Source organism: Trachemys scripta, chromosome 9, assembly GCF_013100865.1.
Source record: "Trachemys scripta elegans isolate TJP31775 chromosome 9, CAS_Tse_1.0, whole genome shotgun sequence".
NCBI lineage: Eukaryota > Metazoa > Chordata > Testudines > Emydidae > Trachemys > Trachemys scripta.
In genome coordinates this window covers 75,150,343-75,222,431 of record NC_048306.1, presented here as the reverse complement: position 1 = coordinate 75,222,431, position 72,089 = coordinate 75,150,343, and the positions used below count along the sequence as shown (strand labels likewise).

The 72,089-nt window shown below is 38.4% G+C and overlaps 2 protein-coding genes and 1 non-coding gene across 10 annotated transcripts; 1 reads left to right on the top strand and 2 right to left on the bottom strand.

Moving 5' to 3' along the window:
• Window positions 1-1,105: 1,105 nt before the first annotated feature.
• LOC117883454 lies at window positions 1,106-1,207 on the bottom strand. Its single transcript, XR_004647272.1, has one exon. It is a non-coding gene; the product is annotated as a U6 spliceosomal RNA (small nuclear RNA).
• A 36,909-nt stretch (window positions 1,208-38,116) lies between these two features.
• Window positions 38,117-42,471, bottom strand: ZIC1 (Zic family member 1). The gene is made up of 3 exons (XM_034781777.1): window positions 40,832-42,471; window positions 39,541-39,704; window positions 38,117-38,734 (listed from the first exon to the last, which is right to left on the bottom strand). Exons 1-3 carry the CDS (start codon window positions 41,805-41,807, stop codon window positions 38,537-38,539), a joined length of 1,338 nt encoding a protein of 445 aa, XP_034637668.1. The 5' UTR covers window positions 41,808-42,471; the 3' UTR covers window positions 38,117-38,536.
• Window positions 42,472-42,774: 303 nt separating this feature from the next.
• On the top strand, window positions 42,775-65,680 carry ZIC4 (Zic family member 4). 8 transcript variants are annotated; one of them, XM_034781773.1, is made up of 6 exons: window positions 42,775-43,113; window positions 44,911-44,964; window positions 48,852-48,936; window positions 55,924-56,535; window positions 60,790-61,114; window positions 63,160-65,680. In XM_034781773.1, coding segments are annotated over exons 2-6 (1,059 nt in total). In that variant the 5' UTR covers window positions 42,775-43,113; window positions 44,911-44,928; the 3' UTR covers window positions 63,161-65,680. The 8 variants fall into 8 exon arrangements, with proteins under 8 accessions (XP_034637664.1, XP_034637663.1, XP_034637665.1 ...); XM_034781772.1 differs by lacking the exon at window positions 42,775-43,113 and having other exon boundaries at window positions 44,328-44,964; XM_034781774.1 differs by lacking the exons at window positions 42,775-43,113; window positions 44,911-44,964 and adding an exon at window positions 44,981-45,063.
• The last annotated feature ends 6,409 nt before the right edge of the window (window positions 65,681-72,089 follow it).

Here is a 72,089-nt window from a genome sequence, read left to right as displayed (position 1 = left end):
TTCTTCCAGTGCAGTGATGTAAAGGATGAATTAATCCTGTTACCATGATTTTTATAAATAATGGAGACACAATCAATGAGAAATAAATAGGGCCCAGTACTTAGAAGCCAAAACAAGACAAAAACTGCTTCCCATATAGACTCCTTTAAATCTGTTAACAAAAAATGTCAAGGATCAGGAAAATGAAGACAGCTCTGAACTGCAATATTTCATGCTCTTTCAGTGAAAGAAGGAACTATAATATACTGAAGGACAAGAAATTGATCAAGCATCAATATGTTCATTCTTCTGACATATAAACAGTGTAACATAACCCCTTTGTTCCACATTTGTTCCATGCAGTTATCTACTAGAATTTACTCAAGCTTCAAGTGTCATTGTGTGGACTTATTCATCGAGTAGGAACAGAGTGATGACACACAAGACAACTGTCATATTTTTCTTTCTCTCTCCCACATACACACATAACCAGGGTACCTCCAGTTACTGTACTCCATCTTATCTTTTTAATTTGTAAAATGGGAAGAATGGTAAAGATCAATTTTAAGAGAATTAAAGTAGGAGCAAAGACTCATAGGGTGAAGATTAGTGAATTTTAAATGCTCTTAAGCATTGCAGGTTTGAAATGCCCCCTAAAGAATCAAAGCACTTGAGGATTACAGTGCAGTTATCATTATGTCTCAAATTTTAGATAGCATTTGAATGACAGTTCAGTCCAATCAAATTGTAATGAATAGGCTTGGCTCTTCTCTGAATGTTGATGATATCTCCTTATCTAACCATGGAATCTTCTGTCTTTCTATTTTCCTTCTAGCTGATCTCCTTGCTGGTTTAGGTAACATCAGGGTCTGTACTTCCTAAGATCCTCAGGCAAAAGGCCATTGGACTTGTTTCATCCCATCTGGTGTATGTGGGGTGTAAATTGCATTGCTACCCTCCTAATCATAAATGGTCCACTGAGATCTGCTGAACCTGAGTTGGGGAAGTCACCCCTATGGGAGAGCTTGCAGTGTTTGCATTGCTGCCTTCCTCTGGGTGTTCCACCAGGGGAGGGCAACTTTAAATTGTAGATGGAGTTCCACAGGAGTCTTATTAGTTTTTTTTTTTTTTTAAAGAATGCTTCACGAATTTGCGTGTCATCCTTGCACAGGGGCCATGCTAATCTTCTCTGTATCGTTACTCTGCATGGGAGATGTGAGAAATCATCTCCCGTCTGTCCTATCCATAATCTTCCCTGACCAGCTTCATTTACTTTTTGGGTCAGTAGAGGTCTAGCTGTGACCTCCTCCAACAGAGTAAGGGTTGCATGTCCTTGCTTCACTACACCCCTTTGCAGGAGGATTTACTTCCTTTTGGAACCTGCAGTCTAGGTTAAGATCAGAAAGCTGGCTAGATCTGGCTCAATGTCTTTAGCACTCCTTTTTCCTGGTTTGAATTTTACCTCTCTATCTGCTCCTCTTTTCATTTCAGGGAAGTTTTCCTATCTTCCCCAGTCACTACCATTATGTAATGTCCCTACGTTTACTTAGTTCCTTCTCTATCAATCCATCTGATATGGCCCCTATTAACGTAGTATCTGACCACCTCACACTCTATAAGGTGTTTATCCTCACAATATTCCTAAGAGTTAGGGAAGTATTATTATCTCCATTTTACAGATGGGAAACTAAGGCCCAAAAAGGTTAAGTGACTTACCCAAGGTCACATAGGCAGTCTGTGATGGAGGAGGGAATTGAACCTAAGTTTCCCAAGTCCCAAGTTTGTGCCCTAATCAAGGGACCATTTTTCTTTCATGATTTCTATAGTTCATAGTTACTCTTTCTTTGTTCTACCCTATAGGAATTCTCTGCTTCCGTCTGAACCACTTCCTTTCTTCAAATCTCAGCTTAAAACCTCTCTATTCCCTTTCCATTTTCTCATTGTTATATGACTCATCTCCTTTCCATTCTTCCCCTTCATCCCCCAACCCCAGCCCCACAGACATGAACGAGGTTTCAGGAATAATTGTATCTGTGCTTCTTGTATATTTCTGATTTCTTTAGTTTTATGCTGCTCCATCTTCATAGATGGTTTTCCCTTTTTGCTTCTTTGAGAGTCACTGTGGCAATGTGTGTAAAACATCCTCTCTTTTCTTTATCTCTCTCTGAAAAGCATTTTGTGCTACTTTTATGGAGGATGCTTTATACAAATAAATTAGATTCTATATTGTAAGGAGAATGAAGTGGCTATAGCAGGGAGCTTTGGTGACATTGGAGGCATTATAAATAACAAAAGTCACTGTTTAACTACTTTTTTTTTAGAACTGGGCAGACTAAACCCTCTGTTTTATTTAATATATAGGATATAATTTATGGCTCCTCTTAACACTTAAAGTTGATTTGATTTGTTACCCATGTAGTAAAATTTGGGCTATCTTTGGGCTACCACTCAAAATAACTATTTACATAAAGGAAATTAGAGAGAGAGATTGCCTTAACCGTTCACTATGGTACCAATCCATCTGTACTTTCTAGAAAGCTCAGCACTTTTCCTTATGTTCTTCTGCTCATCTCACCTTAATATCCACATTATGCCTCCTCACATCCTCTCTTTAATATATGACCTCTTACATGTAGGTGCTCAGTTTCTTCAATGTCACTAACAGGAAAGGAAAATAATACTTAAATCTGTACCAGATGTATAGATTCCCCTTAGACTGAATGCACTGTAGATGTGCAAGCCTTCACTATAACATATTTTCATCTGCTTATGTGATGTACACATGTGGCAAGATAGTAAAATGTTTGCTTGCAATGCAGTGCTTCAAGCTAGCCATATATCTTTTTTTCCCATGTGGTGGTGTCTCATATCTTAAGCATATCAGTATAAGCTTTAATACCTATTTCACCCTTTTTGAGATGCTCCTAATATAAATCTAAATGAATGTTTATACCTACAGGAAAAGATGTTCCTCAGTGTTATGCATCAGAAAATTAGACTGGAGAACACGTTATGAAATTCCAGCACTCTTAAAGTTGCACTGCACCTATTTTGTTTTTGAGGGAAGATGGGATTTTGGCTCCCTATACTAGAATTTGGCTTTAACAACTGGTATTCTAATAATGACCCAGTCTTCCAGACTCCTACTCATGCAAATAATTATACTGAACAACCCTAGATCATGCAGCTTGCACATACCCCTACACTGCATTCAACATGGAACGCTAGCAGTGAACAGAGAGTACTAGGATGTGTTCTGTTGTTAAGGAGCTACAATGCCTCTCGAGCTCCTAGGTGCACAAAAGAGGCAAGTTTGCTAGTGTATTCCTTTGTGGTGTGCACCTTATTTTCCCTCATGCAGCCAGCCAACTGTGTTGGCCAGTACGTTGTAGCAGTTAGAGCCATGGCTCTGCCTACTTTATACCTCCCCAATCCATTATAACAGTTTTCAAGTACATAAAAGGTTGTTACAAGGAGGAGGGAGAAAAATTGTTCTTCGTAACCTCTGAGGATAGGACAAGAAGCAGTGGGCTTAAATTGCAGCAAGGGTGGTTTAGTTGGAAATTAGGAAAAACTTCCTAACTGTCAGAGTGGTTAAGCACTGGGATAAATTGCCTAGGGAGGTTGTGGAATCTCCATCCTTGGGGATTTTTAAGAGCAGGTTGGACAGGGATGGTCTCGATAATACTTAGTCCTGCCTTGAGTGCAGGGGACTGGACTAGATCAGTGGTTCTCAAAGCTGGTCCGGTGCTTGTTCAGGGAAAGCCCCTGCTGGGCTGGGCCGGGCCGGGCTGGTTTGTTTACCTGCCGCGTCCACAGGTTCGGTCGATCGCGGCTCCCACTGTCAGTGGTTCATCGCTCCAGGCCAATGGGGGCTGTGGGAAGGGTGGCCAGCACGTCCCTCGGCCCGCGCCGCTTCCCGCAGCCCCCATTGGCCTGGAGCGGTGAACCGCGGCCAGTGGGAGCCACTATCAGCTGAACCTGCGGACACGGCAAGTAAACAAACCGGCCCGGCCCGCCAGGGGCTTTCCCTGAACAAGCAGCAGACCGACTTTGAGAACCACTGGACTAGATGACCTCTCGAGGTGCCTTTCAGTTCTATGATTCTATGATTATGCACCTGCTTAAGGACAATTAATATTAATATTAATGTCCATGGTGATAGACAGCACAAGCACCTGCTTAATATTATGGGAGTAACTCATACTTGCCTACTTGCCCTTTGATGTTACATGATGCTGCTAAAATGTGGCACCATCTAAATACAGATCTGTGTTAACTAGCATCTTCCACATACAGGCATAAAATCCTCAAACACCGTAATGGTGCTCTGAAAGCTCTGTGTTCAGAGAGTGATCCTGGGATTTTCACTCCTCAGACTGGCAGGCAGGTCTTTGCAATATTGCAGATATTCGGGACTGGCAATGTGATTGCTTCAGCCTGTGCTATTACATTGCCTCCATTAGTGGATTCTTATAGCTGATTCTCTTCTCAGTCACTGCAGCAACTCCCAGTTTCTGCTCTTATTTGCACCACAATAAATCTGGACTAACTCCCATGAAGTTAGGATAATTACTTTGTATTCAAACATATGTGACAGAATACAATGTGCCCCACCTGGGCCCAGTACTGTGTTCCTTACTCAGGCCAAACGCCCACAGAAATTGATACGTAAAAGATGAATAAGGACCCCAAGGTTTGGTCACAGTTTTATACTTCCATGCTGTGCCACCCTCTATAAGCATTTTCATGGTATCTCTTACTTATTTACAGCAGTTCTGGTGTCTACGTATCCCAGGCTAGAATTAATTGTCATTTTGACATCCACACTGATGTTTCTGCCAACAACAGGAGCCATAATTATGTGTGGTTTCTATAGCACTAATACCAATAGTTCTCCCTCCTTTCCTTGCACTCGTCTTGTGCCACAGGGGGATGTTTTTCATTTGTTCTGATAAGGAAAAGGGAAATAAAGAGGATCCAGTGGGCTTTGATTTTCTTGTTTGAGAGGCAGAGACAGAGACATTCTCCAAGTGATAATGATGATATTATTATTATTATAGCACCCTAAGGTGCAATTAGGATCACAGCACCATTGTGCTAGGTGCTGTATGCACACAGAAGAGGCAGTTCTTGCCCGAACAAGATTGTGGGTATAAAATAAAAAAAAATGGATGTCATATGGGGGAATAAGATACAACATACATGCAGGGAAGTTAAGGTGATGATAGGCACACACCTCTGCCAAGAGACTGCAAATTGATAGCTGCACCCAGGTTGACTTCAGTGTGGCTTTGCACAAACACCAGGGGTCTACCTTGATGGCCTTGTTGCAGGATCAGGGCATGATGATTCCATTTTTTAGGTGTTTTATTTATTTATTTTTATTTAATTCTTGCTTACTTTTTACTACTTTCACTTTGTTCCTTTATATACCTTTATATTAACCTAGCCATTTTCTATTTTTGTTTATAACTTCACACTACCTATTTTTATTTAACCTTTGCCTTTTTATTTTTAAAAAAACATTTAACTCTAACCATTTTCACTTTTTAATTATTTTACAACTTTTCCCTTGTTTTTTGTGTTAAACCCTTTTAAATTATATAGTCTAGACCTTTTTTAAAAAAATTAACCCTTGTCTTTTACTTCTTTTAAACTCCAGTCTTTTTCTCAATGTTAGAATAATTTTTAATGATGAACTCTTGTTTCCTCTCCCCCTACTAAATTCTCACGGTTACAGAATGAAGTTTCTTCTTCAAAGGTCAGTACAATGTCTTGATTACCATAATGTTGGCTAACTTGATCTTAAACTGACCCATTTAGCACTAAGAATTCCCATAAAAGGCAGTGCTGGAAAAGTGGTGTGAAAACCAACCATGTAATAATGATTAGATCTGCTACTGGCTGCCATACTTCAAGTGAAATGACGGAATCACATGTTCAAAGCTTGACAACTCAAGTGTGGCTACCGCACTTACTGTTTCAGTTTCTTATGTGATAGTATTTTTAAATATAGAAAATAACCTTTTCATGGCAACTTCAAAAACCATCAGTTGAAGAAATTAAATGCGTTATAGCCGCGTATTTGAAAAGGTGACATTAATTAGTAGAGGATGACCAAAGATTCATAGATTCATAGATTCTAGGACTGGAAGGGACCTCAAAAGGTCATCAAGTCCAGTCCCCTGCCCGCATGGCAGGACTAAATACTGTCTAGACCATCCCTGATAGACATCTATCTAACCTACTCTTAAATATCTCCAGAGATGGAGATTCCACAACCACCCTAGGCAATTTATTCCAGTGTTTAACCACCCTGACAGTTAGGAACTTTTTCCTAACGTACAACCTAGACCTCCCTTGCTGCAGTTTAAGCTCATTACTTCTTGTACTATCCTTAGAGGCTAAGGTGAACAAGTTTTCTCCCTCCTCCTTATGACACCCTTTTAGATACCTGAAAACTGCTATCATGTCCCCTCTCAATCTTCTCTTTTCCAAACTAAACAAACCCAGTTCTTTCAGCCTTCCTTCATAGGTCATGTTCTCAAGACCTTTAATCATTCTTGTTGCTCTTCTCTGGACCCTCTCCAATTTCTCCACATCTTTCTTGAAATGCAGTGCCCAGAACTGGACACAACACTCCAGCTGAGGCCTAACCAGCGCAGAGTAGAGCGGAAGAATGACTTCTCGTGTCTTGCTCACAACACACCTGTTAATACATCCCAGAATCACGTCTGCTTTTTTTGCAACAGCATCACACTGTTGACTCATATTTAGCTTGTGGTCCACTATAACCCCTAGATCCTTTCTGCCGTACTCCTTCCTAGACAGTCTCTTCCCATTCTATATGTGTGAAACTGATTTTTCCTTCCTAAGTGGAGCACTTTGAATTTGTCTTTGTTAAACTTCATCCTGTTTACCTCAGACCATTTCTCCAATTTGTCCAAATCATTTTGAATTATGACCCTGTCCTCCAAAGCAGTTGCAATCCCTCCCAGTTTGGTATCATCTGCAAACTTAATAAGAGTACTTTCTCTGCCAATATCTAAGTCGTTAATGAAGATATTGAACAGAGCCGGTCCCAAAACAGACCACTGCGGAACCCCACTTGTTATGCCTTTCCATCAGGATTGGGAACCATTAATAACAACTCTCTGAGTACGGTTATCCAGCCAGTTATGCACCCACCTTATAGTAGCCTCATCTAAATTGTATTTGCCTAGTTTATCTATAAGAATATCATGCGAGACCGTGTCAAATGCCTTACTAAAGTCTAGGTATACCACATCCACAGCTTCTCCTTTATCCACAAGACTCGTTATCCTATCAAAAAAAAGCTATCAGATTGGTTTGACATGATTTGTTCTTTACAAATCCATGCTGGCTATTCCCTATCACCTTACCACCTTCCAAGTGTTTGCAGATGATTTCCTTAATTACTTGCTCCATTATCTTCCCTGGCACAGAAGTTAAACTAACTGGTCTGTAGTTTCCTGGGTTGTTTTTATTTCCCTTTTTATAGATGGGAAATAAATGATTGGAAAAATTCATCTACTTCTGAACACATAGAGACAGGGTTTTTCTGAGGGCTAGTCTATACTTGGATATTTATCAAAATAGCTGTTCCAGAATCATTTTTGGTATTGTTCCAGAATGTTTATACTGGAATAACTATTCTAGAATAATTCTCCTATGGATAATCTTATTCTATCATCCAATCAAATAGCAGAAACAATATCATGTGACTTATGTGAACATTAGGCTGAAGTTGTTTGCCTAAACTCTGATTTAGAGAACAGTAGTATCTACAATATGGTAGGCACTGTCCACATATGTAAAACACAGTCCCTGCCCCAAACAGCATATATTCTAAAACCCTACAGATCGTTGCATGGAGGGAGCTGCTACACCCACACAGAGTCCCGTTGCAATAAGTGAAACTCCATGTGGGCTCAGCAGTCTGCTCGTGTGCAAGGAATTGCAGGATTGGTGCTTAAGATATCTCAGGAAATCTGCATTTATGTAAATGCATTTTCAAGGTTGTGCAAGATATTTCAGTGTCGTACTATTTCTAAAGAATATTTACTTATAAATACTCCAGTCAAAATAGAAAGATATGGAAAAGGGGATGTAAAACATAGACGATATACTCAGCTTTAAGTATTATTAGAACTTAGCAGGATTTTATTTCATGGTGTCAATTTAATTAAACATTCTTGCTCTTTTAGCTAAAGCTATGCCTAGTACTACCTTAATGTCTCAGGCATCCAATATCAGGGAAGTAGAAAGGCCCACAATGATGTAGTAGACCTTTTCCACCTCTACCACGATGCTATGAACTAAATGTTGTTTTAGTAGTGATCATTCTTATTGGTTTCACTCAAAAATCTCAGAGTAGTGCAGGATTCAGCCATGCAGCTCTCATTAAAACCAAGAGCAGCTGTGAGGCTAAATCCTGTGTGACTCTGAAAATATATTGGATTTCCATTACTTGCATCTGAAGAAGTGAGGTTCTGACCCACGAAAGCTTATGCTCCCAATACTTCTGTTAGTCTCAAAGGTGCCACAGGACCCTCTGTTGCTTTCTGAAAATATAGAGATAGATGTTGACCAGTTGCATGTCCTCGCAGTCTTTGTTACTAGCTGGTCTAATGTATGATAGTCTGATACAGATAACCAGGATGTATGAGGTGTTTTATTTTGTTGTGGTGTTTTAAGCCATAAACCTATGCTCACTTTGTTCAAAAAGAGCACTATAATATCGGCCCAGATTATTGCCTAAGAATCCAGACACAGAAGGGATCCTCTGCAGACACACCTCACCCAGCCCATGTGGAGAGGGATGTCAGCCACTGCCTCAGCGCAATATCTGTCTTCAGATCTTGTAGATAGTCCTCAACAAGGCTGAGGAGCTCCACACGCAGAGACAGTGAGCAACTGGAGATGGGATGGGTCATGTGAAAAGTCTGAGGCTATGGCAATTTTGAAACCAGTGCTTTCTATACCCCAAGCCCACTTAAGGAACATCCTCGATGGGGTAGAACTCCCTGCTTTCACTTAGTGCGCTATTTTAGCACATTGTCCTATTATCACTAAAGGTTAAAATCCTTGGCTTAGTTAATAAGTGAAAATAATCATGAGACCAAGTGGACAACTATGGAAAGAGATCCAGGACTAGAAGAGAAGGATGTTACAGGTGATAATTGTTGGCAATGACTATTTCGACCAAGATCCTGCACACACTTATACACATGCTTAACCGTTATATACACTGTTAATGTGAGTAGTCACATTAACTTCAATAACATTGGCTAAGAGTGCTGGTGTAAGGCAATATTATTAGTCCCTCAGTACTAAGCACTCACTTCTAAAGAAGCAACAAAAGAATATTGGACAAATCAGCCCCTTGATGTGTATGCATAGCTCTCCATTTAAGTCATACATGTGCATCCAAAAATTTGGGATACAGCTATATTTGGAATTACATTTTTTAAATGTTGTGACTATGGCATCAAACAGTGTACTTCATATATTTTGGATGCATTTTGTTCAGGTTATTTTGTTATTTGTATTTTAGTTGAATATAGACATTTCACAGTCTGTAATCCACATCATTTTCTATGCCCTTTATTGGCCATTTTTCCCCAGTATGTGAGTCTGTAAATTGAGAGGTTATAAAACAGTTAATTCAATTTAGTTTTAAACCACCATCAAGAAGGATAAACTTTCTTCCTATGTTTTATCATTATCTCATAATGGATGCATGAGCTATGCATGATTCAGTAGTTTCAGATAACCTGTGACATTTTCCAAATGTCCAGGAAAACATATTGATTGACTAATCAATGGTATATAGTCTGCATATTGCTTATGTTTATTTGTGTAAATCCAATGGAATTATATCCTGGCTAATTTGATTAAATTATTTCAAATATTTTACATAGGAAGACCTCAGCAGCAGATAAAGGGAATCATATTTTATTTCCACATAACATAATTCAATAATCAGTTTGTATCCATGCAGACTGTTTGCCTCAGTGATTAATATTTAAATATAATTTTCCATTCGTAGTTTCCAGTTTAATATTGTCATGTCTATCACATCTTCACTCTTCAGTATTGTGATTGTTTCAAGTAATGACAAGCTCTTTAGTAACGTAAATTTGTACATGTGAGACTCAACTTTATATTTTATTATCATGCTAAAATCTATATATCAAATCTTTGCATATTAGATTTATTAGCAACCCAGTCTCTTCAACCAGGTGCGTTCAACATTGCCCAATGTCCTATTTGATTGCCCAAGAGTTCTTCCTGGACTATCATCCAGTTTTACTGAGTAAAAGCCTGAGCAAGACCCATGTTGTGGGAATAAAAGGGATTATGTTGCTGAATTTAATAGGAGAATTTGACCTGCCTCCAATGTCTGAAAAAATTTGAAGACCCCCTTCCCTATGACAAATGTATGCAACTTCCCTTCTAGAGTTGAGAAAAGAGGCATAATAGAACTCCACTACTTGACATGCTGATTTGCTCACAGGTGGCACAGAACCGCTCATGAGGTACCAAACATCCTCACTGGGATGAGGTGTTTGTGTCCTCCATTACTAATTATTGATTAGTTTTACTAGTACTTTCTATCAGTCTGACAAATATTGAACCAGATCCTCAGCTGGTGTAAACCAGCATAACTCCAACAACCTCACTGAAGATATGCCAATTTACCATCCGAGGATCTAGCCAATTAACTTTGTTACTTCATAATACACTACCAGTGAAACCTTAGGTACCGTACAGAAAGTTGAGAGAAACGAGCTAGTGATAATAGCCATAAATTTGATTTAGAACTGTGTGTTCCACTGTTCATTTGACATTGACTTCATTGGGCCAGGGTTTGACCTGTGATGTCCTAAAAACTTTCAGAAAATTCAGAGTAACTATGCTTTAGAATATTTTATTTTCCACCCATGAGTAGTACTTGATATCCCAAAATAATTCCTCAGTGAATATGAAAATATGGGAAATCAATATATTAGCTATTTTTGAATGCATTTTTTCTATTTTTCTTATCTTTTTTATAACTAAAAAGAGACAATAGTAGTGCATGCACTGTTAATATTAGCATGTCGTATGTATCCCTTCTATTCCTTTCATCAACAAAAAATAGCATTTCAAATGTACTAACTTAGGTCTCAGTTCTGTGAATACTTATGCATGTGCTTAACATTAAGCATGAGTCATGCTGCATGACTGGTCCCTTGAGAGTTTGTGGACTGGGGCATTATTCAGTACAGAAATGAAATATATTTAAGGGACATCAGTGCTGTACAAAAATGATTTTATAGCTGTTTTTCTAGTATACATTTAATTCTTTTAATGCTACAATGAACTGCTTTATATCATCTGCAATATACCTGGGAAAGCCTGTAGCTACACCATAGGTTTTCTTTGGATCTGGTGAAAATTTTCTGTGTTTTTGTGAATTTCCTGGAATACCTCAATGATTTAAATGAGACTCTTTTTCTTCTAACATAACTAACTAGAACCATGCCACTTTAAATGCAGTAAAAATAGATCAGCCTGGTTTACAATTAAAATAATTTATATTTAATATTAGTATTTCTATAGTAGGTTGCTGGAGGAATAATAAAATGGTAGATTGTTGTTACTGCTTTAAAAAGGGGGATTTTTATTTAAGCAAATCATGTCAGTGTCTGAAGCCTACTGGATTATCTTCTAACATATGGTAAGTGTTGGTTATGTGGTGTGCTGGCTTGCATTTCATTGTTGGAAAAGCATAGAAAACTGATTTTAGTATGCCTTTGCTCTTAGCAGCAGGGTATAATCATTTTTAAAAGAAATTATGGAATCAAACATTAGCATACTGTGTAAATTTAGGATTTATGGAAGGATGTTATATATCACACACATATATTGCTTTTGGATGCATTAGGAAATCTTCACTAACACATGTCACTGTTTTGTAGTAGTGCAAAATGGTAACTATGCAAAAAAAATGGAAATACTAGAATTGTTTTCTAGATTTTTACACTGTTAAATATTTAGTAAATATATTGAAATTTTAAATTATCTATTTGGTAACCGTTGAACATTTAAGAATTCTCTTCTTCTAAAACACCAATTATTATTATCCCTGATAATATTAGTTAATCCCCAGGTATTTAACACCTTAACACTTGCCATTTTTCTAGGGTTTCAGTCACGTGACTGGAGGGCAGGAAGTGCTGTGCAAGGGATAATGGAGGGTTTCTGACAGAGAGGGGAGAAGCAGATTGGGACTCTTGGGAAGAACTAGTCCTGAACTGATCCCTTTTCTTTCAGTCCCCCATCTTTCCTGACTTACCTTCCTAATGGCCTCCTTCCCATGCTTCCAGTTCCTGACAAACCCAGGCATGCTGAGAATGTGCAGAGGTGACATGAATCAGGTGCCTTCTCTTCCCCCTGAGATTTTGCATTGGCTTCTGGTCTCCTTCAACACCTCTTACAAAACACTGACATGTTGGATCTCTTAAACCTTAAACTACTAACTACTCCTGGAAGTAACAGCCATGGCCATAGAGGCAGTTTCAATTATTTGAAATTATAATGTGCCATGTCAGAATCAGCAGTCACATGAACAACTAGCTCGAGTAGTTTGAAATGGCAAAGGTAAACATTTAAAAATAAAACCGTTTCTGGTGACTCTCATCCTGTATGGCTCTAGCACACCACATTTACACTGATTGTAACTCCAATCTATAGACATCCTCTCAGCTGTGAGTGGAAGCGTTACACATAAAAACTATTGGAATCTGGGCATTCAAAACCCTTGGACATTATCTTGCTTCTTGAAATGAAGGGCACTTTTTATTTTCTGCATATGCTTTTGAAGACAATAGATAGAAGAAAAACAAAAACAAAAACAATGTATGAAAGAGATGTTTGCAATATCTGTTCTCTTGATACCCATACAGTATTTCTTCTGTTGCTTCACAGGCAGCTATTTATATCTTTTTAGTAGATACTTTATAGAAGCAAATGTCTAGGAACTTGGATCAGTTCACAGATAAGTCATCAGTTGACAAATTTAACAGCAAGAAATACAACAAAAGGCAATGCTGAGGAAATTTCCCACTGTGCTAGAGGGGGCAGAATGTTACATGTCTCCCCTTGGCCTTTACCCCAGCCTCACTTCTCTTCACCCTTTATTGACCCCTTCCTTGCCTCTGTCCATGCCAGTATCATGTAACACAGACAGCCCTCCACTGGGGAATCAGGAGACAAAAATTAGTCCTCGTACTACCAAATTTGAATAGTAGTTTCCAACAATTAATCAGTGGATAGATGAAAATCCAGGTTAATAGGTGCTAACCCTAAGGATCATTGCTTAATGGGCAATTTTGTAACATATACCCGCTATTAGCCCCAGATACAAATGTAGACATTTATTCTAATGATTAACAGGAGTACTTGTGGCACCTTAGAGACTAACAAATTTATTAGAGCATAAGCTTTCGTGGACTACAGCCCACTTCTTCGGATCAGAATACCCCAGTGAGTTACATCTTTTAGAACAGTGTTTTTTAACTGGTGTCTTCAGGACAATGGTCCTGTGGAGGGACTTCTATCACAGGTGTTTGATCAAGCCTGGAACTTCTTGTTGGTAATTTCCCAGGACTCATCTAATGTTTCTAGAGGCTTTTTGACCAACTACATTCAATTATCTCTACCTCTCTACAGCTTAGGTCATTGCTCCATGTCTTTCTTTGTCCAGTGTTTTGTGGGTGTAAATTCATCTGTTCTCAATTCTATGGACATCACCAACATTGGAGAAACAGTTAACTCATGGAAGGAAGAATCAAACTGCAAACTGACCCAGAGGGATCAGAGAAGTGGGAGATACTGTCAACAGGAAAAGAAACAATACTAATAAATGTTGAGTTCTACAAACAAAGAGAGCAAATACCCAGGACAACAGAGACATAAAGTGGGGGTACACAACCAACATAGTCATACTCTTTACAGAAAAGTGAGTTTGTTTTCATTTTGTCTCTTTAATATGCTCCTTGTATTACTTTTTCACATAACCAAGCACTATAGCTGTCGTGGGAGAAGTGTGGAATCTTGATTGGTAGGTCAGGAGGGGAAATGGCCCATGCAAGAACTTTGATCTTATGTTACCATAACATAAAAAAGCTAGAGAACCATTGTTTTAACATGAAGTGTCAGGACCCTGGAGTTTTGACTGAATACAGAATATTCTTTAGATCTGACATGGTTTGCTGTTAGGGGAAAACATCCTTTGTATTCCTGTGGCTGCCTCCTGCCTGAGGTCATAAGGGTGTGGTGTTCATAAGAAGGATCTTTCTTTCTCCCCATTTCCCCATTTTTCTGGCTCCTCACTCACACTTTGCATGGTCAGTTCTGCACAACCAGGAATGGATTGACACATCTGCCACTTTTCTGATCTATTAAATTGTTCCAAAAGTGCATTTGTATCTAATTAGTGTTTATTTTTGGCTGTCTTCCATGCATGCATTGGTTTATTTCCATATAGTGAGATTTCAGGGTTGTTTATTACTGCTTATATCTAATGTCCTGACTAGACAGCCACATTATGTTCCTCAAGTATCCCTGTTAATAACTGTGGTTTGACCCAGGAACTTAATTTGCTGACAAATTTATCTTGGGATAGAGGATAGCCCTTCCCAGTGAATGGGATATACCACTAAAAATGGAGTGTAGAATAATTGTTTCCCAGCTGCTCAAGAGGTAAGATACTTATTTACAAAAAGCGTAAACTTAATCGTGAACCGAGGTTGGCCTGATTTCATGTAAAACAGACCTCTTAATTTTAGAGAGGGCACAGGATTGGTCCTGCTTTCAGCAGGGGGTTGGACTAGATGACCTCCTGAGGTCCCTTCCAACCCTGATATTCTATGATTCTATGAAAAGCCATGCCCCTTGGTTGGGTTTGTATTTCCAGTGTCAACTAGGTGCTTCATCAAAGATTATTCATCAAGGGGGACATTTGAGCATCTGTGCAGGGACCATCTAGTTTATAGATGGGCCGGATCCAAAGAGTTTGAATACAGTTCTACACTTCCACAAAGTTTGAGGGTATTCTGATCTGGGGTTTTGATTTAAGTCCATTTCTAATTTAGTTTAGTTTATGGAGCAAGAACTATCTTCCTGTACTAGTTAACTGTCTCTTTATTATTCCAGCATTTCTTTTACTATTAGTCATATCTCAGCCTCTCATTCTCCAGGTGACAATGTCAATTCAGGCATATGCAGAAACCTTGAAACTGAAAATCATCTGGTTTCGTAATATTAAACAATGTTAAGAAACAAATGGAAATCAAATAGGGTAACATGATAGTCACATATATATTGTCCAATAATTTATATTGCAATTTAAATCCTTCTGTTAAATTATTTAAATCATTAAATATATTATATCCATTTGGACAACATAGTTGCTTTGGAAATTACTAGTACCACTTGCATGAAACATTCCTTTGTATAATTAGAGTTTTTAATATGATTTCTGGTATGCTGTATAAAGGAATACTACCTTATCAGCTATGGCAAATTGTCATTTTAACTCAGGATTATGAAAGCATGTAAAATTATGCATATTCAACAATGAAAGTTCCAGGAATAGGCATTACATTTACAACTCATTAAGAGTTAATGACTGTTACGTCCTGAGATTTTATGGAAAACTGGGATATTATGTTCCCAAGCTTTCTTTGAAAGATCATAAATGATTTTATTTTAGAATTAACTGAATAAAATAGCTTTTGACTTTATGAAGCTACAAGCATTGTTGGCATTCTAATGTTATGAGTCCTACAGCTGGATTAGATCAATTAGCCCACAAACAGAACATTAAACAAGCTTTTGCTAATATTAGTTCACACAGTCGAATTCTGTTACAAAAGAAATATTTGCAGGGCAAACAGCAACACATTTTCAATTTGCTTGTAGATATTGAGTCTGAAGATGGAATTTGAAGTGTAAAACATTTAATGGTGTAACCAGTTCATCCTGCTCATTTTCTTCAAGCTCTATTAGCAGTTTATTTTTCCTTTCTCATATCCTTTCCTAGTTATGATTTGTTTAACTGTAGTTATATTATATACAACCAACACTTCAAAGAGCTTTGGTGGAATGGGGCAGGATGACAGATATTTTTAACATTAAAATAATTGTACTTTTATTAAAATTATGACAAGTAGCTTATGTATTAGAAATTTTTAAAATTTTGCAATTCAAATTATATTAAACATGATAATGCTGCAAACCCATATTTGCATCCCGAGTTATTATTGTCTTGGTTTACAGACAAGCACATGGAGCAAGTGAACTGATGGTTGCACAAGGGAGTGAGAGAGAGCATGGATCCTCTACCCCTTGCTTGTTCACCCAGTACCAGGCCCAAGCACAATGGATCAGATCTAGCTTCTTTTAAAATACATGAGAAAATTACCACTAACTTAAGAGGGAGCAAAACTGAGCCCAGTGGGAGCCACTAAGCTGAAGTCCGACAACTCTTTAGGGCTAAATCTACAGACAGCATGAGGAGAGATGAGGAGAATGCATGGCCACAATTTGTCCCATACTCTCCTAAGACCTTCATATTCATCCTCTGCCCAAATCATCTGACACCGATTGTTTGAATGGGGACTGCATGATTGAGGCCTTTAATATTACCTCTTACTTTACAACAGAAAACTGGAGCAATACAGAGTTTTTCAGGATGCCCTTTTTCCCCTTCAATATTAATGTCCTGGCTTACATTTCAGTGACTTTTAATCAAACTTACTACGGTTGAGATGCAAAATGTTGTCTTTGTCCTTAAGACCATGACAGAGAATATTATCTGCATTCAGATGCCTACTGGTTTGTGGTATTTCAATAATAAAACAGCAGGATTGAAGGCTCATGATGAGAAATCTGACTAATTACCTGTTAGATGATAGATGGTTGTAACTCGGCAGTGCCAGTCACTGAAAACAAAACACTTCTAGATATCAATCAGCTTCCTGACAAATTCAATTTCCATCACATTCAGTGGACAATAAATGTGAATTTTACCTCTGCAGCTACATAGCTTTTGACTTTTAACTTTCAAATATGCATAATGATATTTTAATAAAGTAGAGATTTTTTAAAGTAAATTACTATTTAAATACCTGACATATTCATATTTCAAGCTTAAAGCTGGTGGAAATAATTAACATTGCAAATCTGTCTTGTGTTCTACTGCAGAGGGCAAGGTATACTTAATAGCAGTTTTTCTGTTTTCTCAGTATATTTTCATTTAAGGCAAATTATTCACAACAACTTTAATGGGTATATTCATTCTCTTTCTCCAATTTCTTTTTTATTTTGTTGTAAATGAATTGGGTTCACATTCTGTATCTGATTCAAAAAGCAAAATGTCCAATTAACACCATCGCATACCAGCATGTGGGCAGAGTTAAAACAAAGAGGGATTGAAGCATGGAAATAGGATATGGGCTTGAAGAAACACCTCTCCTCTTTTTTTTCTTTTTCTTTTTTGTTTTTCTTTTTTTAAAGACTGATTGCTTTGTCAAGCTTGTCCAGCTAAAAACAAAATGCCTGATTCTGATCCCATTTCTACTGGTGTGAATCAGAAGTCAATGAAATCAAATCAGTGTGAAACTTAGGTAAGTGAGATCAGAATCAGGCCCTACAGGTGACCATTTTGTTGCAATAGAGACAGGAAAATGAAAGTTATGGTAGGAAAATAAACTTTGTTTAATATCCATCCAAACTTTTTTTATAATTATTTGTATTATAGTAGCACCTCGTGACTCCAGTCATGGCCCCATTGTACTTGACCCTGTACACGCACATAAAAATCAAAACAGTCTCTGCCCCAAAGAGCTTACACTCTTAGCATGTGGTGAGAAACAACAGGTAGACAAAGCAGACAAATGGGTGGACAAGGTACAAATGAAATAATTATGTTTGGTGTAATGACTACCAGTGTCAAAACATTGACAGTGAAGTGCAAGCAAAGCTTGGTCTCAATCTATGGTTGCAGCATAGTATATCTGTTATTCTCTTTTATGATGTGCTACATATATATTCCATGCATATAAATGTCACGTATACGTCTTTTAAAAAAATCTAGACTGTGGCCCTTATGTGGCAGATATTCCTAGCTGATCAAGTGTGATCCGAAGGGGAGCTGTATTAGAGGATCAACCCATTCAGCTGTGTATGAGCTGTGGGAAGCTTTGTCCTTTGCAAATAAGATAATTCTCAAGTGAGTAGCCTCAGGGACCTGCTTGTTTCTAAGCATATTGAGGGGAAAGATAGAAGCAGTGGTGTGAGAGTTTGGGGAGGGTTCCCAGCAGCAGGGGGACACACTGGGCATTTATTTATTTCCAAAGCAAGTCTTACCCTGTTTATTTCTCCACTGTTGGAAATCAGCCTCATACCTCACCCTGAACTCCCCACATGACTTTCATCTCCGCTTCTGGTTCTCCAGCCGACTCTTAGGCTATGAATGAGCAAGGAAGCAACCACCTGGACCATCTGACTGCAGAGTCAGAGTGGGCAGTAGTATGAAATCAGGCCACTGGCAGTTGGCAGACAAGTAGGAAATGGGAAGGAATCAACCCATTGGCAGAAGTCAGGTTTGGATTCAGGAAGATGAGCCCCAGAAGTTGTGGGAAGAGAATTATTTGGTGCATTAAGAGTTAAAATAAGTAACATACACTTAGTACGGCCTAGCCATTTTACCTGAGGATGTAGGGTCATACGTGTGTCAGGGTCCAAATTAGTTTGTTGAACCATAATCAGAGCACGATTAGCCAGATTTAAGAGCGGGTCACCAGCAACAATCAGCCCTAAATTTTGCCATTGTATTCAGTGGCAAAATTTCCATAGATGTCAGTGATGCAGGAGCAGAGGCCCTAATGCATAACACACCCAACAGACTAGGGCCCATGGAACTCAACTAAACACAACTTGCTGACTTCCCATAATGTTGCATGCTACCAACACATATGGATTGCTTTTGGCTGCCTGATGTTAAGTTTGGTTACAATTTGCCCTTCAAATCACATCTTTGTCTGTATCTGCAGCCTGACATTTTGCAAGTAGCTGTTCTTTTCCAATTTACAATAGTATGTGCTGTCTTTTCTAAATTTTCAAGGACCATTTCTACTTTCCTTTGAGAAAGATCCATTATTAGAACTACAAGAGCTTGTCTCCTTTGCGTATACTTTCTTGCTACTACACTAGTAGGCATCAATCTATGCAGGAAATTAGAGATTTAGTATATCAAAGAAAAGGGATATCCCCAAGTAAAGATTATTAAAGACTAGGTCACTACATACTACAGATATCCCTTAGAAAACAACAGTGGTTCCATTAACTAAATATTTCCTTTCTACTATCATTACTAAACTTTATTAGATGCTTATTTCTAGTTTTCATTCTTCTTGTTAGGCCTTTTTTATTAAAAACATTCTTGACTGAACTGTGCCATTAAAAATGCTGCATGCAAAAGGTCAGTACTTCTAGGCTTTTTTTAAGGGAGCATAACATTAAAGGATTAAAAAGAAAGTCTGTCCCTTTAAAAGGCCAAAAGTTCATTTATCATTTTAAATGGAGTGACAACACACTAAGGATATATTCTTCCATTGCTTTGTAGATTGAATTTCCATTGATTTCAGTAAGAGGCCTACGTGTGAAACAGCTGTAGAATCATGAATCAGGCCCTACATGGCAAGCAGAGACATTCTATTTTTACAGAATGTGACATATCAATGCAGCTGTTATTTAATTACAGATTTACAAGAACAGTAAATAAAAAGTCAAATGCCCTTTATTTTCAATAAATGAAACACACTTAAGACTTTAATTGAATAAAATGTCATTTCCAATTTATTTTCACTTGATACGGTTGCAAATGTCCAATTTTTAGCCTCAGTGCGCAAAAAACGATAAGGTCAGAACCTGAAACATGGTGAAGTTATTAGCCCTGTTGTATTCTACTTTGTAAAAACATCTTCCATTTGATATATGCTCTATCATGCAAGAAGAATTGGCTACCAAATGATGTAAATTACTAAAAACATATGTGGAAATGATTAAATGGTGGCAGCTTTAATGATAGCCATTGGTTTCTTTGGCCATTGATTGTGCCATCACTGTGCACTCAAAGCTCCCATTGACTTCATGAGGAGAAGACTTGAGTCCTTAAATTGTGACCATATCAGATTTTCATGTTAAAAGAGACCATATATTCCAACTTTAGTTGGAGAATCACAGTTTTTTATGTGATGTCTCGGTGTCCCAAGAATTTCTTCTGGGACTCTGGACATCTCCTGCTTTTTCATTTAATCAGTCCAAACATTGGGCTTTTTATAATATGGGATGGTAGACAAATTTGCTTTGTGTTTACCAAGAACAAATAGCACAGTGGAACATTGTTTGGTCTCATCAAAAGTGTTGCAAGTAAAGAGAAAAAAAGATCACTAAACATAGGCACTATAAATATTGTTCTTTTGCTCAAAATGAATGTTAATGACAATTGTTCAGTGTTTCATGATATACTAATTCAGAGCATTAAGTTTCTGGAGAAAAATCTTCCACTTTGAGAAATATTCATGTGTCGCCGTAGAGCTGGAAGCAGAAGGTAGCAGCTCTAGCACACATTGCAAATAACTATTCAAATATTTTATGACCCTGAAAGTTGTTGCACATAAGTCTTTTCTTAATTTGAAAATATGGTCAACTTGTTCCATGTACTCATGGCCTGGAAAAATTTATTACCAATAGTTAGGTACAAAAAGGTGTAATTAATTCCTCCTCACAGGCCCAGCACAAGGCCTATGTAATGCCTAAGCCCCTCATTAGAGCTCAAGGTAGGACTTATCATGTAATGGCCAAATTGCATTGGAACCATACAGTTAACCTCGATCAGCTCATCCAACTTGTCCCTGCCTATGCTGCAGCAAAGCTGTGTTTAACACCATGTTTAAAGAAATCTCTGTAACTGTTTATTGCAATGCTTGATAGCAACAACTACCACTTTAAATATTGCTGTTTCTCTCCCCCAATTACTTTTTCCTTTTCTCTTTTTTACATTCTACCAGGACCAGTAGGCTGCTTCCCTTTAAACAAGAACCAAGTCAATAAACTAGGAGAGGTTGAGTTACCCCTCACTTCTCCCTCAAAGGTTAGCAGAGACTTATTAGTTCTATGATAACTTTAATCTACACCAACCTGAGAATCAAAACTTCAAAGTCCATTTCTAAACCTCATTTTCCTGTCTACTCTAAATTGTGGCCACTATGTCATTAAGAAATCTATAATTACCTTAATTATAACCATTATCTCAAGTTGCCAGTACATATCAGATTATCAGGATCGGTCCAATAAAAAGGAAAATCTCTGGTTTACTGCATATTTTAAAGGACACAACTTTGAAAAAGAATTATGCACGGTGGCCTTACATTGTTAATTAAGGTAGGAGAACATTATAAAGGTAGTCTGTTCATTTTATATTAAATACTATTAGAATACTTTGCATTGATGAACAAAGGATTTCAATGTGCTTTCCACACATTAGTTTGTCCTCATAATAAGAAAAATTAGGGACCCAATTCTGTCTGAGTTTGAGCACCCTCAATTGACAGTTGACGATGCTCACAACATCTCAGAAGGTGCTCAGCATCTAGCAGAGTGAGGCCAAATTGCCTTGCTCAAGCTCAGATAGAAAGTAGAACAGAGAGTAGAATTTAGATCTTCTGACTCCTGCTCCTGATAGGATAATTCAACCCTTCCATTATCTATAATAATAATTAGCTCAGTGAATGTCCTCCAAAGCCACATATACATTTTTTCCAGAAAGTCCTTTGGAGTATCCTTCTTTATTTATAGGTGTAATAAATCCTGATCAGTTTTACTGAAAGTTTTCCAGGACTGATATAAACATGGTAAACTCTAAGATCCTACTGCACCATAGAAAATATTGATAAGTGCTGCATGTGTATCATGCATTTCATAAGCTCTAGAATAGCTAAATGACACATGTTTATTGTTGTTGAGTAATTTTTTTATAAGATGTAAAGTTTACAAGCCATCAGCCTATGTAGTAATAAGTGGGGGAAGAGGGACATAAAGGTGAGCATTGTACACTGGTTATATATATTTTCAGTGAACTTTTAACTAAATCCCTGGGGAGTAGTGGGCAGGGGTGAGTAAGCAGAGGACTGTTTTCCTGTATATCATAAGATCAAATCTAGGTTAGAGATGACAAAAAGTTATCTGATGGCTCTTTGGTGGCCTGTTTGAAATGCATTGTGGCTCCTGTCCTTGTGGACAAGAAGACATCACCAACCCCATCAAAACAGCGAGCACTAGTTGGTAGCTTGGTTGGAAGCTTTAACAGAGAAACCAGTGACGTGAGCATGTGGATTGAACTACCATCCCTAAAAGAGGACTTCCAGTTCAGGGCTAAGACTAGCAGAGTGGAGAAGCTCTCACTGTCTGAGCTGTTATGTATATAAGGCCAGATACAAAGTCAATCAGAAGACCTAGTGTCCTCAATGGGCTTTGAATAAGACACTTACAAAGTGCACAAGAAACCTGATAAGTGTCACTGTATTCATCCACAAACTCAATAACTTTCCCCCAAAAAACAAACAAAACCTGCAGTCTCTCCCTCTTCTCACAAAGGATTTAATATCAGAGTATTACAATGAAGGTTTCATGTTACTAAAATGTAATTACTTTAAAAAAATATTCCACAGTATATTTGCTAGCACGCTATGAATTATTTACACAAATAATTAAAACTAACATATGGTTGTAAAAATAAATTAAAGTACATTTTGTTATGCAGATTTTTATGGTGTGCGTTTGATTACTCACTAATTTGCAAAATGTAGTAATCTGTAATAGGCATCCCAGTCATTAGTGAAATCATACTATACTGTAGTCTCCAGTGCTGACAAACTCAAGTGTTCCACCAGCAATAAGTATCCCTTTAAAAAAAATCAGAAGAAATAAATAAAGGTCCTGATTCTCATTTGCACCAAGACCCATTTACACCATCTTGCAGTTGAAAGAGGCTCAAAGTTGGTGTAAAACAGCCTTTACACTGCTGAGATCCCATAAACAGGCCTTAATATAAATGAGAAACAGGCCCAGTTCACTGAAGGATTTTTAGCAGCTATTTTATATTTTAGTATCTTGCATTAAAGTCAGTGGGAGATTTTGAGTGCTCAGTATTTTAAAAAATCAAGCTATTTATTTAGGTACCTAGGTGAGGATCTAAGAGCCTAAACTTTGGCTCCCATTTTTGAAAATCTTGACTACTGTGTATATGCAATCATAATAATCCAGAATGGATGTAAGGGTTATCAGTGATACAGCAATAAATAGTTGTCACATCCTCTTGAGTCAAAATAAGGAGCTCGCTAATGATTCACTTACATGAAAGATAAAGAACACTGCTAAACAAAATATTAAGTCTAAAAAATACGCATTTTAGTCATATAATAAATGTTTACATTTTTTAAAATCCTAAAATATTTATGATAGACTATAATGGCTGCCAAGTCCAAAGTTTCTGTCAACAACTCTGCGAATTTTCTGACCCTTGAAATAGAGTTTTGTTTTATACATCTTATCTTTTTAATTAATATGATACAAGCAAATACTTACAAATAACAGCTTAGAACCACACTGAGTATTGATCTCTACCCAACAAAGAATTAAAAGTTCACCTTTAAGTAGGGTGACCAGATGTCCCGATTTTATAGGTACAGTCCCGATATTTGGGGCTTTTTCCTATATAGACTCCTATTACCCCCTACTCCCTGTCCTGATTTTTCACACTTGCTATCTGGTCACTATACCTTTAAGTCACCTGTTGAGCTAAGGTACCAAAGAGGAATCACTTCTTTTTCATCTACTCTAGAATACTGTGTGTGCGCTCGCAGGCTTGATCCAACCCCCATTAAAGTCAGTGGAAAGGCGTTATAGTCCCCATGTAAACTGCAATGCCCAGGCACAGTAGAGTGTGTTATATGCAATGTATCACCATTCCCCTTAATTTTGAGGATTTTCATCAGAATCATGACATAAATGGGCCTATCCTGCATTCCTTACTCAGGCAAAACTCCCCTTGAAGACAAAGGGAGTTTTTCCAGTGTAAAGGAAGCAGCATCTGGCCTTTTATGTACTCATTTATGTGTGCAAATTTATTTTGGGGTGAAAAAATAATACATGTATTATGGGACATTCAAACAGTTGCTGAGTAAAATTATTGATTGTCAATGCAGTGCTGAGACGCTAATTTATAGAATTAGCTAATAAGATGGCATCATGTGTAATTGCATTCATTTGGTCATTGCCTTTCGTAAATCTCTACAAATTTACATCGCCATGTGTTGGAGCAAAACTAGCTAATATTTATAATGTTTTGTTATTTTGTTCTACTTGGAATAAAATCTATAGATTTATATAAAATCCAGCACGATATGTCAGGAATACAGCAGAGTCCACTTGCGGGATTTATAGTAGGACACAAAACACAAGCAGGCACAATACCACAGTAATTGCAAGCTACCAAACAGCTGCATGGCATTTACTCAAAATACTTTTACATTTAGCACACTTATCGTGTGGAACTTGGAACTAGCTAGCTGTTTGGGGATGGCAGAGATGAAATTATGTTTCTTTACTAGAACGGCAGGAATGTATACAGGATTGAATTATTAAATCCTAGTTCTGCCCATACACAGGTAAAAATATTATTGAAATCAATGAGAAAATTGGCTGAGGAAGGACTTCGGAAGTTTGTCTATAGATAATATATCTAAAAGTTATATTTAGAAGACAGTGAAGCAGTCAAATTGTCACTGAATAGCTTTCATACCAGAAGTGAGTTGTTTACAACCTTTTAGTACAGTTGTGTTTGCCTCTCAATATTTTGCAGTGCACTATCAGGAACACAAAGAGCATGTATACTTATGACTATTGTTGTAAGTTAAAATCCAAATACTGGCTAACAGTGAAACACTTTCCTTATAATTGGTGTGACTTTTTTTTTAATATGTGTCCAAGCTTTCTAAAGAGTCAGTGGGAGTTTTGCCAGAGTTTGGAATGAGGGATGTGGCCCTCACCATGTGACTATTAAAAACACTGTACAATATTGTGTTGTTATGATTTTAAAATTCAATGTTCTACTGGATTTCTTAAATATATAGTGGAACCTAATTGTACTGAATTCCTAAATAATGAATCTCCATTTATACAGGAGTAGGTTAAAAGTCCTAAATACTTTCAATATACACTGCATGTGAAAATTAAAATTCCAGTTATAGTGAACTTCTACGTATAGTGAAGTTCTTGTGTTAAAACAAAAAAGAATCAAAGTGGGCACTAATGTACTGCAGATAATAAATATCATCAGTATGAGAACTATCATGTTAAAACAGAGTCTGATCCTGCTCTCACTGAAATCTTCCAATGACTCCAGTGGGAACAGAATCCGCCCCATACACAGCACACCCCAATAGAAATATTCAAATTACTATAAAAGTGTTTATTTTTTGTGACATCTCATAATACAAAGCCCCAATTGCACAAACCATTCCCAATATTAACAGGGAGTTATTTAGTTCTATTTGGAAAAGACATATATAAGAATGTTTTTCTCACATGTGCTAATCCTTGGCAAATATGAAAGAGGTGTGGAAATCTGGTCAATTTTCAATTTGTAGTCATATGGCTGACCAGGGCATCATACTAGAAACACCTTGAGCAACTCTGTTAGTTAGCTGCCACTTTGTAGTTAGTATATATTCAAAGACATCTTTTGTGAGCCAAAGATAAATATATTTTTCAAGATGAATCAATAAACTTAAAACCATTACAAGAAATTAACCTATTTAAGTAGCATGTAAATAATGTTCTATAAGTAAAAAAGCAAAAAAAAAAAAAAGACAAAAATTCTGTATCTGTGCAGTTAATTATCCTGGGTCTGTAATTTGCTATTCATTTAGAGCTTGATCCAACTCCCACTGAAGTCAACAGAAGTCTCCCCATTGATTTCAATGGGAGTTGGATCAAGCTCTTATTTCAGAGTTCATGCATTTTACCAGCTTAATACAGTTACATGCTTTGCAAACCTTTTTTCCATTGCTGCTCATGGAGGCATTCAACAATTTGCTATCTGAGAAGAATAATTATGTGAGAAAGCACAGACCACATTACATAAACATTAAATATACCCTTGTGACTACCACAAATATTTGAAAAAAATATAGTCCAACTCTGGAAAGACAGATTTCTTTTCCTTTCAAAATGTAAACTAAGCATTACAAGTGAATTAACTGGATAGGTTCTGAATTATAATACCAGTGATATTCAGCATACTAAAAGTTTTACAAGCAAACTGTTGTGAATAAAAATAAATAACCAAGTCCATACTGATTTTATAATGACTGCCAGTAAAAGCATTGTAAGTATATAACAATACTTTACTCACCCAAAAGCTGATCCCTTTTGTTTAAATTGAGACACTAGAATGATATATGTAATCGTTTGTATGGTAACTCTCTGTGCTAAACCCAAAATGCCAGTCTAAAACCTTCAGTCTTTTGAATACTTTAGTTTTCCACAAACTGTAAATTCAAGACAAGGATACACAGTTTAGCATAATTAATTAAATAAATATTATATAGATACAAATAAGCATCTTAAAATATATCCTGTACATAATATAGAGTGTTTATAAATTACTGGTATAACATTTTGTATGTGGTAAAGTAGAGTTGGTGGAAACATATTTATACGCAATCCTTATATCATGTAGGATATGATTGATTTTAGCATATTTATTACATGATAATTCTTTTAAATAATAAATAGAACTACACCTGCTCTGTTAAGACTGTTCCAAAATGTACAATATTTTTTCATCTAAAAGTTCACCCTTCCTTATGCAGCTTAGTGCCTGACATTTGTACTTAGGCCATTCAAATGTCAAACAAAAATGGTATTTTAAAGCAGAATACTTTTTGTTATGCAGAAACGACACCTATGTCCACACACATGTTCTACTTCCCTGTTTTGGAAATATTAATTATGAATCAAGTGTATTTCTAGTATGTGACCAGTTTGAGATTACCACTGGACAACAATCTCTGAGGGTGTTCAGTCACCAGGTTCATTCCATTCGCTGCTGTGAACAGTAAATGTTCACAAAATCTACTCAAAATAAGATGAAGGAGGAGATATACCGAAATGTTTGTGTGTGTTTTTTTCAAATTGGAAGTGAACATCCATATGCTTCTGCTGTTGTTGGAAATCTGGGCCTTACACCATCATAGTTTAAATTTTCTGACCAGATGTTAAACCTCTGAAATGTCAGTCATTTGCTCTAGAAAGTGCAGATTTGAATACCTGTTGACTTCTACACAAACCTTAAGAACTTTATGAATAAAATGAACTATTCCCACAGTTTCTGCACCCTTGTCTTGCATTTAGGAAGACTTTTGAAGGCAGAGCTCAATACTGAACTGATGAGGAAAAAAAGCTGACAGCATGGCATGGTTTTGCATTTCTGTCAGTTTTATTTGGAATGATATCGAGCTTGGGAAAAGCAGCCAACTACCTTGCAAATTAATGGTCATATGATTTAGATTTATTAAATGAATAGCAGGAATCCTGTTTGTGAAATACATGGAAATAAGGAAAGGGGTGTCTTGGTGTGTCTATATTTTGTTAATGTGCACATTTTTCATAGTTAATATTATTCATTCAGGACCAATATTTTACTGACAAAGTTATGATCCTAAAGCAAATTTGGCTACAACTCCAAACGGAATAACTATATTTAAATAAGAGGTCAAATTCTGTTCCCATTTAACTCAGTGGCAAAACTCTCATTGGCTTCAGCAGAGACAGAATCTAGCCTATAAATTATTGACAGAGGTGACTGATTAGAAATGTGGAAACTGTTACAGTCTTTGGACCCAATCCTGGGTTTAATAGAAGTTTTACCACAGTGACGAGTGCAGAATTGGGCCCATTTCTCAACCTGCTCTGCACACCTTTCCTCCATATTGCAAAGAGGGGTTTTTTTTGCTTATATTTATTTAGTCAGTGTACTACAGGACTGCGCACTTTAAAAAATGCCCCGCTCTCTATGAGCTGGGTAGCACATGTTCAACAAATGATTTATTTAAAAATGAACTGTTGTTTTCCCTTTCTTCTGACAGCAAATTAAAAAAAAAAGTCTCAAAAGTTGCCTGTGCCTTGTCATCTGAGTAAAGTCGTGCACAACTTAACAAGATAAACTTTGACAAGCTCATAAAGCAGTGTGAAGTTTCGTTCTCCTTTTAACTCAGGATTCTAACTAGGCTGTAATGTATGCTTCATCCCCCAGAGAAGTTGGGAGATTTAGATTACTATAGCATGTCAAAGAATTTCAATTAAACCCCTTTAAGTAACATCAATATTCGCATCTATAGAGACACGCATGCATAATTCATGCATGTGTGTCTATATCAAATATTTAGCAATATATAGATTGACACCCCCCAAAAAAAATCCAGTCGCAGGACATATCTTGAATAGCGTTTGGATATTTCCTCCTGATGATGCAGCGCCTTTCTTATGGCTCGTTTATTAAGAGACTTACTCATTTTGCAATTATGGAAATGTTAAAATAAGAAGAAACCACATCAAAGATACCCAGTTGGAGTTTGCGTAGCGAAAGTAAAAGCACATCACTCCCATTCTGCTCTTATCTTAAACCACGTGCAAATTCCATCTGTATTTTTAAAAGTGTAACCCTATTTGTGATCCCTTGTAAGTACAGCGCGTAACACTTCCAGCATTGCTAGAGAGTAAAAAATAACACCACTTGTTAGCGTAACTGGGACACTAGTTTCACACACTTGTTCGGTGTAAGGGCTTCTAAGAACGGAATTCATTAGAATGCGATTATTGCACGTATTTATAATCAGCACGAAGTGACAACGTGAAAGCTTTCGAGAACCGTAAAATGCCGTGAACTTGAAGGTGCTAAACAACGACAAGGATCCGCTTTTCCACTGTCCTGCTGCTGCTCTTCTCTCCTGAACTTTGTTAAACTTTCAAACCTTCAGGGATAACTGTTTCTCTGTCAGTGGAATCACGAGGCTGGGTATCAGTTTACTCAGATAACTATAGGATCTAATGTATCCAATCCTCATTTACAAACCGTTTCCTACTAAGGTATGTCAGCCAAAGGGCAGCTATCCTCAGCAATTAATGTCCATTTTCTTAATTTAAAGAGAGAGGGGGTAATTCAAATCCAACCTCATCTGAATAATCGTGAATGTTATTTAGTCAGAGCTGTAAAAAGAATTGACAAATGAATGTACAGGTGGCATTGTTGCTGTATCTGAATAATTTTAAGGTACAGATTTTTAAAAAAACGCAGGTTTTTCTTTTTTTTGCAAAAACGGTTTTGATTGCTCGGATACCTGGACAGAGTGCCATCAGGGAGTGTGTAACACTTAGGAGTTTTCATTGAACAAATCAACCCCGAATCATAATTGGATGTTCAAAAGTCCCTGTGTGGCAGCTGCATACTTTGTGTCGCTTGTTATGGTCTGATGTGTACGGAAAATTTAAAGATCAGACTCAAAACACAGCCTGGCTCTCCCCTTAACAAAAAGTTGCTTTGCAGACTTGCAGGGAATTGTATTAGTGCCATGGCTACTGCCTACGCCAGCGATGATTATTTGGTCTGTTTGCTCCCATTCAGAGTTAATACACGACAATAGTTTTACTCTGTGCTGCTTGACGTGAAACCACTGGGGCTGGGCAATTCTGCTCAAAACAAATAAAACGTCCACACACACACACACGGAACAGTGAGCCGAGCGGTGCGATTTTGCAATGGAGAAAAGCATCACTTACCAGGGCTGGGTTCTAGGGCTCGGCAAACGCTGCCAGGAGGGATGAGAAGTGAAAAACTGAAAGGAAACGCAAAAGGCTGAAAGTTGGAAGAGGGGATTTCGGGCGGGGGGGGGGGGGGCGAGTAGAGTCAAAGGGAAGCGAGAGCACAGCGCTCCTTGCTCTCCCTGGCCGCCACCAAAACAAAGATCCAGGAGCAAGGCTCTGCCAGATCTACACACACAGAGCAACGGAGGGCCAAACCTCAGCGGCTCACTCACTCCAGCTAGCGGAAAGGGTTAACTCTCCCGCGGGTCAGGCGAGCCCCTGCCAATGTTATTTTGTAAACAAATACGCCTGAAGGTAAAGGTTCAGGCGCCTTGCAAATAAGGAAGGCGCGAATGATTTAAAGTGGAATTTAGCATGCAAAATAATAGGCATTAATAATAATATCATTCACTTGTCTGCATGTGGAAGCCACTTTCTCCCTCCTTCTGCCCTAAGATCGGGCGAATATTTTACACTTCCCGACTTGGCAAGTCTGTTTCTGAAAAATGTGACTGTTCGAGATCAGGCGGAGTTTGGGATTAACAGGAAATACCCAGTCTAAATCAACCCGAGATGTGAATCAGGAAAGAGACAAATTTGCAATAGTCTTAACAAAGCACAAACATGTAGTAAACCCACGATTAAGAGGAGCTCAACAGTTTTCTTCAGAGTTAAATGAACCCGAAGTGTTTTCATAGCAATCTAACAATCATGTGACTCAGGTGTGTGGTGTTCATATGTGTATTTCAGTCCCCTCTTTTAAAAGTCATTACATCCCTTCATGCCACTAAAAATACCAGTGGTAGCTAGGTTTTGCTGCAAGAAGCCTGATTTGAAAACTATCTTCGAGCTAAATTCTGCCCTCAGTGAGAACCCCACCGAAATCAATGCTATTGTATGGGTGTAACCTGAGGACGGGATTTGGCCCTTAATGTGCATTAAAATTAATGCAATAAATTATGTTCTTCCGCCTTATTTAGCACCTTGTAGGTATCTGGTTTGAAAGGCTGAGTCCCACAATATATCTTAGACTATGTAGTGGGGGAAACAGAGGGAGACAGAGACGGAGTCTTCAGACACTGGATTGTCACTGGATAATTTCAACACAATCTTGCTCCACCCATAGTAGCCATTTTGCTAACTTGGAGATTGGATGCCACTAGCTGGATTTGCCTCTCCGCACTTGAAGACTGAAGACAGAGTCATTTAATGAGAAATCTGTGTAAAGGCACAGGTGTACCTGAAGGCTCTACTGTATGATATTTGTGGGTTGTTTCTTACAGAAATCATTTCTTACAGACACAGGGCATATAGAAAAATCTCATTAGTAATGTTAACCTGGTATGTAACTTTGCTATCATACAAAAGGCTTAAAATCACTTTGTGTACATGAATAAGGAATTGTCATAAATTAAAAAAAAAATCCTGCAAACGGAATAAATAGTAAAGCTATTCAGCTTACGTTTGTTCATGTAATATATAACGTGATGTCGATATATCAGCAATAAAATTTGATGGATCATACCGAGTAATGAGATTTTACTAACAGAAGAGATTCAGGAATCCAGTACAATAATCCTCCTCTCTTCCCATGAGACTATACATTTCTAGTAGATCCGTTAGTTACATTTTGCCACATAGTACCATGAAAAGCAACTTAGCTAGCACACATCTGATCTGAAAATGATTATTATTATTATAGATCCGGTGATTTGCTAAAGTAGCCGTTAAATCAAATATGTTGTATTAGTCCAGCATGCCTAGGGAAAGAGGAGAGAATATCCTCGTGAGCAGACAGACAGATGCATGGAGCACAGAGGTGGAGTCACTAAGAAAAAGAAATCAAATGCCATTAAATATGGAAGAAAGTGAATGGGATTTTCAGTTTGGTTTCCGAATAAAAAATTATACCTTGTACGCTCGATGGAAAATAAAATAAAATAATTTCCAAGTCTTTTCAGTTAGAGAAAGAAGGACTCTTACATAAATAATTATAAGTAACTAATCAAATTATTGTTCAGCTGCAGCTACTGCAGTGCTGCTGCAGCCAGACAGTGCTTATTAGAAACTCTGTTGCTGCACAAAATGATTGTGCTCGCTACATTGTCTGTTTATCCCTGTGTCTAATAGTCAAGGTTTATGATCCTACTATGCCTTATATTATGATCTTACTTAAACCATCGCTGCCTGAAAACAAACACGTGCATATTCCCTATCAAACTATTTTGGGAGCAAAGCCAGCGGTTTCAGATGATTTAGGCTCTGTGTGGTTACCTTCTCTAGACAGTTAGGAGGTGGTGAGAGTCATAAATATTCAACAGCACGTGGAGCCAGAGTGCCCAAGTAAGCCCGGCGAGAGCGCATGCGCAGGAGTCCACATCTAAAGCCAAGCACTGTGTGTACTTAAAAAGAGAGCAGCCTGTTTTATGTGTGGCATTTGCAACTCTTTCAGAAACACTGGCAGCCTGATGCAGCAGGCAAATACACAGAGTATCCTAAATAGGAGAGTTTCTTGTTTTCTAGAGAACATCCTTAGTGAAGTAACATCCATTATCTATCTCCAAATTCCCAGAGCCTTCCTCCTGAAAAAGGCAATATCGAAAAGGAAACACATGTTCTTCAAGTTAGGAAAAAAGTGTTTGTTTTTTCAATCTCTGCCTTCTGAGTTTTAAACAGGACTTGGAATTGGAGGAAGATCCAAAAGTTGGCTTCAAGTCTTAACATATGATAATACGGAACTTCCAGATTTTGCTAAACATTTTATATGAAAATCCCTACACACACGCACACCGAAATGCATATGTGTATATGTGTATTTCTGATCACGTGGTCTGTTTTGATAGTTATAAAGATAAGTGTGTGTGTGTGTGTGTGTGTAACGTGATGTACGCAAATACACTCGCACATGCATATACGGAAAATTGTGTGTGTGGGGGGGGTATTATATACACACACACACGATGAGAGGCAGTATGGTCGTATATATCTAAAAGGTAGTTAATTTGATTTATTATTCTTAAAAATCCTGTCTCCAGTACGGGCGTCATCTGGAAACTTCATGCTATTTTATACTATCATTCTAAAGCCGAAATAAATGTTACGAATTGATGACAGCTTCCAGCTGCATGGTAAAAATAGTCCCCCTGGTTTCAAATGATCGTGTTTCTTGTTATCAAAGATTAAACAAACCTTCCTAATAGAGTTTAGCAGGGGGAAAAACAAAACAAAACAAAAACCGTTGGCTGTATTTTGAATATAGTACATACTACGGTTACAATACACTTGGGATAAAATGGAATACACATTAGTGTATCCCCTTCTCTATTTCTAGTCCACAATTAGTACTTCATTTAATAATTTCATTCTATATATGTACACACACACATACACACACACAAATAATCTGGCTATAGAGAAAAAGAGCCCTACGTAAACATACATGTGCAGGTATCTTAATATAGACAACTAAATATTTAAAAAAATAAAAATAAAACTACTAATGGAAGTGCTAATGGTAGTGCGTGTATATGTAGATCTAACTGTGTATGTGTGTATATACATATAGAGAGAAAAAACATATATAGTGTGTCTATATACACACCCACAGTATAGAACTACTGTAGTTTTAGTCACATATACAATTTTGTATGTGTATGTGTGTACACAGACACATACACAAAATATAGATAAATCTAGCTATATAAAATAGTGCATCCAATGGCTGCATGGAATCAGAACTGATCAATATTCAGTCACGTTTTCTAAATAAGACTTTTCTCTGCCTATTTAAAAAATCTTTTTATATTTCAATATTTCTGAGTATACGTTTTGTATACAACTACATCTGGAAAGTTTTCCGGGCATTTTAATACTTGTTTCTTCATTCATCAATATTTCACAACAATATTTTCGTGCTTTAACGAAAATGTAACAATGTCCTCTTTAAACACCTTGTTAACATATTTGTGATTGGTTAATACAGCAGGATCGATAATTTATTCTAAAGATTAAGTATACTGCAAACACGTCCGTGTCACGCACACACAAACCCGTATACATACAGAAGTGTTATATCTAGGCGTGTGTTTATATGTGTATACACGTATATGATATCATTATATATGTTTCTCAAATTGTTTACTCAGGAGTAGCCACCAGTGAAATACACGTCGAGCCACTTACACCGGAAGACACCAGATGCACTCGCATTACTATCAACAATCTGTTATATAGAGATTTTAATTTTTGCAATGCTGCCTCTTGAAAATTTTATATTTAACCTGTAGGTTTTTTTTGCTAGTTTAATAGAAATTGGACTGATCAGACCTGTATTCCTTCTCATTATTTGTATAGGGACTGTTTTACACAAAGAATACATACGTTCATTTTAAGAGGGTTTTTTTAACTGGTAAGAAGTTTTTTTTTTTTTTAATGAACAGGTAATTTTTAGAGGTAAAATCTTACAAAATTGTGACAATTTACCAATCTGATCAGAAAATCCACAAATAAAAGAAGTTCAGTGGCATATCCATTAGTAGTGTGACTACTAATTTGACTAACAGTTAAAGCCAAAAACGATAAGCAGACAAGGCCAATTCAAAGCTTATATCTTTATTTCGGAAATGTATTTATTTACCTCTTCTTAATGCTGGCCTCGGCTTTTTAAAAATGCAAATGATCATTCACAAGCGATTAAAGCGATTGGAAAGACGATTCTTTAAGAAAGATGGAAACTACTGATTATTGTTATGTATTTATATATGTGTGTGCATATAACACAAACACACACACATATATAAATATATATATAATACACACACACACACATATGAAACATTTGAAGATATCCAACAACCCAACAATATTTGTCAAAGGTGAATGTAAAATAGGATCATGTGTGTGTACACACACACATTCACCTTTGACAAATATTGTTGGGTTGTTGGATATCTTCAAATGTTTCATATTGACACTATAGAACTTTTCGATAACTTGTAGCATGCTAAATGCCCTAACAGGGTAAAGCAGCGGTAATAGTTTGAGCTATAGCATACTGGCTAAATCAAAATACACAGCTATACACGAAATAAGTCATTTTCAGCACAGTCTTCCGTTTCTGCTAAATAGAGTCTAACAATATATTTCGCTACTAACATTCATGTATTTCGAAACCTAATAGCCCATGAAGAAAAGTATGAAAAATACATCTCAAGAAGCAGACATTAAAGGTACGAACAAAATAATAGAGTACATTCAAGTTTGAAAGGCTATTGTATGCAACCTCTATCCTTAACATTACTCTTTTCACGCATTTGTTTTAAATAGATCGTGGCAAGCTGTTAATTTCTACTCTGAAGTTGTTTTAGTTATTAGCTAAAGCAAGTTAAACATCCGATATAATAATCACTATCTTTGCAACATATCTCTGTACCATGTGATTTCAAAACGCTATTCCTTGTCGCCATAGCCAAGGAGAACGTTGCAATTATAAAGTAGATTTGAATTCAGCATTAACAATTTTATGTTTAGAAATATTCCCTCATTCAAACCATATATGGGTAGCGATCATTCATTCTTTCACGTCACGGTGTTTAAAAAAGCATTACAAATATACAACAACAAAATTAAATCTCGATAGTTTACGATGTTGACACAAATCTCAATAAGAAAGCATAAAAGAATAATCGTTAACCATGTGTTCAGATATATCTAAGTAATAGGTCAGTATTAAGTGACCACTAGGGACTAAATATGCAAGCTTAAACAAACTTGCAATATTAATCTTTTAGACTAAATATCCCTACCGAATTATGTTTTTTCTTCAATTTATGCTGGTAGTGGTTTGCATTTCCCCATATATTTCCAAACCCACTTATATTATTTTAAAACTCATTCCCCTTTACACGGATGGAAAAATTAAACTTCAAACATTCCCAGGATATAACATTTTAGACACATTAAACAATTTCCCCCCCCTCCCCCCGTTATTTTGTCTTATTAAATACAGGTCTTCAAGTTGCTACAGTTTCTGTTTAGGTCCAAGTGGTCTTGAACTTCTTTAAATCTCGCATACCCCTGCAAGGTGGCGCTCTTTTCATTGAAAGCTGATATTAGACTTATAATAAGAATAACATTTTGGAGAAAGTAAAGTTAAACTATAACATTTCTCACAGTTCCTTTAGTGATAATGAGTCTATGCAGAACTAGCCGAAGATTTCTCTCTCTCTTTTGACTGATTAAGAGTTATTTTTGTGATAAGTCACAAATAGCGATATAAAAATATTAAGGGGACATGAAAATACTTTAAAAATCTATCAGTAATATACTATGGATAGTTTACGGATACAATAAAAGAAATGTGAATGCTTTAATATGAACACATACTTCCCTCTCCCCCCCCCCCCCCCCCCCACTTCTAGCAGTTAATATGCCTATTGACTTACTATACACATAATATTTCTTTAAAGAAGCTGTTAAAGTGTCATCTTGGTCTACTGGAAGGTCAGTTTGTGCAATTCACTCTATGACATATCACAAGCACTCGCAGCTTTAGCCAAGCTCATGATTTGTGTTGTCTGTTGATATGTTGTCTGCTTAATGGGGCGATCATGCAAGCTACAACAAGGAACAAAGCCCAACAGTTCCAACAACCGTAGCTAAGTTAGTGGAAGCAGTACAGCTTGCAAATCTATCAAACTAAACTGCAAGAAAGACAATCTGATTTAGAGAAAAGGCGTTCTGCTACAGTCATTAAGCACAAGTAATTTAGATTTTTTATATTGTCTTCTCATTTACAAATTTACTGTATCAACGCCAGCCAATGGAACGAATTTCTTAAGTAAATGAGAAATAAATAAAAGAGATAGAAAGATAATCAAATTACATAAAATAATTCTTACCCTCTAGATTTATTTTTTAGAAAGCTATTAACACTGGCAAAATTATAGTAATAATAATAACAGAGCATAAGAAGTAATTGATTTAAATTAGCATCACGTTTTAAGGAATATCAGTAAAAACGCCTTTATGAACCTAGTGTTGTATTTCTGGGGGAGGGGGCGGGGGAGGGAGGAAGGCCCTTGGAAAGCAATGAATCTACACCATGAGAATTAGTTATGGTCACAAATGCTTGAAATTAAAATAGCAACTAAAATAATCCTCTTTTAAATCTCCTAATATGTGTTATCCGAATTAATTTAATTTAGGGACATAGTACATCCAGATTCATTTGTAATGTTGTAGTATAGAAAGGAACTTCCTTGTACAATTCATCCACATTAATATGTATGTAGCATATGCAATCTATTTCTGTTATTTTTATGGTTGTTATTCTATGTCTGCAAAGGTCATTTAAATTATACTGCGGCCGAAAATTTGTTTCATAAATTTTGATATAAATACTAATTACACACTATACTAATGCCAGCAGGGATCCTTTCATTTATCACATTTATATCACCGTCGCTGCTTTACTGATGACATAATGGAAAGCAGTGAAAAAAACTGGTACAGTTTTAGTCTAAGATATTAAAACTAGCTGAAGTTGCAGCAGGTTGACTGAGTGAATAAGAATTCCTACCACAATTCATGGGATTTAAGAATCTTTAATAAGGTACGAAATGTTACCAAACAGTTCTGTAAACTAAATTTTACATACCAATTCTTCTAGCCATAAATATTGAATATCTGTAACATGTATAACCGGACCTTTACATGCGGATAAATATGGAAATTAGGATTTATATACATTATGTTACTGTATTTGCCAAAAGCAACGGACAGATATAGTTTATATCTTTTTAATATCACTTTACATAAACAAATGTAACAGTTTGACACGTAGATCCAGGCTTTCACTATACGAATTTCTTGACAGGACATTGTAACAACATTTTACTGCACTACTTAGACTGGACTTTGGGACGAAATGTTTGCACTTTATACAAAAAAGCACATTAATACCAATAATATTCTGTTAGATCGACGTTTAGACTGTAATAATACAAAGTAATTCACATTTTGGTACACATTTACTAGAACATTCTTGCCATTCAGTACAAATAGTTGAATTTCTACCTCCTCCCTCTTCCCCCCCACCTCCCCCACCCTCCATCTCACCCACCCTCGCCCCCCCTTCCCTCACATATATGCAAAGACCACAGTTCCACATATCCCCTTATTCAACTTGCGATATGACTATTTACAAAATCAAACAGTACATTTTAAGCTAATAATTCTGTATTTACATTAAAAAAAGCCGCTGCCCAAGGAGACATGCAGTTTGAGACCTCTAATCAGTGGTTCCAGTCCAGCCCTACACATTTGGCATTTGGCCTGGTAACCTTGTCCTCTCATGCATTCTACTAACCCCTTTGCCTACCAAGCCTTTGAACAAAACAAAACAAAACAGAAAATGATTCTTCATTTTATTCGGTCCTGGGTCTACTGGCAGCTTTTGATTTATTTATGTATTTATTTTGCTTTCGAAGTGTTCATTAATTTTGGAGTCTTTTAAATAGGGTTTTTGTTTGTTTGTTGTTTGTTTGTTTTTGTTTTAAACGTACCATTCGTTAAAATTTGATGTAAGCGTGCTGTGGCTGGACGTGTGATGGACTGCTGAAGAGGAGGGGGATAAGGAGCTTGTGGTCTGGTTTTCTGTAGATGGAGACACGATTGTTGGGGGCGTTGAGGATTCGTAGCCTGAGCTGGCGGCGGGAGAAGGCTGGGACCCCTGGGAGGATGACTCATGGACCTGCAAAATAAATACGTACATAAATAGATAACAAAAGGGATCTTTTTAAGTGTAGTTATTAGTTCGATAATAATATCGAACTCTAGAACCCCTTCCCCCCTCCGACACTCCTCCCTCCACACAGGGAACCTCTGAGCTGAATTCCCAAGTTAGCCTGGAAACGCTACAGATCGTATTTTAAGACAAAGTCTGAAGGAAAACATTGCATTGCTAATAATGCAGATTGGTGGTATCCCAGAAACACGCACGACTCGAGCTGTATGGCTCAACAGTCCGTTTGCGAATATCTTGCCAGGCACTAGCATGTAAGGCAAATGCGGTCCTAGTACACAAAAGGAAGCGGATCTGCTAGATTTGGCTTTAAAAGAAACCAGGAGTTTCCCCTGCATGTGTCCGTTCTATATGCCCATCATTGAGACTTTTACTGAAAGTCTGCACTAAAGCAGTGCACCCAGAAAAGCCCGAACCGGGCTACTCCACTGTAAGACGCTTATAACGTAAATAACTGAGATCATGTACAGTCAGTGGTGAAACGCTATCTGCCCTTGAGCAAAATAAACAGTGGTTGTTTAAACCTTTCTGTAGTAAAAACATTACTGGCCAGGTTGCCCTTGTCTTTTCCAATTTCCTGTCCACAGATCACTTTAAAATATGCTTCTTTGCAACAACACAGCCACATAGATAGTCAATACATTTCACTTTTTAAGTCTCCCATCCTGTTTAAGTAGAAGCGTTGTAAATCGGCAATAAAACGTCAGGGATAAAGGCGAGGTAAGATCACATAAAATAATGCAACATCAATTTACCTTCATGTGTTTTCTGAGGGAACTTGGGTGAGTGTAGGACTTATCGCACATTTTGCAGAGATAGGGTTTGTCAGAAGTGTGCACATGCATATGCTTTTTGCGGTCGCTGCTATTTGCAAAGCGCCTGTCACAGCCCTCGAATTCACACTTAAATGGTTTTTCACCTATTACAGAAAAAATGATCTGATTAGAGACCCTGTATTTTCTATGATTAATCAGTATTTTTATTATTATTATTAAATTACCAGACCGAAGGATCGTGGTCAATTTAATTACTTGTAACTTTCCAACTTAAAAATGCTGAATCTCAGAGCCCTGTTTTCTTTCATTTTTAAAAAATCGTTCAATCGTTGTACAAGGCATATTTTTGAAGAGTTTTAATTTAAAACTATTTAAATTCTTTCTAGGAGAGCTTCATTTTCACTTCTCAGCTCCTGGCATATCTGACTCGTTATAATGCTGGCAGCAACACATCAGTCGTTATAGCACTTATACACAAGCCTTGGTGCCTAGTTTCTGCTTTTATGGCTCATTCTCGTGATATTTTACCTACCCACCTCATACCCTGTCCCTATATTTTCGTACAATATTGTATATTATTACGACGGGTGCTTGTGATTTTTACATTGGATTTAAAGCTACTAACATAGTCTTTGAATCATCTACTAAAATCACGTTTCATATTATTTGAAAAAAATGTATAACAGTATAAGCAGGAAGAGATGCATATATATTTATTTATATATGTATTGTGGTTAGAGGCGTTTTTACTGATCCCAACTGGTTTCTAATACTACAGTACTAGATTAACACTTTAGGTTCAGGTTACTTAAAATTACTCCATGTAATTAAATATTTACAAATACATGAATTACAAAGAGGAGACGAATTGGCTGACTGTATGTTTAGCACAATTTCTCATTGTAATACAGTCAAAACTGCCGACTACCAATTAATTAAAACCTATAAATTTAACAAGTCAGGTGGCTGCTATTTTTCTTTCACTACTGTATTTCTGCAGCAAATTATCTCTCTCTCTCTCTCGCTCTCTTTTTCATAAAGGTTAGGGGAAAATAATTTTGTTAATGAGCTGATTTTGAAATGAACTTCTCACGCTGCCTCTTTTAAAAAGTAATCTCGTACATTTGACATACAATTTTTCAGAAAACAAGTCACTATATCCAATGTTTTCCCCTTCCCTCCCCCACCCACATCACCATTTATTTTACTGGAAAAGCTTGACTCTTTTATCTGCAGAAAGAAATCTAGAGAAAAGGTTACTGTACTGTACCTGTGTGAGTTCTTTTGTGTATTTTGAGATTTTCTGATCTGGCAAACACTTTCCCACAGCCTGGGAAAGGGCAGGGGAAGGGTTTTTCACCTGTGTGGACTCTGATGTGATTTACAAGTTTATATTTGGCCTTGAAAGGTTTCCCCTCTCTTGGACACTCTTCCCAGAAACATATGTGATTGGACTGCTCGGGTCCTCCAACGTGCTCCACTGTGACATGAGTCACCAGCTCGTGCATTGTGCTGAAAGTTTTGTTGCAGGACTTTTTGGGGTTTGACAATTGCTCGGGCTCAATCCACTTACAGATGAGTTCCTGCTTGATGGGCTGCCTCATGTAGCGAAAGAAGGCCCCTGCCCCATGGTGGGCTGCCATGTTCATGTTCATATGGCCGTAGCCGTGGAGCTGAGTGGATGCATAGTGCTCAGATCGGGGGCTAGTGACCTGGCCGTACTGATCTGGCCTCCCGTACATGTCTCCGGAGAAGCCCAGGCGCATCTGCCCGTTCACCACGTTGGGAGAAGCATGGCTCGCGGCTTGCTCGTGAAGCCCCGGGAAAAGTATGTGTCCTGCAGCGTCAGTGTGTCCGTGGGGTCCGGCGAAGCTGCCCGCGGCCGAAGCGAAGAGGCTGTGCTGGGCGCTGGCCGCCGCCGCCTCGCCAAAGCCCCGGTTGCGGAAGAGAAAGTCCCGGGTGGAGTTGAAGGCTGCGCTGGAGTAGGAGCTGACATGGGTCGGGTGGTGGTGGTGACCCAGCGCCGCCGCCGCGTAGCCGGGTGCCTGCGAGGTGAAGGCGGTCTGGCCGGCCGAGGCCAGCTCGTGTGTGCTGGGGTTAATTTTAAAGGCGCCCATTCCGTCGGCGAAGGGGTTGATCCCCAGCCCCACTTCTCTGTCCGTTACATCGCCCGTGGAGTGGTGGCGAGACGATCCGAAGGTAGTGACTCCTATAGCGGGATACTGCGGTCCAGCATCCAGAAGCATCTTCCCACTCTCAATGCAGCAACCCGGGAAAAAAAAACACGGAGGAGCAGCAGCAGCAGCAAAAACACCCTCTCTGGAAAGTCAGCGACAATCACCACCAAAGCAACCACATCAAAAACACCCCCGTCGGCATCAGCGCCCCGAAAGGAAACAAAAAGTGGGGAGATCTCGCAGTTGCAAATAAGCAAGAAAGCTAGAATAAGACAGACATGCACAAAAAACCGCACTGTCTCTCTGATGAGACTTTTCGGGGAGGTTTGAAGTGGGGAGGGAGGCCCGGGGGTAAAAAATAAACTGGCTGCAAGTAACAGAAATGGAGAGAGACCAACACACACGGCAAAAAATAAAAAACAAAACAAAACAAAAAAAATCAACTCCCTTCAGTTATTTTTTAGCTATAGGAATGTTGCAAAGTGGCCGAGAGATTTTTCTCTTCTCTTCGAGCTCCCCACACTCTTTCTTCTCCCTTTTTCTCTCTCTCTCTCTCTCCTCTTTTTTTTTTCGCCCTTTTTTTTCGCTATGCAAAAAAAAAGGCGCAAATCATGCACAATATTGTCTTTTGCGGTTTATCTTCCTGGGGAGAAACTTTCACCTCCTCAGCCGGGCGGTGAACGCGAGACTGATAGCGGCAATCATTCCTGCAGATAAATGAATTGAAAAGACGACACCGTCCCCCCCCTTGATGAATGGGAGAAGAGGAGGAGCGACGTCAAGGCGGACGTGGGAGATCATTGGTGCCTGGCGACTCCCCCCTTCCCTTGCAACTCCCCCCTTCTTCTCCAACTAAGGGCGCGCAAAGCCTCTGCTCTCCCCTGATTGGTTCGCCCGGCTCATCAATCCCAGGTATTGTGAAGCGCTTTGACATCCCTTTTGACAAACAGGGTTTCCAGGAGTAGCAACTTTTTGTTTTTTTGTTTTGTTTTGTTTTTTATCAAGCCCAATATTTTTTGCACGCAAATATTTCAAACGTATCTTTTTGTATGGCTGCTAAAATAATCTTAGCCTTGATTATTCTTCTTGTTATTGCTTTCCCCCCTCTCTTCTCCATAATAATACTAATGATGATCACAATGATTTCCTGATTTTTTTAACAACACTGCACAACTTTTTAGGGTTTGAAAAGGGAAGACCTTTTGTGACTTGTTTCTTTTGAAGTTGTGCTTTCTCCTTGTTTGTAATTGAAGCCCTCCAGAGTTTGTGCTGATTGCATTCGATTTTATTTTTAAACAACAGGCGTGATTTCTCTGGGTAACAGCCCATCAGTTTTCTGAAATAACTCTTGTTTTCTGCACCCATCAGAACGCAGGTGGGTGAGAACTCTTAACTTTCTACTTTTTATTGTTGTTTCCCCCCCCCCCCCTTATTTGTTATTCTTTCCTTTTTTTCCCCGCGGGGTCTCTTTCATTCAGGTAAAACTGTAAATTTCCCAAAGCTACATTGTTTCTTCTGTGCTGCATGAAGCTCCCGGAGACTTTTTTTTTTTTAATTTATTTAAAATCCTCGATAGATAGGAGCAATGTAAATTTTCTGACATTCAAACCTTTTCTAGTTCACAAATCAGTCACCCTTGTCACAGTTATTGAAATTCCTCAACTTGCCACACCAGGACGGTGGAAAAAGCAGGCGGTGTCTTTGTTGCTGACCAGGCTTTTGATCGCCAGAGAAAATTTACTTACCTTCAGATGAGTGAGCAGAAAAAGAAATAACACTCCCTTTGATTTAGTTAGAAAAATGCAGACATTTGGATTCAGTGCAAACATACAACACTTGGTTGTTTTCTAGATGCAACCCTCGATTAACCTGTCTTTCCCCAGCTCAAAGTCTATTGAAAAACTGCGAATAGTTCCTTTTTGTTCTTGCTACAAAGAGTCATTGACTATATATTAAAATGATTGTTGAAAGGTATAAGTATGGTACTTAAAAGCAGAAAATCTTTGTGACTCAATCAATTAAGCTAAGCAACATTTGTACATTATTTTAAACGATGCTCGGGCATAAAATGTCAGATTTCATTTTACGGAGAACATATATATATTTAAAAATGGCAGATTATTTATTTACTCAGTCGCCTACATATTCATTAGATCTAATTATTTCTAGTAACGAAAACACAAAAAGCTAGCTGAGAGTCGGAATCCTTCAATTTACCCTTTGTTCAGTACTTCATTTGGCTTATTCGGAGCTAAATCTGAGCTCCTCAAACTCTTATTCCTGAACAAAGAAACTTCTAACTCTTCAACTGAAAATATAAAGGCGTTAGGAAGCAATCACCACCGCAGGTACTGGTGAAACCGATAAAAATAGATATCGCTTGCATATTTCTCATTGTCATTATCAGGGCTGCACATTTAAAGTAATAAAAAATGACAAGTTTTTTTTTTAAAAAAAACAACAACAATTTGAAATGCAGTGCTAAATCCATCGCTGAACATTAGGTGTATATGTAGTTTGCATGGATTCAGTCAATTAAGATTATTTTCAGTGCACTTTTATCCGGTAATTACTTTTGGATCTAGCACGTCTGAATAATTCCTTTTATTAGCTGGAGCTGCGTTTTTGCCCTTATTTTGTGAAATAAATGTGAAGAAATTACATTTACGATGACTTATAGCAACAGGTCTAAACCAACTATGTGTGTTTGTGTGTGTTTGTGTTCTTACATCTTTAGATGTATGTTATATTACCATATATGTTTTCTGCTAAAAATACCAGCATACACTACAAGGTTCTCTGGTATGCTTAGTCCATAATGTGAAATCTACAAGGCAGTGACACTAGGAGAGCAATCAACCATTCTTTAGACTACCTCCAAATTGCAAAGAAAACCAAATAATCTCAAGTCCGTATAAAATATAACGGGAAGGCTGACAAGGGGATATTTTTAGGAACCGTGTCTAAATATACAGAGTAAGAGTGAATGTTAAAAAAAAAAAAAAAGTTGTGGGTTGTAGAAGTTATCAAGTGGGATTTGCGGCGCGCTCTCTGCAGGAAACGAAAGCTGCTCCAGTTCAAAGCCGCATGCACCAACGTGACATATAAGCCATTAAAATATCCTCCTGACGGCTCATTTCTGTTTCATCATACATTCCCTAACTGCTTCCAGAAAGCAAGAAAAGAAGAAATGAAGGATGACCGCCTCGCTGGAACCGCCAAAGAGGTGCTGTTTTGTTGTCTCTCTTTTCCACCCCCCACCCCTTTTTGTCAGCCCAGAAATGATGAGCAGAAATGAGGGAATCTCTTCAACAGGTGGAGTGGGGTAAGTGAATTCGGGGGGAGGCACGGGCGGGCAAGGAAAGTTCTTGGCACCCACTCACCCACAAGGGAACGGGTTGGACACCCACTCACCAACAGGGGCTTGGCAACCTCTAGCTCGCATGGGAAGTGGTTTGGCACCCACTCAGAAAAGGGACTGGCGCCCATTCACCCACTGAGGAAGTGGCTTGGCATCTACTCACCCACGTGGGAAAAGGCTTGGCATACCTCGGCAAGGAAAATAGCCTGGTACCTACTGGGACTGGGAAGGGGGCTTGATACCCACTTACCACTGGGCTAAGGGCAAGAGGCTTCTTCCCCCTCACAGGGCTGGATAGGGGACTTCTCTGCACAGTACAAAGGGGCTTCTTCTCCCCGTAAGCTGGGATCCAGAGGCACCAGGGAAAGGGGATTTTTCGCACCTATGGGAGAGGAGGAAGGGGCTTCTCTGCCTCAGCTCGGACAGAAAGAAGGTGACTCTCCAACCCCACAGAAACCCCACTTCCGAGGAGGCAGCGAGGGGAAGGGTTCTGCGCACCCAACGGGACAAGAGAAAGTAGCTTCTCCCGCCTGCCCTCCTTCCCCCCTCCCCAACAGGGATGGCGAAGGGGTTTCTCCCCCCTCACTGGGACAGGAGGGAAAGGAGATTCTCTGCACCCACTGCTGAGGAGCAGGAGACCGAGCCTGGGGGAGAGGGATAGATAGACCAGCCCCAGGGAGAAGGCTGCTTGCTAAGGACAGTGGCTGCCGGACAGCCACAAACAGCAGAACGCTCGCTGCTTGGAAGGGCTGGGACTGCACATTTCCAGGCGGATGCACTCGGGGGCTGCCCGATTGTAAGCCCTGGATGGATGGCAGAGGGGGGGATTTGCTCCTTTCCCACAGAGCAGCTCAGCCTTGCCTGGGGCTGCAGTAAAAAGGAAAGTATTTGCAGGAGGGAGGTACGGCAAGAGGAAGTCAGATTCTCCTCCTGGGTTTGTCCGTTGAGCATTCATTCATTGCTATGGTGCTGCTTTTCTTTCGCAGTTTCTTTCCTATCTGAGCAGTGAAAGGGTTAACTGTCTCCTGGAAAAGGTCTAGTGGACAAGCTACTAGACTTCCGAGCTTTGACAATAGAAACCCCTAATTGAGAGCCTTCCTTGGGAAGGGCTCCCATCCCTGTTCTTCGCTGACTGACCTGTTTGTTTTGCTTGCACGGCCAAAGTGCAACCTTCTAGTAACATTTCTCTTCCAAATCAACTCAAATCAAAAGAAACGCCTGCAGATTCCCTGTGTTACCCACACGCGCGTAAGGCGAGTGGTTTGGTAACTGATTGATGAGAAACGTTTGGGGTTTCGTGAATTAAAGGAAACTGGCAAGTTTGCAGAGAGGTGGTTCCTGCAATCAGACTCCCCTCGCATTCAGCTGTAAAACAAGTCCCCCTTGAGGTCTGACAATGCCTCCAAACCGCGATAGACGTTAGGCGTTAATTTTCTTGCCTACAGTTGGAAATGTAGTTAATCAGTTTGCGTAAGTGAAGGCTAAAGCTCTTGAAGTCGCCGACTTTGGAAATACCCTAGAGTTTGACCTCTGACCTGCGACCGACAACATGTGCCAGACCCAGAGCATCCAGCACAATGCGTGGTTTCAGTGTCTAACCTGGGGCAGGACAAATAGACAAATGTTTGCTGTTTCTTCTCTTTCCTCTCATTCTAATGATTAATCATATCTGATCGCCCGCCCCCCTGCTTTAATTCCATCTTTTATTTTTAATTATCCACCCTGACTGTTCTATACACCCCTTGTTTTCCAGAATAGCTTGAATACCCATGAAATATGCTCACGGCCAAACCCCGGAGGAGAATCTCTCCTTGGGAGATTCTATTTGAACAGTTTAGGCTTGCTGCTATCCTGAATCATGCATATTAACTTACTTAAAAAGAACAAGATCCGTTCAAATCTTGAAGGCAAACATTAAATCTTCATCCCATTTCCTTGAACAGGTGAGGTAAGTAAAGGTTTCCATGGATGGTAAATGGGGATGAAAAGACATGTCTTTGCATCTGATATTATTTGAGGTGTGTGTATTAAGACTGTAATAACTCATAAAAGGACATTTAAATTTTGCCTGGTATTCCAGAGATGTGTTTGCTGTGGGCCGCTGAGCCTCGTGCTAGTTTTGATAAAACTGCTGTTGTAGTAGCCCGCTGAATCACAGCCATGTTTCAAACAATATTTGCTTACAGACTAACTAGTTTTAGTATGGAAGTGTTCGGTCAGCACCTTTGACCCGTATCAGAAGTCAAAGTTTTCTAGAGGTCAAATAACACACACAGACACACATTTCACTATAGATATAAGCACCAATTGCTATTCAGTAAATTAACAGCCTAAGAGAAGAACGTAAATATTGTTAAAATTTTGTAAGCAGAAAAGGCATAGGGGTGAGCACCTAATAGAATAGGCACGATTAACAGTTAATCTTAAATTATGTCCTGTTGATGACTGTTAACTAGGAAGAATATATTTGAATCAATAGTTATAAAAAGGTTAGTGTTATTCATCATAAATAATGGGACAATCTTGCTCTCTTTACTCAGCCAGAGGGACTACTCACGTGAGAAAGGCGCGAAAGATTAGAAGCCAGGGTTTTTTTAACTAATATTTAGTTTCAAACAAAATGTCACATGGAGACCATTCAAATACTAAATACAACACTTCATTATTTTGGTCAGGTTTCAACAAGTTAAACTCTTTTTCCCCTGGCTATTTGACTATTAAACTATTCCAACATTTCCAATTCTATGTCCTTACCAGTAAAGAACAAGGTTTAAAAGTCCGCCCGGTAAAAGAGCAGCCTTTATTGATCTATTTTAATAATCATGTGTGAAAGTTTGGAAGTTTTATGTTAAAACTCCTGAATAGGTTTTATGGTTCTCTTTATTCCCACACTAATTTTCATCCCAGTGGTAACAATGCTGAAGAGGAAGTAACATTATTTTTTAAAAGATTGAGAATATCCATTATAGCCTCATGAGCAACTGTAATTAATGAGATCCGTTATTGGTCTTAGCGTTGCTTTTTTTATATTTCCATCCTGGAATACTAAAGGAAAGTTCATGTGATCGAAGTGATTTCCGATTCCTACTTCGTTTATAACATCATAAACTCAACACTTCAAAAATTCAAACTTGCATTTAAACGTTAAAAATCCTGATTCAAATATTACACCGAAAATCAAGTAAGCATTCCGTATTATTCGTACTTCTCACTGCTAGATTAAAGAGGTACAAAGTTGTGTAAAAGTTATGAGCAGTGACAGTTTTACACAGAGAGGAGTCGAAATGATATACAGTGAAAAGTATCAACTTTGTAATATTAATCTATATTGATACAATTAAAAACGGAGACAACAACTTGGGCAGGAGTCTTGCAAACAGGACGAAATTTTCAGAAGTGAAAAGTACAGAATATATCCAAGTTGGTAGTAACTCGCCTTAAAAATGCACTGCCAGAAGGTGAATGCCAGATCAAAGCAGAGTTGAAAAGATGTCCTTTCATAGATTTTTAAAAATCAACCATAGAAACCTCATTGCTCTGTAAAACATGTGCGAGCATTTTGGGGAAGCCTCCATTTTTGCCTCTGCAATATTTGAAGGGTCAAAGAAAAACTGAGTTCCATGAGACTTAGATGCCCGTTTCTTTTTAAAAGTGTCTTTTTACATGATTCTCGAATCATATACCCCAGACAGCCATTTTATAACATATATACATGTTTTTACTCGAAACTTTTCTCCCCTCTTCCCGAACAGGGACAAAGTCAGGAAATGAGACACAAGACTTCTCTGGTAATGAGGAAAAGAAAACGACTTTACAGAAACATCCTGGAAAAGTCAAGTAAGTTAAAATATGCCTTTTTTCAGTTCAAGGGAGACAATATTTTTTTCAGCTTAGTGTTTAACGTACTAGCATAAACACAAATCAGTGACACAACGCCCCACCAGCAGCTGCCTAATCCTGCTCAATGCCTATTCATTTGGAGGTTCTAGAATTAATATTTGACGACTCTCTCATTGAAACAACACCCCCTGACCCTATGTGATTGCACTGTCACATTATTCTGTGACATATTCATCTTGAATTCATTTACGGACGATTTGATTGGAATGAGGTTTGACATGTATTGGATCCTATTAAAGCAGAAGACTTTGATCTTGTTGATGGGGTTTACATGATATGTATCATCTTTACCAGGGATAGCAGGCTTTCACAATGTGGTGGCTACCAAGCTTTAAGGAGTTAGTGACTGACATCTTATCTGACAGGAATACCTTAATCTTGAGGTATTGAATGATATATTCTATTTAAACTAAGCATATGATTTGGTTTATCTTGGGTACCTCTAGTTTCTAAAATGTGGGGAACACACACACATACAACCAAAGTGCCTTCACTTACCCCTTTGGCTTCTGGATTTTCCATACACTCTAGAACATCCTGAAGCAAATTGATCGGACTAAAAGAAAAGAAAAATGAACTAGTAACAAAAGAGAAATATATTCGAATTCCATGAAATGTTCTCTTTCCCCTTTGAAAATTTCCCTTAGCAACTTCTCTCTAAACAATACCTCTTGATATGCATTTTGACAGTGTATCCAAATATTATTTTGCTGCAGTTATGTGTATCCCTTGCATCAGCTCTAAGTTTTAATGATTATTTCATCTCCGTCTTAAGACTCAGTATACTTATGAAATTTGTAGCCCTAAATCCGATATTAATAATCAAGGAATAGGTTAACATAACTCTTCGGTGAATTCTGCTAGTTGTTCTTGACCTTTCCATTTCCATAGTAAATATTACAATTAGGATTTTCAAATCGCGATTAATCCTTATTTTTCACAGATAAAGCCTGAGGTTTAAAATCGCAAGTTAAACAATTAATGACGATAAATAGAAGTTTTAGCTAATAGTACCCATTTCAGAAAGGTTGCTATTTAACAGACAGTAAGATATATTCCATAGAACTAACTGAAAAGTTTCAGGTACCTCAACAGTGGATTGTCTAGAGAAATTTTGGTGACCTAACAAAAAACTAAAGGACAGAATCTGCTCAGATACGGCCATACAAACGCCATTGAAGAGGACAGTAGAAAGCCAACGCGGTTGGCACTAGTGTATGTGAGAGCAGAATTTGGCCCCAAGGTAGAGAGTATATTACAAATGTCCACTCTTTTTATGTGGCAAAGCTGACATGCACATCAAGAAGAGTGTTTGGCATTGATCATGAATAACGCTAGATTTACTAGAAAATATGAGTATATATTTATACTGAAATAAAACTAAAATAGAGTGGAGCTGTAAATCTATTACTATTAAGAAGATCTGACCACAAATAATGTATATTGTTGCATCGATTCCTGTTTTTAGTCAAACTACTGTACAGTACATTTTAGCTCCTATATAGCTACAGCAGTTAGATTGTAGCAATTTAGTGTGTAGGAAAGGATGAGGGGTTTTTGTTCATTCTCTTGATTGCACGAAAAATGGAAGCTAAACTAAACCCTGAGAGACAAATTCAGTAAACTAAAGTTTTGGGGATAATTAGGCTTTCAAATCGTCACCATATCTGATTTTGCTAAAGGTGTCGAGGGACAGGCACAGATGGGAGAAACACACAAAATACTACACACATTCACTTTTTATGTGTGTGAAATTATTTTTATATTTGTACAACTATAGAAGAAAAAAATAGTGTTTTGTTCAACTTTTGCAGCTGATTCCCAATATACTATACTCGATATGTAGTATAGATGTCTTTTCCCCAAACTGTGCTCCAGTTTATTGATTCAGGCTCTTATTTGTGTTAATCATGTATCACTCCTACTGTCTACTCTGTGGTAGGGGAAGCTTTTGGCATATGTGCTGGAACTAGGGGTGCTGGGGGGGTGCTGCCGGAACGTGCCCTGGCTTGAAATGGTTTCCATTATATACAGGGTTTATCCATTCGTTCAATGGCTCTCAGCACCACCCCCACTATAAAAATTGTTCCAGCACCCCAGCTTTTGGTTTCTCCTGACCTGCTAGCCTGGTTTCACAGTTTATTCATTTAATTACTGTAATGCAATCAAATGTTGATTCTCTGATTTTATTAGGGAAAGAATCCGTGAACACCTTATTTCAACATGTACCCTTTACAGAGCATTCTAACATAACTAGGAAGTATTCACCAGGGGCTAATACACAGTAACCGCTTAGATGTATAGGAAATAGATGGGGAAACTGATTAATCAGTCTACAAGTGCTGATTCCTGGTGTTGCCACTTCTAAAGCTCCAAATGTTATCTCTTGGACACCCTTTGTGGCATTGGCCCTCGGGTGATGGGACAAGAAGAACAATGGAGTTCTTCACATGCCAGTCCCCTGTAACAACAACAACCCTCCAATAACACTGTCTGATGTTTGGGTTCCCCACGCCTTCTTGTGATATCTCCGTTTCAGGATATAAAAAAGTATTGTGCAATTATTGTTATCCTTGCAGACTCCTTGTAAAGGGTTTAGAGTTACCAAGTCCGTGAACTTCAGTATTTGTAGAGAAGAGGAATTCCCCTGCAATTGCCATGTTGGTTTCAAAATCTAAATTGGTAGAGTAGCCCTGCAAACCTAATGTGGCAAGGGGATATAGGAGGCTTCATATATTTAAGGCATAGCCCATACAGTATGGATTATCTGGTAAAACATGGCTCATATTGCAGACGGGATTAACGAGATCTAAGTAATCAGTTGAGTGAGTGGTGGTCAGACGAGGTCAAACTGCCAAAGGCCTGCATTAACAAGCACTCACGTTTTCAAAACATTCTGCAAGAGATGTGTAACTTTGCCAATTTTGGCCAGGTCCTCCTCCTCTTTCCTAATCTCTCCGCCTTCCCTTAGTCATGTGCGCGGCTCCCCCCCCCCCCCTTCTCCTCCACACACACACTAGTAGAACTCCCAAGGTACACAACAAATTATAGGAGTGAAAATACTAACTTCACCTAATATAATGAGAGAGACACCGAGTGGCACTTTTTTTCATTCGATCCATGAAGAAGAAAAAAAAGACTTCAGGATTTAAGTAAGGGCCGAACAGAGCCAATAGTGTTTGACAGGAAACCATCACAATATTTTAAAATAGCCTAGGCAAACTGGTGATAACATTTTTAATTGATAAACTGTTCCAGATGTTTTCTCCCTTGACTGAGAAGTGTCAGAATTGATGGATAACAAGTATGTAGAGATGAAGTGTTTTAAGGAGGTATGAGGAAACAGCTATATTTGGAAGTCACACTCTCAGTATATTTGTAAGTAGCAGATTAATAATTCCTAACGTTTATCTCTTCTGTGCACTCCTATTGAGATGGGCAGGAATAGGAATGTCAAATGCATTACTTAGTGCAAATAGACTTGAAAGTTAAGATGTTGTGGCGCTAACTGCTGGTGTGTGATTTAAAATGCCTGAGTAAACATGTTATGTAAGGATGGATAACTAATTGTATCATGTGTCATTTTTCATCATCTCAAGTCAAAAATATGTACACAATAATGTAAACACAACGATCTAGCTAAATATTAGCTTTGTGTTACATAAAACAGAGTCAAATCCAGGCTCATTCCAAAAATATGTAACCGTAGCCAACGCTCGCTATGCAAAGCAGTAATAAAAATGTCCCATATATAATTACGTATGTCCTACACTTTAAACTTATGATTACAAGTCATTGGCGAGTTGCCTGTGTTATGAGAATAGCGCGGTTTAGGTATTAACATGCCAACCGTTATCTTGGTTTACTACTTAACATAAAGATGATCGTTTACAGACGTAGTTAGCAATTGTTAAACTTTTATGGAAATGCAAAATTATGCGTCTTAACTTATTAAATTGCATTGGGGGTTTCTAATTCCAGATGTAGAGTGAATATTATAAAGTGTCCATAGACAAGTTAATAGGAAGTCAATAAATAAAAATTGTAACAATGTGAAAATATATATTCATTTGTTGTTTTATTTTTAAAAAGTATTTCTGTTATTGAGCGAATACTATTTATGACTATTGAATTTTGTGATGACCTTATAGAAAGATATTTATTGTTATCTTTTTCTTTCCCAAAACTGACGCACTGTTTCCACTGTCTTTCTCCAGGATTTTTTTTTTTAACTCACAATACTCTTCTTAAAAAAAAATAAATAGAGGCTTTCTCCTGTGCTGAAGCTCTAAGCTTTACTAAATCTATAAGGCCTCAGTGCATAAAGCCAGAAACTCTAGACTATACTTTCATCATTAACAATGTAAATCCTACAGCCAATATATTTTCTTTCTTCTAAGGAGTATAAAAATAGGAGAGAGTACTTTATATGTATTTAAGGACTTTTCTTAAAATCGAAAGATGGTGGTTAGATTGTACAATTCTGTAAGTGGAAAGAGAGAGAGAGAGAGAGAAAGAGAGAGGGATATTATTCCCTTTTCTGGGTTAAATACTCGGTTTCATTCTTAATGTAATGATTTATCATATTACTCCAGCAGCCATTAACAAAATAACTGTTGACATTTAAATATGTGGCGTGGGATTCCTCCAAGAATCCTTTCTAAGATTTGGTATAAAGATATAATACTCCCAGAACTAGCCAAATTGTGTAATCTTAGGAAGTAAGACTCTAGTGTCGCTTAACTACTATTTCTCAAGTAGAAAGACCAGTTATCTGTGCTGTCAACAAGTGTCAGAAATGTAAAGAGTTGCCCAGCTCTGCTTCCCATGATGTGTTCTGTATGCAGAGCTCGTCCCCTCGCATTGTCCTCCTTTCAGTTTGAGAAAAGGCCCTTGAAATGCTCGTACATGGGAAAGATTTGTGTGTGCTATAAATAAACAGGAGTCAAAATGATGGGGAGGGGGGGAATCCTAACGAAGCATCAGAGCTGAATCTGAGCATTAAGTTTCATCAATAAAAACTTGCTCCCACAAAGGACGCTACCCAAGGGAGACTGAAGGAGCCCCCTGCTTCCCTTCTTCCTTCGGGAATGACCTTCAGGCAGGAGATGGATACTTCAGTAGGATTTCACAAACCGAGACAAAAGTGCAACCGCGCTCTTTATTCAAAACTTGAGATAGTGACCTGGCGTGGGGGAGGGAGGGAGGGAGGGTAGATGGTGCAGGCTCAGGACCTGTCTCCCCTCCTGCCTCCCCCCGCCCCGTTTCCCCGGGCGTTTTGTGTGGCTGGATCACGGAACTTACGGGAAGCCCCAGCCCATCTTTGTTGCTGCGAAGAGTTGCGAGCTGCACTTTAAGTCACCCTGAGACTTAACAAAGCAACGGGCGCGCGAGCGGCCAACCAGGCAACTTGTTCCGAAGGCAGCCGCGGTTTGCCGCTACGTGCCGGCTGGTGGCTCTGGAGGGGCTCGGGGGAGAGCGCGGGCGCGGGGGAGGCTGCTTGGCGGCGGGGGGAGGCTAGGTCCGGGCGAGCGGCGGAGCTAGCCAAGGAAGCAGACGGGTTTCGAAGTGCCGAGGCTTCCGGCTGCCGATCGGCCTCCCCGGGGCGAAGGGCAGAGCGCGGGGAGGAGGAACCAGCGAGCGGGCACCTCGAGCACGATCGGCAGCGCGGCTGGAGCTGCTTTCCCTTGGACTGGCTCCTCCTTCGGCTACCGCCGCTCATTGCCGCTAAGCGCCAGCGAGGAGCCGGGGCTGGGCCAGGGCCAGGACCAGGACCAGGAGGTTGCCGCGGCGGCCGGCCCTGCCCTGCGCTCTCTGTGAAAAGCAGCTAGAAACCAAAATGCGGGGAGCCAGCGCCGGGCATTGCTCGCTAGCGAGGCACATGGGGGGAGGGAGGCTTTTAGCGGAGAAGGGGGCGCCCCCCGGTTAGCGCCTGCGTAGCTCCGTCCACCCCCTGCCCCCTCCACACACATGCACTCTGATAAAGCTTTTCAGTCTGAAGCCGGGCCTGTCATCGCTGACGTCAGCGAGCAGGCTGTGGCCAATGAGAGCGCGCGGTGATTGTTTCGCTCTCTGGGCTGGCGCCGTGTCCATGAATTTCTATTCAGCAGCCTCCCAGCGTCCTGCTGCTGCCTCTCAAGCGTATAGGATTCCACGTAGGCATTAAAAGGGGGGGAGGGAACAGGAAAACAAAAAAACAAAAACAAAAACCAAACCAGCCCCAGCCCCTCTCCTCCTCTCCCCCCCCCCCAAAAAAAAAAACTTTGGGGGAAAAAAGTTTCGCCTCTCTCTGTCTCTGTCTCTCTCCTCCCCGCTGTCAGGTGACTTTTTAGAATTAGAAGCTAATGAGCATGGATGCTTTGGGGAGCCCAGTGATGGACCCTGCTGCACTCTCCAAACGGAACACGGCGCTGAGATTAGTACACTTGGCAGGGGCTCATCACCACCATCATCATCTCCACCCCCCTCAGAGCATGACAGGCTTCCCGGGCTTCGCCGGGCATCCCCACTCAGTGGCTCCCACGCACCCTGGGGAGTACGCCGCGGAATCCCGCCTAGGGCCGAGTCCATTCCGGCCTGAACACATGGGGCACCACCACCACCACCATCATCATCATCATCCTCACCACCCTGCGGCCCTTAAACTCAGCCCTGCCCCTCATCCTCATCCTCACCATCAGTACCACCACCACCACCACCATCATCATATGGCAGGCCAAGCTGAGGTGGTCTCTAGTCAAACAGGAACGTTTGGCCCGGCGCAGTCAACAGCAGTCCCTTACCCAGTGTCTCGCACAGCCCAGGCTATTTCAGCAGGTAGGGACTTCTTAATACGCAGAGATCTGACAGCTCCAGTCATGCCAGGGCTAACTGAGCAACACACTGCTACAAGTTCTCACCACGGAATGTTTGTCTCAACAACAGGTAGCTACCCCGGACACCATGGTCACCACCACTCAGAAGCTGGGAATCATCCTCTGTTCTCTGGACTCCATGAGCAGCCTCCCCATGCAACTCCAGGTGGCCATCTAAACGGACAGATAAGACTGGGGTTACCTGGAGAAATGTACGCCAGGTCTGAACATTTCACTCAAGTACCAGCCTCCAGGACCGATCCTTTTGCTGCTTCCTCGCTTCATAGCTACGGTGGCATGAATCTGAACGTGAATCTGGCTCCACACCACGGCCCTGGTGCTTTCTTTCGTTACATGAGGCAGCCCATCAAACAGGAACTCATCTGTAAATGGATTGAGTTGGACCAGACTCCCAAAAAATTATGCTCGAAAACTTTCACCACAATGCACGAGCTGGTGACTCATGTCACAGTGGAGCATGTTGGAGGACCCGAGCAGTCCAATCACATATGTTTCTGGGAAGAGTGTCCAAGAGAGGGGAAACCTTTCAAAGCCAAATATAAACTTGTAAATCACATCAGAGTCCACACAGGTGAAAAACCCTTCCCCTGCCCTTTCCCAGGCTGTGGGAAAGTGTTTGCTAGATCAGAAAATCTCAAAATACACAAAAGAACTCACACAGGTCAGTATTGAAAGCTATCCTTAATTTCTTTATTTTGTTCAGCGTCCTCTTTAAGTAGTGTATCGTTATGGAGAATGAATGCACACCAAATAATTATTTTAATTACATTCTTAGATTTGTTTGCTTTTTTCTCCATTTGCAAAATGAATAAATCTCAGAATTTATGTATAGAAATTCTAAAGCTTAAATAGACTGATATAATGTTTGTGCATCTATATCTTTATAAATACTGAGAGATATGAATACTACACGTCTATTCACACAGGCTGGGAATTTTTTTCCTCTGGCAGTTTAAAGTAGTTGGAGAAAATGAAATCATTGTGCAAGCTCACAAATTAAAAGTGAACAATAGAAATTACAGCTTGTCTAGTCAGTTTTGACTGATGTCGCTGAGATGCTGCTGCCTCTAACATTGTGAGAATAACACAGCTGCAACCTTTTCGTTCAACAGTTTTGTTTTGGTCAGATGGAGTTTTTTAATGTTTGAGCTGAATAACAGTGACATTTTTAATGAACATTACCATCTAAGGTCTCTGTGCATTTGCAAATGTGGGGAGCTGAAAGTTTTTATTCTAGGGAGGAAAAATAGTATTGTTTCGGCCTGTACATTTTGAAATGTCATTCGCAAAACTGCTAAGTGAAATTAGGACATGTGTCAGAAACATCTGTTAGTCCTAGTTCACAGAAAAGAAAGTAACTCGATGGAAGATTTTGCAAAGCGATGTTTGAACTCTTCCGGCCAGAAAGGCATCTATAATTAATGAAATTGCACGTAGAAAGTTTTCACACTTACAGAAGCAGCCTGTGAAGTTGTATTAATTAGTTTAGCAGCCGGTGTTTGTAGTCTCTGGCGCTGGCTTTTTTCTGAAGAAGAAGATAAGAAATAAGCCCTTTTCGGAAAATTAAATCTGTTCCAGTATAGGGTTTTTCACCTTCCACCCCCTCCTGTACAGCCTTATGCACTGCTAGGGAAACTACATAATCCTATTGTAAGATCTGTTTACAGCCAAACGATTTTTTTCGCCCTCCAGTTCATAAAACTCCCCCTCCCCCACGGTCGGTGTTTGCCTTGACCCTGGTGCAGTTGCATTTTTTGTGCTACAGCTCAACAAGGTACAATATGCGTGAGAAATATACTAATTTTGTATCAATGTATTCTAAATATAGCGCAGTAATTTTACAGTAGCCATCGCTATTAAGATAGTATTTTTCCACAGCTCGTTTTAAATATATAGTCTAACGTTTTATTAGTCTAATAGTCTTTCGATAATTTATTTTTAAGTAAAAAAAGACCCCACATAATATAAATAATACCTTAAGCCATCTTCTTGTTAGTTCAGAACAGGTAGAACCATTAAATAGGATCGCTCATCCCTTAATTACAGTGTTTTTCTTAAGTAAACAAACTTTTACTGCTCTTTAACGGCCTCACTGTTTGAAGTCTGTGAAGCAGAAAATGGTTAAATTCTTAGGGAAATTGACCTACATCAGGGAAGCAGGTTGAGAGTATAACAGGAATCGTAGGTTTGGATTTATTAAACATAATTTCGTGCGTACATACTTTTCACTTTAACTTGCCCAATGACTAATTGCTGCATTCTGAAAAATCCTGCAGGGCCTTTACGGTTGCGTCGTTTCTATTAAACACCCAGAAGTTGTCAAAAACAAAATGTTTCTGAAATCGTAATAGAACTTTGTACAAATTATTCATGAAGACAGTTCTGAATTCAACAGGAAAATAATTGCCTTCTCAAATATTAATGACTGCATTTCCCTGAGTCTGGGAAACGGGTGGATTTCTTGCGTTTTGGGGATTTTCACGATTAAATTATATTTATTATCTGATTTATAGCAACAGCGAATAGGTAGGGAAGGAAGGAATTCATGTTCCTGTCCTTTAAGCTGTCTAGGAACAATAGTGAAAAGTGTGAGGTTGGAAACTATTCCCAGCGATACACATGCATTTTAACTTTTAATTGATAGAGGTGCTATTCACAATTTTATGCTACTCCCTTCCCCCGTGAGGATTTTGTAAATACCTTAATCCACTCTCAAAGTTGGGGGATTATATCAAAATCTCCAAGAAGCTGAATGTCACTGAACAGTTTTGCACAGCTACAAGTGTGGTTTTAAAATGGCGGTTTAGACTCTTGGCTTCTCTATAGCCTTTATAACTTTTTACATGTAGCCTTGCAAATGCAGGACGTTTTAAATGTTCTTTTCCTGAAGTATAAATATTTACACATAGGAAAACCTTCTCTTTAGAAGGGAGCACTTAAAAAATATTCGCATTGCTGCTAGTTATTGAGGCATTCAAAGAATGCAAACCAGACAGATGAGAAAACGTTGCCCTTTTCAATCTCTGAGTTGATATCTGATTGTACGAAAAAGGCTATTTAATTACTATATCAGAGAGGTTAAGCGAAGTTAAACATTTTTCAACACTTGAGAAATGAGGAAGCAGCCCAATTTTACCTGAATGTAACTCACTTTGCACAATCACGATGTTTATGAGGATGGCTTTCCCTGGGGTCTCCTAACTTACTGCTTGCTTGTACTACACTAATATCCTTAATTTGTTGTCGCAGCTCAAGATGCTGAAGGTCAAACTGTTTCCTTACATAAAACTGTAGTTCGAATATATACTTATATGTAGAGCGAAAAAATATTTTGTCGCAGGACCTGAGTTGCACCATTTCGTCAGTGATCTTGTTTTTTAGAACCTGTTTATTATTATGCCAGATATTTGCTAGTTTGCTATTCAAATGTTAGTGCTACCGTATGTGAGAGATCGTGTTCGATTATTGGCTTTAAAGTCACTGAAAGAGACTTACTTTAAATATGGAGCTTTCCTCCGCCCACTCTTATAACGTGCAATTGCATTAAATATTTACAATACTGATATTTAATGTATTAAAGGACGATTTTGTGTCAAAAAGGAAATATAATCAAGGTTGCGTCATTCATAAATTAGTAATTACAACATCCAAAAATATTGATACCTGCTAAGTCCTCTTGACCAAGTACGGCAAGATGGTGTGCACAGTGGCTTTGTCTGAGCATCCAATCCAAATAAGTTCAGAGTTATATTTTGGGGCTTCTTTTGCAAGCTAATATAATTTTCTGTTATTTAAAAAAAACCCCAATATTCCCATACCTCGTGTAATAGAAAGTTCGTGCTCCTTTTGCGTACACGTTTTGCAGTTGTGTATTATCAGGTAGAATAATTTATGGAGAAGTAATATAATTTAATGCTGAAACTGTCTTTGGTGCATTTCCTTGAAAGCACGCCTCATATATCATACACTATACTTAGTATAGAAAACCCTAGATTAACCTCTCGCAGTACTCAGCCAACACGATTGTATTTCTAAACACGTATATGGTGTTTTTGATATTACCATCAGATTTAAGCCTGGTTTAAATTTCCTCCATTACCGCATATGGTTGTACGGTGAAAGAGTTTTACCCTAACAACAGCAACTGGCACTGGCCTAGTCACTTTCGCATTGAAGCTACGTCATATTGGCTCTCACAGTCAGCCTGCTTTTAAGACGGCTCTGTTCTTTAAACCTGGCAAGATAACATGCAGTAAAAAAATCAATCTATATTCATAAACGCTAGCTATGATCGTAGTCAATATAAAAATATGATCGTAGCTGCTGGGATTTAGCAAAGCCATGAGCAAAATTTCCACGTGCACCTCTGGGAGTGTGAGAAATGAACTTAATGTAATTTCTGGCCACTCCTGGGCACAACACTGAATTGTGGCAGACAGAGCACACATTGTTTACATGTAGCCTGCAACTGCACTTGGGCTCTACCTTACCCGACTTCTTTGTGGCTTGCACAAATCCCACTTTAACAAACAATTTAGACTAAGGGGGAAAGGACAACTATGAATTGGTGTTTCGGTGAAAATTGTGTGTGTGTGTGTGTGTGTGTGTGTGTGTATGAGAGAGAGAGAGAGAATGGAAACTTAGAAAAATAATGTAAGAATCAGGTTTAAAAATATTTGCACCTATGCTAAATTCTATTCTCATATATTGCTCAGATCGTTTTTTAAAGCACACCTCTTTATTTGTCTGTACAATGAAATGGGAGATTAGTGTAGCGGGGCTATTTGGAAGGTTTAAATCACAGGGGCATGCTGAGGGATTTCATGTTTTAAAACCCTAAGGAACCCCCTTTCTCCTCCCCCAACACTACCACCCATTTTACTAATGTATGTACTCGTTAATTGCATTCTTTCAGGAGAAAAACCATTCAAATGTGAATTCGAAGGCTGTGACAGACGATTTGCCAACAGCAGTGACAGGAAGAAGCACTCTCACGTGCACACCAGCGACAAACCCTACAACTGCAAAGTGAGAGGCTGCGACAAGTCCTACACCCACCCCAGTTCCTTGAGGAAACACATGAAAGTGCACTGCAAATCCCCTCCTCCGAGTTCAGGCTACGAGTCCTCCACACCTTCCCTGGTGTCTCCCTCCTCGGACTCCGGCCGGGACCCTCCTGCTTCCTGTTCTCACGCAGAGCCAGTAGCATCGTCGCAAACTGCAGCTAACCTGAGCGAATGGTACGTGTGTCAGAGCTCGGGGGCCAGTGGCATCCCAACTCCTCCCAGTAACTCTCCGTCACCTAACCCGGGAGAGGCTTCTTACACGAACTGTGAGCCCAGGCCCAATTATTAGAAATAAATCAATAAACAGATAGCTCACACGGTCTGCAGTCTGGATCTCATCGAATGGTCTCCTCTTGTTACTCTGCTACCTTTGCGATGCAGAATCACTGTACCAAGACTGCCACAATAGAGGGAACAATCTTATGCGAGGGGATCATAGATAATGTGAGCACCACACACGGGGAATAAAAAAAGAGACAGAGGCGCTGCCCTGGCACATGGCCTCTGCAGAGAAGATACATTGTAAAATAAATTAAACAGGTCTCTGTTACAAACTGCATTTATGGTACCAAGCACACGCGAAGGCAACTTCAGTCCGTCCACATTGCTTTTTGCATCCTTATACACACTCCTCTGGTCGTCTGGTTCTAATATGTTTACAAACTCATCGATTTTAAACATCTTGTGTATTAACGAACCAAAGTGTTTTAATTCGGATTTCTAGCTGTACAGGTTTTATTGTCGATGGTATCTTGTGATAGAGGTTTACTGTCAGTTTTGTTAGCCCACTATTCTCTCTCTCTCTCTCTCTCTCTCTCGTGTGTATATATATATATATACACACGCGCGCGCGCACACACACACACACTATTATTTGTTACCGAATTGTATGAAATCGATCAATTAAATTCTTTGATTAAGTAACCAATTCAGCGGACGTCTCTGTAAAGAATCTCAATCCTTTTTCCTGGTGCAGTATATTCCCCCTCCCAGTTGTCACTAATTATAATAATAATAAAATGGCCCAAGGGTGGCTTAATGATTAATTGTCCATTTTAGTTTACACTAGTAATGACTTTTAATACATAAACATATTTCCCTCTCTCCCCACCCCTTGAAAGTGTCATTCCTGTTGAATTGTGGGGTTTTGTGATTTCTTGGGAGGACGAAAATCCGTGTTCTTGCGCTGGGGGGTGGGAGTGAACTGTTATGGGTGACGTCATTGTGCTGAATCCATAGGAGCTGGGACTATCCGAAAGGACTTGTGAGTTGTCAATTTCTCTGAATGAATCATGTAAAATCAGTGCTGGTCTTGTCTACAGCGCACAACATTTGTCTTGTAAAAATAATAATAAATTTGGTAAAAACAAAATAAAATGGGTTTAGAATGTTCATCGTATCTAAGACCCTAAAACTATAATCTCCCCGAACCCACATGATTCACTCCTAGGGATAAAAATAATACTGTTTTTTAGTTGGGTTGGTTTTTTTTTGTTTTTTTTGTTTTTGTTTTGTTTTGTTTTTTTTGGCACTGAGTAACTTGCAACTGCCTACAGGTAAAATTTTAGTTCATTCATTCATTCATTCTGTTTAAAAATACCACATAGCGTAGGCAAATAAACAATACGATTTCCCGAAAGTGGTTTCTATGGCGTGCTAAATGCAGACAGAGTGGCTGATCTAGTCATTCTTTTTCAAATTTTGCGCAAAATCCCCTACAAGCTGTTCAGTCAGGTAACGGATTAGTGTTACGTGGCCCCACGAAAAAAAAAAAAAAAAAAGGACAGTTGTGAAAGAGATCAACAACCTAATCATCATCCTTCTGGTGCATCTTTATTTTCTTCAAAAGCCACTAAGTTCTACGTATTTGAACCTACACAACTTCGTTCGGATGCTGCTTGTTAATTTAGCAAGCATTGCAAACAATGGAAACACGATACATAAACATGTATACAGATATACCTAATGAATTAGCTAGTCAAATTAAAAAATAAACTGTTGTAGTTATCAACAATATAAACTATAAGACGGTTGTTCCCAACTGACTATTCAAACCATGAAAGGTATACCGTGGAAATTAAAAGGTATGGAAGCCATCTGCGAAAGGAGAGGGTGTTTCCATCTTGTCTTGAGATCTGTTTATTTCTTTATTTCTTTATTTACATAAGTGTTTGGATGTGAAGGCTAATCACCTTTAATTTTTCATTTGCTTGTTACAGATGTCTACCCCGTTGCTCTCAAGGTAATCTAGACAGACGCAGCTGAAAGCCTGAATCTTATGCCTTAGACATCAAAGAAAGCTCGCACAAAGAAGTATTTCTTCGCAAGGGTGAATCTTCATGGTAAGTTAGGATTTCTATGGCAATAGGCAAGTCATACTTAAATAGTGAAAGGCAAAGTCTGGAGCCCGTCCAGACTTTTCATTAAGGACATAATATTTACGTCTAACAGGCCCTTTTTCTTGTGTATACAAGTATATATTTTTGTTTGACGCGAACTAAATCATTTTCATTTAATTTCCGGTAAACAAAACCCACGCGAATGGGCACTTGTTCCAGATCATAATAAAAATGGATAAGAATGTCAGGAAGAAAAGGCCCGCTTGAACCGTCGCGTCAGCTCACTTTTGTTTCTGCTTTCTGCCTTGGTCAGAGAATGCGTTTGGGATTTGATGGCGAGTTTCTAAAGGCAAGGAAATGGTTTTTAAGGGGGAAAAGAAAAGGAGAAAGGTCTAATCAAGCTCGGGTTGTTCAAAGGGTCTGATTTTGGGGTTGAAAGTGTGAGTTTTATGGTGCATCAACATGCCACGTTAGGATCGCTATGGTAATGAGGAGAGCAATAGCAAGCGGCCTTCAAAGGAGGCACACTCCATTTGAGACAGTCTATTAAGATACATTTGCACTGACCTTTGGTTTCATGCTAGCTTAATACAGTCAATCTGCTCTTCGTCAGAAATATACTTCCTCCGCCTAATACACTTTAACAGACTGTTTTTGTTTGCTTTCACCCTAAGGTGGGGTTTGGTGTGGTAGTTTTGCACTGAAGTCATTATACCAAAAGGAGGGACTGCCAAGAAAGGGCATGTACATAATCTGAGTTAGTGCTAACTCTCTTCAGAACATGAGCATTTCTAACCAGCTGACATATTTTTTTTCAGAATCCAGACGATCAAACATTTCCATTCAAAAATGTCTCCAGTGTAAAAAAAAATATATTGTGTGTCCTCCTCCCCCACCCTTCCCCAGTCCCCAGACAGTGAAGTTAGGATGGGGAATTAAAGGGACACTTGAGCTTTCTTAGTCTAATGGTGTAAAGTGTATCTAGCAAGGTAAATAAGAACCTTTGGATCATATCATTATTCCCTGGAAAATAAATAGGGAAAAGGCCTGACTAGAAGCTGTTGTGGAGGAAGTCCCCAGACCAAGGGGACACTGATAGTGGCAGGTTTGGAAAGTGGAAAGTGCTTGAAGGGATGAAGAACTTGACATCCGCATGGCTGAGGCCATGGCCGATGGGTTATGGTCCCGGGAAAGTTAGAAGTCCTGTTCCAGTAATTGTCTTGTTGTTTATTTTATCCAAGTACCCTAGTGAATAGGGGAAAAATAAACACGACGAAAAAATTCAAACAGTTGAGTCGTCTTTAGTGCCAGCCCTTGTGATTGAATAAAAAGGATGGTCCAATTTCTATTGAGCTGAGAAATCTTTGAAGTGGGAGTTATTATCTGAGAAATTCCTGCTTGTCGTCCTAACAACGCTGATGAAACGTTAAAGGTTCTTTGTCAGCGATTTGTTCTCCTTTCTGTCAAACTCACCCTGCCCGTTAGCTTTAAACCGTTTCTAAAGAGATAAAATCGAACTTTTAAAGATAACTTTAGGGGCCGGGAGGATACAGAAAATGGCAAACTATCTAATCATATGTATATGCATACATACGTATGTGTATGTGTCTATGTGTATCTCTGTGTATAGATATATAGATATATATATAGGTGTATGTATGTCCTGACTGCTCTATAGTTCTCAGTTTTAAACGATGTCCATTTCTGCATTTTATCTCCTGAACTTTTCTGTCCAATAAATTATTCCTACACATTTGCTGCACGGAATGCAATTCTTGTGAAAAGGCAGAAATGCAGTGTTTCATTAACACTAGTCTGTAACCAGCAAGCGTTTTCTTTCCAGTATAATGAATGCAACAGCATACACTTAAGAGTAAAAGCTTTGATAATTTTAACATTCGGGATACCTATTAAGCATGTATATACTGCAATGTACCGAAATTGTTACGCATTAAAACCGATGGCTTCCATATGTTTCCATGTTTTATTGTCAGTAAGTGTAAAGATAGTCAAACTGCATCTCTTTGTATCTTCATTTTATAAGCATCACAGTGTACGATTATATAATGACCTTATCAAGGTTTATTGGGGGGGGGGGGTTAAATTTTGAGATCATTAAATACTTTTTTTTGTAAAAAGAATCCCCTGAAGTTGTAACTCATCAGTGTACTTTTATTTTAGCTGCTACAGAATGCTGTGAGCCCAATCCTGTAATTCTAATAATTCTCATTGATATAAATGGGAGTTTGCCTAAGTAAAGACTGAGCAAAACTGCAGTGAAGTGGGTCCTTTTTTATTAATTGAAGATCCTCTCTTTTTTACGTTTAAGGGAAAATATAATGATCACAAATGTATCGTAAAATGTAACTCGTCAAAACAATTAAAATGTTGGAATATTATATATCTTTCCAGACTCTCTATCATCTATGTTTTCCTTTCAGCACACGTTTAGTGATGAAATAATTTTGTTTTATGTTTGAAAATATTATTTAAAATTTGTTAAGTAATTGGATTATTTTTACAGTAATTATTTATAAAAGTATCAATTCTGTCATTTATTTACAAATATGTACTTAGAATGTTCTTTGTATCAGTTATACTGCGCCATTTATAAAAGACACTATGTATACATCTTTTTCTTTCTTTCCATTATAAATTTGGGTTAAATAGCAATTGCAGACATCCTACTAAATTAGTATATAATCGATCAGCGAGGTATAGTTTCTATTGGTTTCTAATATAGCTTCAAGCTAATTATTTTAGTTTTAATGGAAATTATATTTTTTTATAAAAATTCTTTGACTAGACTCTTAAGATAGTATTCTTTACACCTGAAACTTCAAGACGAGCTATAGAATTCAAAAACGTGTATAATTAAGTTCCTTATAATTAAACTCGTCTTCTTTTCTTTATCTCCGCTGATTATTATTACAACTGCATGTAGACTCCTTCAAAATGATTTCTTAATTTTGGATTTCATTAATATGCTTGAAAATAACAAATGGTTAAAAATTAGGGTCCTACCACAAAAAATGCTGTTTCTAACTATCGATGATGAATGCATTCTTTTATTCAGAGAAATCCCTGCACAACATGGAATCATTGTTACACTTGCACTTTTTATAAGCTTCCTCAAGAGAATGTGGATCACCTTTTACTGAGTTGAAATTAGTTAATCATTTAAAGTAATTTAAAGGTAAGTTGTTTTGCTATGCATATCCCATAAACTGAATTTCGTACGTTACAGAGTTTAGCACCTCTTGAGGATTCTCGGAGTTTTTTAAACTTGACATTTTAAATCTTATTCTTCCAGTTATGAATGATGCATCACTCCTATGCGAACACCGTAGCTGTCCTCGTGCCGCTTATTGAGTGGTGCGCATGCGCATTGGCTTATCTTTTAAGCAAAACTTTAAAGACGTTGCCTAACACAGAGATGACATACAGTTGGCTTTCTGTGGCAGGAATGTTGTCAATAAATAATACCTTTGAATATGGAGAAAAAGAAAGAAAGAAAGAAAGAAAGAAAGAAAGAAAGAAAGAAAGAAAGAAAGAAAGAAAGAAAGAAAGAAAATTTACTGATTTTAAAAAATGACAAAATTGGCACAAAAAGAAAAAAGAGGGCTAACAGTACATGCTAATTAAAGTATACAATTCTATGGGCTATAATGATTGAGCGAAGACATGTAGTTATTACACTTGACTGTAGTCAACAAGGGATGGAATGTCCCCTTAGACAACATGGTGAGAGACGTGTGGGCATTATTAGTGGTCCTTTTATAGACATTGCCTTTTCTTTCTCAGTGCTGACAAACCATTTTGGAGGGATTCATCCCCTGTTGCTTCCTATCATCGATCCCCATGCAAGCTCCTGCATTGTGCAAGTGCATTAATTAAAGACCATTCATTTAACAAAAGAACGTTTGTATGTTAAGGAAATGAAGATTAAAAATATGAATCAGTAAACTAAATAAACTAAGACCATAGTTTCCATACATATATCACTTAGATGAAGGGACAGGAAAACTAGGTTCTGCATACTGTTAAATACATTTCATTTAACCCCACGGAGCTGTCCATAAATATTGGTTCGGTGATCATTTTGTCTCTTTGGGACATCGCACTTAAATGTATTACAATTAAAAAGATGGTTTTTAAGTGTATTTATAACTGTTAGGTTTACGCATCATATTACTTAACCCGCAGCTCACAGGTATCCAGTCAAACATTTAAGTGAAGTCTTTATGCCCGCCTCTTACATGTCTATCGTTCTGAATGCTGCCGGCCTATGAAGAATAGTTTTAGACATGACAGATATGTCAGTACTTTCCCCACTGACACAGTACCATCTTTGGACAGTATGTGCATTTCGTAAAGCGATCGCTGTTGCATGATTGTCCACTACATTATACAGAAGTAGGTGTCTGAAATATATCAAATCTATATACATTACCCACACGTTATTCTTTGAATTTATGTCAGTGCAGCAAGTGCCATGAATACCACATGGCCGGAAGCCCACTTTCAATCTGATCCATTCTCATTATATTTTGCAAGCTGAAAAAAAAATCAACATGGTTCAGCAAAACGCGTGGTAGGCTGTGAAGTTGATCACGACAGAAGTCTGAATTGTGCGAACGTAAAATAAAAATGATAAGACATCGATTATTATGTTTATGTGTGAAGGGAGTCGGGTTCCCAATGTCACCCACATGACTTGTGAAGAGGCACCAGCTTTACTGAACTTCTGGGCCATATGTTGGTTTATTTGCACCCCACATCTTTTTTAGGATGTTGTATGCTGAATAGCATACCTAGGGTATAAATTAAAGTGCATTAAAATAAATGAACAAGAAAAAAGACTATATGTATCTAAAGTCTAAACATATTTAAAGACCAAACAAAAGCACATTGTTCCCATGATTATAATGGGGCCTGTTAACCAATTAAAGCTTTTTGTCAAAAGTCCCAGTTTCTATAGTTGAATGAAACAGTAGTAGTTTTTCTTGTGGATGGTTTAAAAGCTTTGCGGAATTAAACTGGAAGGACAATATTCACAGTAATAAAAACACGTTACCTAAGGGTTGTAAGCATTATGGCAACAGCTTATGGAAACAGTTTTGGTGCATGACTGAATTGTTTCAATCTCTTAGACGCATAAAACTAAATCTGTGTCAGCAAGTGATCTTACACATCTTGTTTGTATTGTCCAGCAATATTTATCTACTGTAAATTTGGAGTAAGCTATTGCAAAAGTAAATATTAGCGTCAGACAGGTTTTACTTTAATTGGGACAATCCTCATTACTTGTATTAAAATACGTTTCGAGTGTATTTCCTCTTTTTATGAGGCAACATTTTTAGTAAAAAATACCAATTTCAGATTATTTTAATGCAACTATTACCAACAAGATTATGTCATTAGTAAGTCATATTATGGTTTTGGACCATTTTATTTGTAATGTGCACTATACATTGACTTCAAAAGTTATAATTATGGAATATAGGCGTAGCAAACCTAAAAAAGTGCGATCAGTCTAGTAACATATAAAAACTGAATCCTTCATATATGCTTTGTTGGGTAAACATTTGTTTCTAAAATAAGCCATGTAAGAATTTAACACAATCTCTAAACAACAATTTCCGTTCATGTAGTAATTAATGGTTAACAACACATCCTGATTATATTCCAAGATTCCACTGACGTTGACTAGAAGACCAAGCATCTCAGATTCCAGTCCTTATAAAATGACAACCTATAGATCAGATTTTATATACCTGACAGCTCCGACAGGTTAAAAACAATGTTTACGAAAGTCAAAATACTCTAAAACTTTTGATCAGTCATACAGTTTTAGTATTTGTTTGAACTATATGTTTCTATGTTCATTATAAAGGCATTAGAGCAGAAATGAAAACTCTCTGTATTAAAACATTTAGCTTCTTAACATATGTTTTTGTTAGGTTTTATCACAAATGTTGCTTTTTATTAATTTTTTTAAAAATAGATATGATATAACATAAAGATAAAAATTACATGATCTTACACTTGAATTGTGTTATATTATGTAATTATGGGGAGGAATGGAAGGCTTGAGTACTGAAGTGTTAAATAAAATGGTTAAAGCTGGAGTTTCACAAAGGAAATTTTTGTTCTCTACATCTGTGGATATTTCAGTCTTTTTCAAATAGTTGATAAAATTGAGGCTCTCTAGCAAAAATTGCTGAAAAAAACTTAGGTAAGAAAGGAACCAAGAGTCAGTTGATTTTTATTGTCCAAAAAACAGGACAACTTTAAAAAAAAATGTTGTAGAAATACAGAGACTCCTTTAAGTGTGAAATATCATTTCATTGTAAATAGTCAAAAAAGAGTCGGTAATCCAACTTCCGGAAACTGTTCTGAATTATTTCAGCAGACTCTTTTAAAAGGGGATTAGCAGGGCTTTAGGGGCAAAATCCTTCTGTTTTATTCAATCTCTGATTTTATGTTATAATTACTAGATGTAAAGACTCTTGAATTAGTATGCAGCAGTCGTCCAGACATTATGCAGGTGCTATTCTAATCATTCAGCTTTTTAATTAAGGAACGAGGTAAGAAAACAGAATCATAAAAACACTTTTGTGAGAGCTGAGAAAATTGTGAGCGACTGCATGAATAAAGCCTTTATACCTTATCCTGACAGGTCAGACACCAATTGCCTGACTTACGACCTTTTCTTGATGAAACAATAGTTAACAGCTTTCTCACCTTGTTCCCATTATAGCCTTTATTCTTATATAGAATTTATGGAAATGCCCATAAAATGCTTATATTAAAAGGGAGGGCGGGGAAGGTATTGCGATTATTATTGATACGTATCCTGATACTTTATCTCTGATAGTTCTGAAATGGGTGCTCAGAATATTTGTATACAAAAGGGTCACACTCATTCACGAAACTTTTGCCAGATCGTAAGATTTTCATGTATAAAATTAATATATACAAGAAAAAAAACTTTATGGAATAACAATCCAGCAAGGTTAACTGACTGCTCGACTAAGAGGCAAATCCAAAAGTCTTCTCTGATCAATCCACCAATATGTATAACAACACTTGATGTCACAATAAAAACTTAGACCTTTTGTGGTTTTTCGTTTGTTTGTTTTTTAATTTCTTTTCTTCCTCCCTCCCCTTCCCTGGCACAGACTTTGCTGCATCACGTGTATTAACATATGAATGAAACAAACAGAGCCAATGCATTTAAGGTAATACCTATGCACTGTTCTTGCCTGATTATCTTTTTATGGAAAGTTGCATTAACTAATGACATTTACATAAATATGAATAATTATTAAGTTGGAGTTTCTGCTTTGATAGTGGAAGGATTCTTCTTAAGAGTCTGGATTTCAATCCAAATCTTTGCTAGCACCAATCTTCCTGACAGATTACATACACTGCGTGCAGATAGGGAGAAGGAGAAAGGGTGTGTGTGTGCCACATTTATATTGTTTTCTTTATTCAAATGTGAAACTTTTCTCCTATGTCCCTCTTTTATCTCCCCCCCAGACCTCCAGTTCTGAACAGAGTTCAGTGGCTGTAAATGATAGGTTCCCAAAGAATCAATCCGCACTCCTCTAGTACTTTGCAGAGAACAATGCAAGTATTAGGATATCAGCAGCACTCGAAATGATCACGCGTTAAATTATTTTGCTTTCACGGATGAGGAGGCTTTTTTCCAATGTAAATCAAGCGCTTTAGTTATTAAGTCTGAACACTAATCTCCAACAACCTTTACATAATGTGGCAGAATGTGCCACACCACTTCGCACCTGCACTCTGAATAGAGGCGCCTTTTCAATGTAAGACACGCTTGTTGCCCTTCTGTTCCAAAGGAGTTGTCTGAATAAGTCAAGCTTTTTGAATACCCATACTCGCTTTCTCTTTCTCCTTTGATCACAGAAAATGTCTTCTAATTTGTCCTTTTTCATTGTAACAACGTTTTCAAGTCTCTTTTTATTTTCCAAACCACATATTTATAAAGAACATAAATCGCCCAAGAAAACAAAAGTTCCTTCCTAGCCAACTGGCCAAGTAGCCCATGATCACTTTGTTCTTCAGAAAAAGTTCTTGCAAAGACTGTTGCTTCTTGAGTTTGTTCTAAACAAATGCTTAACTTTTTGACATAATACTCGGAGATAAACATATTTGCTTCCATTAAAATTAAGGCCATTTGTATTTGACTTTTGTAGCTGTTCCCTGCTATCAACAGACGTCTCTGGGGAGCTGCATTTAAATATTTGTGCATCAGCAATAAATGGCGTATAAAACGTATCAGTCTTGTACATGTTAGGCATACATGGTATTTTAACCTACCTGTTATAACTGCGGGAACGTTAGGCTTTTTTGAGTTCATAAGTCATACATCATGGCAAAACCTGTTTTATAGAGTGGTGTTTTTTGCATGAATTAATTAATATCGGAGCAGTCTCTATTAACGGCCTTCGAATATAATTTACTCTAATTTGTAAATGTTAATGGGAAGCAGAACCGCATAATTTCTAAAAATCCTGCAAATTTTCTAGAACCCCATTTTTTTCCACGGAGGAGATGGACATTGCTCTGCTATTGAACTAAGAATGGGAAGGGGGGCTGAGGGATAGGCGGGGTTAATTTATGGACATTAACAATATTTTACTTGCACGTTTGTTCTTTCTATATGGCTACTGCAAACCACAGCTTCAGCCTTGTGCAATTTAAACCTGAACACGTGCAGTGTGTTCTGTGTCTGATATACCACAGCCAAACATTCCCAAGGAAATATGATGCATTTT

What these genes read in the sequence shown, in the direction of transcription:
- ZIC1 (XM_034781777.1), bottom strand. Translation starts at nt 41,807, where the DNA reads ATGCTTCTGGATGCTGGACCGCAGTATCCCGCTATAGGAGTCACTACC. An exon ending in ACACAAAAGAACTCACACAG is followed by an intron (nt 39,705 to 40,831) that starts GTACAGTACAGT and finishes TTTCTGTAATAG; the next exon opens with GTGAAAAACCATTTAAGTGT. An exon ending in CCCTCAGAAAACACATGAAG is followed by an intron (nt 38,735 to 39,540) that starts GTAAATTGATGT and finishes TTTATTTTGCAG; the next exon opens with GTCCATGAGTCATCCTCCCA.
- ZIC4 (XM_034781768.1), top strand. Translation starts at nt 55,344, where the DNA reads ATGAGCATGGATGCTTTGGGGAGCCCAGTGATGGACCCTGCTGCACTC. An exon ending in ACACAAAAGAACTCACACAG is followed by an intron (nt 56,536 to 60,789) that starts GTCAGTATTGAA and finishes GCATTCTTTCAG; the next exon opens with GAGAAAAACCATTCAAATGT.